Source organism: Jatropha curcas, chromosome 4 (genome assembly GCF_041381405.1).
Source record: "Jatropha curcas cultivar XTBG-Jc1 chromosome 4, XTBG_Jcur_1.0, whole genome shotgun sequence".
In the NCBI taxonomy this organism is placed as follows: Eukaryota; Viridiplantae; Streptophyta; class Magnoliopsida; order Malpighiales; family Euphorbiaceae; genus Jatropha; species Jatropha curcas.
In genome coordinates, this window is record NC_143154.1 from 588,676 (window position 1) to 651,818 (window position 63,143).

Consider the following 63,143-nt stretch of genomic DNA (forward strand, 5'->3'; position numbering starts at 1 on the left):
AAACATTGCTTTGGAAATTTAGCTACATTCAATGCATTTTCTATACTTTAGATCTGTTCGGTAAAATTAGGTAGCTATTAATTATTTTAGTAGCGTTTAGCTGTTAGCTGTTTGAGAAGTTTTTTATGACATGTAAAAAACTAAACGTTACATGAGTTAACTTTTCATATAACGACTACCATAATCTCTGAAAGCTAGTACAAACGCTATGTTCACATAACGCTACCATAACCTATAAAAACTAATTCAAACGCTATATTACCGAACAACTTTTTAAATAGCGTTTAGGATTTTGGCTCATCAAAATGCTAAAAACTACTTAAAAAGTTGTTGCCGAAGATAGCTCTTGGACTCAATATTTTCAAATTAATGTAATAAAGAAAGCTATATAAAGGACAATATAGACTATATTTTGGTTTTTACCAAATTTAGTAAGTTTATCTAAATAAACGGAATAGTCTAATTATAAATTTTGTCCAAATAAATCAAGAGGAATAATAACTAAAAATTGAAAATATTGCCAAATACCAATACTAGTTAGTTAGTATTCAAGATCAGGAAAATAATACATGCATATCAATATCATGCAAGGGCAAGACGAGGCACCATGAAAATTAGTCAACAAGCAAAAAGCAAATAAATTTAGGAGATCCACATCCATTGGCTATTGGGCTAACACTGTAATGGCTGGTTAAGAAGCACACGGTTCCGTTGACTGTTGGAATAGAATATGCAATGGTTAGGTTAAGCACACGGCTCTGTTCTAAAAGCAAATTGAGGAGATCCACATCCATTGGCTATTGGGCTAACACTGTAATGGCTGGTTAAGAAGGACACGGTTCAGTTGACTGTTGGAATAGAATATGCAATGGTTAGGTTAAGCACACGGCTCTGTTCTCTTCCGTTATTGACTGAACATGTCATATTGTCGTTGCAAATGCAAATAGCGGCAGCTGCCAGCGAGTGAATAAAAAAAAGATAGAATTTGCCCTTTAGCCTATATAAATCAGTTAGGAAAAAACAAAGAGACGACAAAATTTGTGAATTTCAATATTAACTAGGAGAAAAAGGTTAGAGCTTTCTTCCTTTCACCTTCCCCTCAAATAAGAAAAGAACAAAGTTCATTTTACATATGTGTTTATATATAATATATCATAAACATAATCATAACCCAAAAGCAACAAACCCCACTTTTTCCACTTCTTTATCTTGGCTGGCTCCTCCTCGGTGTTTGCTTCAAAAGGGATTGAACGCCCTCTTTATGTATACTTCTGTTATGAACTTGTTTTCTTGATCTTAGTAGCATATTTAGTAATAGTGGTAGCATCTAAGAGGAGACTCTTGAAAGTCAACATGGGCAATTGTTTTGGATCTTCTTCTCATGATGCTAATCCTAGCTCCATCATCACCAGCACTACTAATCCTCCTACACCAGGTATGTTTTTTTCCTCTTCCTGCTTTTTTTTTTTTCACTTGCTTTTTTCTTTCTTGGGTTTGAAGCTGATCCATTGAATTTTGTTCTCTTGGTTTGAAAGGGTCATCAAACAATTACACAACCATGGAGTTCTCAGCCACAAGTAGCAGTGCAGGGAAAAGCCAATTCTCTGCTGCAGCAAGTGAAATGAATGAAGATGGAAACTCTAATGGTCAAATATTGGTGGCACCAAACTTGAAAGAGTTCACCTTTGCTGATTTGAAGGGTGCCACAAGAAATTTTAGATCAGATTCTGTTTTGGGTGAAGGTGGTTTTGGTAAAGTCTTCAGAGGGTGGATTGATGAAAAGACTTATGCACCTTCCAAAACAGGCACTGGGTTACCGGTTGCTATCAAGAAATTAAACTCAGAAAGTATGCAAGGTTTTCAAGAGTGGCAGGTATTTGATTCTAATTTTTCAATTCTAGTATATTCCTTCCAAATATGAATTATTTTCCATTTATTGATTGTTCTGTTTTTCCAAATTCTTGTTTCTGATGAGTCTTGACTCTTGACCATTAATTAAAAGAAGAAGAGAGGGAATAAAGGTGGGGGAAGCAAAGTGTTTTATGCATTGTGTTTATGGTTGGCTTCAATCATTTTTCCATAATGGGTCCCACCTGCAGCTTCATTTTGTTTTCAATTTACTGCAATTTCATTAATTGTGGTAATGTCTGCAAGTTGCCTTGCTCATAAGGTCATCCTCACTTTCATTGCCTAACATACCATAATAATGGAGTGACAATTGAAGGAATGTGCAATTTAAGGTCGTATTTGAAAGAACTCTTTTAAGGAAAAACGCTGGAAACTGTAATGCTTTTGATTGATTCACAATTGATCAAAGTTATGATATAGCATAAATTGCTCTAGCTTGAGGTTTTTTTTTTTTTTTTTTTTTTCATCTTTATTATTATTATAATTATTGTTGTTATTATTATTTTGACGGGATAGGGAAGGAGAATTGAGGATTTGATACAAAACCTTTTAGTTTCTGCTTCGTGGGGCAGGTGTTCTTGATGTTTGGAGAATTTAAATCCATGCAATATAGCCCTTCTTATTGATGCTAACAATCTGCATTTTTTTGAACTCTTTTGGATAATGCAGTCGGAGGTGAACTTTCTAGGAAGATTATCACATCCTAACCTGGTTAAATTGTTAGGATATTGTTGGGAGGATAAAGAGCTACTCCTTGTGTATGAATTCATGCAGAAGGGAAGCTTAGAGAATCATCTTTTCAGAAGTAAGAATTGATAAAAAGGAGTGATTGAGGGGAAATTTTTGAAGAAAGAAAGACTAGAATTTGCTAAATTTTAGATAATTTCCGTTGATCATTGGATTGTTTGTTTTTGCAGGGAATCCTAACATTGAACCCTTGTCATGGGACTTACGGCTCAAGATAGCCATTGGAGCAGCTCGAGGTCTTGCTTTTCTTCATACCTCAGAAAAGCAAGTCATTTACAGAGATTTCAAGGCCTCAAATATTCTGCTTGATGGGGTTAGTTTATATACGATTATATCTTTTTGCTTCTTTTTTAATCTGAGGCCTAATTTATAAATTTCTCTTTCTGTTTCTTGAAAGAATAGAAATCGATTGATGTGATTCTAAATTTCCTTTCATAACTTGTTAATGCTACCAAATGGTCGGTCTCAATGCGATACTTCAATACTGATTTTTACACTTCTGATTGTATCGACATTATGATGATAGCACTACAAATTTAGTAAACTTCCAAAAAGCAAGTGCTGTCTTCTTTTTATGTGCTTCAAATTCTAAACAAGAGAAAGGGACAGAGAGTTTGAAAGCTTCCATTTTAGGTGAAAGCATTCAAATGTTTTACTGACATTGTTGTTTCTTCTTCTTTTGTTGTCTTTTCAAAGAATTACAATGCAAAAATATCAGATTTTGGCTTGGCAAAATTGGGGCCTTCAGGTGGAGACTCACATGTGACAACCAGGATTATGGGTACTTATGGTTATGCAGCTCCTGAATACATTGCAACAGGTAATAACATAAAAGTGCGAAATTGTGTTTCCCTACACACGCGCACACACACACACACTCACACACATATATATAATTGTTAAAATCAAGAATTGAGTATATTTTTGATTATGGAGTTCGACGAACAAGACAGAAAAAATTAAGTATTTGGAGTTCTGTTCTAATAGGTTGTTATAGTTTAATTAGCTGAAATACTTTGTTTGCAATAATAATCAGGCCATTTATATGTTAAGAGTGACGTGTATGGCTTCGGAGTGGTGCTGCTTGAGTTGCTGACAGGCTCAAGGGCACTTGATACGAGGCGTCCAAATGGGCAGCAAAATTTGGTTGAATGGTTGAAGCCAATTCTCCCATATAAGAAAAAGTTAAAAGCCAAGATGGATGTAAGAATAGAAGGCCAATACTCCTCCAAGGCAATGTTACAAGCAGCACAACTTACCTTAAATTGCCTCGAACCAGATCCTAAAAGCCGACCCTCAATGAGAGAAGTTGTGGATGCATTAGAACAAATAGATGCAATCAAGGAAAAACCAAAGGGGACTAAAAATACTTCTGGTTCATCACGTTCTTCCACTTCTCACCGCATTCAAAAATCACCCCGTAATCGTTCTCCACTTCATTTGAGGCGATGAGGCCCTTAAACAGATGCAGGATGCTAATCCAGTCGACAAAAAACAAGGTAAAAGATATGTTTGATCAAACAAGTTAAATGTTTAGATGAAAACATTTATGCAGTTCATTTTTGGTTTCTGTAAACCTTTGATCAAGTAATCATCATTTTTTTAGTGATCTCTTTTAGTTCATAGCAAATTTTGTTGTAGCTGCCAATTGTTTTAATGTAGCTGTTGATAGAGTGAGGAAATGTTTTATAGTGATTTTCTTTGTTCTGGTTGATTTGAATATAATCTGTTATCTTTCTAAAGCATATTTGAAGCTTTCTAATTCTGGGTATGCAGCCTCTGAAGACATGGCCTGAGGTGTTCTTGAGGGGCAAAAAATGCCAAACCAAAGGCCATCTCTTTTGCAGCAAAGACACATAATTCAGAAAAAGGGTAAAATATAACTGGGTTCCTATATTATATTCAAATTAACATTTAAATCTTTCTACATTTGAGAAATAGTTACGACATACTTAATTTATACTCTATCTCTTTTATCGAGTCTTTTCGTCCAAAAAGTGACATTTTTCCATCTAAAAAATGAGCATATTCTATCCAAAAAGTGTCTAATTAATGGTAAAAAGCTCACTTATTAGACGGAATGATCTAATAGTGAGATTAAAATATAAGTTAGAAACATCATAATTATTTTTTAGATACAGATGGATTTAAAGATAATCAGAGATTCAGTTATATTTTATTTTTCAGAAAATTGTCTATTAGCTCACTGAGAAAAGTCTATTAATAGTTATTTATTTTGACATATAGCATCAATTTGACATTTGTGTTCTTCTGAACATATAAAAATACAATAAATATGGAAATGTCATCTTTTCGGAAGCATGTAAAAAGCTTTCACACATCATTGTCATTGTAATATGAATGTGAATGCCAAAATTCAAAAGTCTATGCTTGACTATGGAATAATATTATGATGACTTGAAAATGAAAAGAGTTTCCAAAGTCCAAACTATTTTCATGTGTCCAATCTTCCAACTGTGTTACAGCTAATGTCTTGATTTGCTATTGGTCAAACTTCCCTCCTTCCTGCCTTCTTTGACACTCCCTATTTATTTATCAATTTATCATCACAATGACATTTTTTTTCAAATATTTGTTAACACATAAGTTAGATTTGGTGAGTTGTAATGAAGTATTAGTCAACAAATATCATTACATAATTTTTGTCATAGTTTGTCTTCCATATGAATTAAGAAAATTTAGTTAATATGATTAAATTATAATTTTTCTTATTTTTTTCTAATATATCCTTGTGTTAGTATCCATGAATTTATATTAAATTGTTTCCAAAATTAATCAAATATTTGATTAAATAGAATTTTATTGTAAGATTAAAAGTTGATATATTAATTTTGTTTATATCAAGATTTAATTAATGAAAGTATAGTAATTTACCACTTGTCAAAGTAACTTTGGCGCATTGTCAAAAGAAATTAAATCCAATTTACCCAAAAAAAAAAAAAAAATGAAATCCAAGATAATTGGGAAACTATTCAGGTTCCTCTAGAATACACCAATTTGAAGAAAATAATTCATTATTTTATAAATAGAAATATAATTCATTTATGAATGAACTTCATAAAATTATGAAATTTTATAAAATTCGTTTATACTAGACCAAAAAAGAAAGAGGAACACTTTGATTTACATTCCACTTGACCAAGAATTTCTCAAGAACAAACAATTTGGTTCAAAGTTCAAGCATTTACATTTCGATACACCACTCAAGCAGTATAAAACAATAAGTATTAAGACACTACATACAATTATTTAACATAATCAGCAAAATCACATTTGAGCTTTTAGAAGCAAGTAAGATGATACCAACATTTCTCATCCAAGAGCCAAGATGATTTGCAACCAATGACACCAGATAATCCAAACAGAGATCTTTTTGAACATTAAACACCAGTAACAAGAAGTTAAAAGACTACATTTTCAGCTTCAGATTCAACAATCTAACAAGAAGCCTTATTGTAACTGAAACTGCAAAACATACTAGTCATATTAAAAATCCAAGCAAAAAGTCCTGAATAGCAAAAACTGACTAATACCGACCTACCAACATGAAGTCGTCGTCCTCGAGAACCTGGACATCTTGTTCTCCTACAAAATTCTCACGCCCAATTGCCTTGACCAAATTCACAAATTCTACCCTCTTTGGCAGAGGAAGAGGTACATATGGCAGCCTGAAAACTGGTCTCACGACTCCAAGTTGTGCCAGAGCTGTGTTCAAACCAATAGGGTTTGGCTCTTGGAAAAGCCATCGTATGAGAGGCAAAAGTTTTGAATTTAGTGCAGGGTCCTTCCCCTCGATCATGAGCTTGCGCATTAAGCCTGGGACTAAGTTGCTAGCAACAGAAATCACTCCGGTAGCCCCATGGCTCCATCTAGCATCATGGCATTCATCATCATTCCCACTCCATACCACAATTCCTTTCTCTGTGTACTGTTCCACCCGATCATTACCCATGCATTCTTTAACACCTGCCAAATTTGGACTTTGTGCTACACTGTGTATCACACCTGGGGGAATATCTTGGCCAGTTCGTGAGGGCACATTGTAAATAATTGTAGGGCCCATAGGTAGCACACTATCAAAGTGGGAAACCAAGCCCTCCACAGAGGTTTTTCCATAGTAAGGGTTGATGTGAAGAGCAGCACGCATTCCAACTGCAAAGCCTTGCACTGTAGCATGAATTGCTTCCCTTGTAGAGTTGCTGCCGGTATTTCCAATCACTTTGATTGAACTACCAAAACAGTTAACAGTGTGACCAATAAGCATTATGTGTTCATCCCAGCTCATCAACTGACCTTCACCAGTTGTGCCACCAACAATCACGCCTTCAGCACCATCAACAATTTGCATATTCACCAAAGCATCATATGCTTCAAGGTCAAATCTACCATCAGGTAAATATGGGGTTTTGATGGCTGTTATCAATCTAAGGGACTTTATTTCCTCTGATGATGTCCTGCAAGCATTGAAAGAGCATATAATTTTGTGGCATCAATTCTTCAACCAAGCATGCATGTTGTTGGCGAGATAGTTCTCAAAACTCAGTTCAACAAACAAAAATGCAATGAAAACCAGACAAACAGCCACATCTGCCGTAAACAAGCATGATGTGATATAAAAGCCAATGCAAAGGATGCAAAATTAACATGTTTTGCACTTGACTAGAACGGTACCACCCATCCTTATCCGTTCAACATTTGGTACAGAATCTTCCTGTAGATCATTCACTTTATCAGCTCCAGAAATAAGTGCATTCATTCATAATGTTTTCAATTCAGGCCATGGCTCCTCCTGCAAACCGTGGTTTATATACTACTGAGGTGACTATCAGTCAAACCACATTTAAAAATAGAGAGATTTTAATTAGCCTATACCTAGCACCAAAATCTAAGCATTTGATCATCTGTAATCTCACTTGGCCATTCAGAACGCTATAAATGCCACATTCTAATTCCTCTATGAAAATATATTCAAGTTATAATTTCAACAACCATAAGAAATCTCCAGGAAAATAAACTCCGGGAATTGATTTGCTCCAATGACAGTTCCATTTTTTGTCTGATTACCACTGTTTTTACCATATTAAATATGTCTGGTTTTATTGGTCCATATGAAATAAACTTTCCCAGTTTTTCCCAAGTTTTTTGCGTCTTCATCTAGAAATGAAGCAAACTCTTTGCTAAGAACCCAGAAAAAAAATCAGATGAACTATCACTAACAAATATTAAACAATGTCCTGCATAGATATCAGGCCAAACACAAACAGAAAGTATTTTTTTTAGCCTTAAAAAATGGAATCCAAGAATCCTATCTCTAACACTGAACCAAAAGAAAATCTTTTTCTCCAAACGAGAGTGCACCATTGATAGCTTACCTATTTTTAACTTCAAAACTACGCATTGGAAGATGGAAATTGGGAATTATAGCAGCTTGAGGGGGACTCCATTTCGCATTCCTCCTATTAAAGAGAAAAAAGAAAACAAAGCAACCACCATCAGCTAAGAACAGGAAATAAAAGTTACTAGCAAAAAGCTTATCACCTAAAACCCAAAATAAACATACATAAGCCACAACAAAAATATATAATATTATCAGATTTGACCTCTTGTAGTAATTGGTGGAAACAGAACGCGGTAGCTGGAGAGCAGACTCTTTCAAGAACACACCATAGCCACTCAAAGCAGCCATCTTTTCCTTTTTTTCTCTTCTACCCGAATGCCAGAAAACGAGTAAGAAAATTTTCAAGAGATAAGAATCGACTAGAATAAAGATTGTGACTTTTTAGTGAACAGTGGTAATTGTGATAATGGTGGAAATAGTAGGAATAATCGCGGTAGTGATAGTTTGCTGGAAGAAGTGGAAGAGGATGGCGGAGCTACGGCTGTTATTACTAGAGGACATGACATCAGTTTCCGACCAATTGGAGGAGGCGGCGGCGGCAGCGGCAGCGCCGACGAATAGTAATTGTATTTATGCGTCAGAGTTAGAGATAGAGAGGAAAGGCTCTGTTTCTTCTTTTATAAAACTGAAATGGAGGCTGTTTATTGTCTGCAATTTTAGGGTTGCATTTTCGTGACAACAGGTGGGCCTGATCCACTTGACTAGTTGGTTTAGCATTCCAAAGCGTTTTGAAAAACAAAATACTACTGTTATGAACTTGTTTTCTTGATCTTAGTAGCATATTTGGTAATAGTGGTAGCATCTAAGAGGAGAGAATCTTGAAAGTCAACATGGGCAATTGTTTTGGATCTTCTTCTCATGATGTTAATCCTAGCTCCATCATCACCAGCACTACTAATCCTCCTACACCTGGTATGTTTTTTACCTCTTCCTGCTCTTTTTTTTTTTTTTTTTTTTTTTTTTTGCACTTGCTTTTTTATTTCTTGGGTTTGAAGCTGATCCATTGAATTTTGTTCTCTTGGTTTGAAAGGGTCATCAAACAATAACACAACCATGGAGTTCTCAGCCACAAGTAGCAGTGCAGGGAAAAGCCAATTCTCTGCTGCAGTAAGTGAAGTGAATGAAGATGGAAACTCTAATGGTCAAATATTGGAGGCACCAAACTTGAAAGAGTTCACCTTTGCTGATTTGAGGGGTGCCACAAGAAATTTTAGATCAGATTCTGTTTTGGGTGAAGGTGGTTTTGGTAAAGTCTTCAAAGGGTGGATTGATGAAAAGACTTATGCACCTTCCAAAACAGGCACTGGGTTAACGGTTGCTATCAAGGTTTTCACGAGTGGCAGGTATTTGATTCTAATTTTTCAATTCTAGTATATTCCTTCCAAATATGAATTATTTTCCATTTATTGATTGTTCTGTTTTTCCAAATTCTTGTTTCTGATGAGTCTTGACTCTTGACCATTAATTAAAAGAAGAAGAGAGGGAATAAAGGTGGGGGAAGCAAAGTGTTTTATGTATTGTGTTTATGGTTGGCTTCAATCATTTTTCCATAATGGGTCCCACCTGCAGCTTCATTTTGTTTTCAATTTACTGCAATTTCATTAATTGTGGTAATGTCTGCAAGTTGCCTTGCTCATAAGGTCATCCTCACCTTCATTGCCTAACATACCGTAATAATGGAGTGACAATTGAAGGAATGTGCAATTTTTATAAGGTCATATTTGAAAGAACTCTTTTAAGGAAAAACGCTGGAAACTGTAATGCTTTTGGTTGATTCACAATTGATCAAAGTTATGATATAGCATAAATTGCTCTAGCTTGAGGTTTTTTTTTTTTTTTTTTTTTTTTTTTTTTTTTTTTTCCTTTTTCGTCTTTATTATTAGTATTATTATTATTATTGTTATTATTATTTTGACGGGATAGGGAAGGAGAATTGAGGATTTGATACAAAGCCTTTTAGCTTCTGCTTCGTGGGGCAGCTGTTCTTGATGTTTGGAGAATTTAAATCCATGCAATATAGCCCTTCTTATTAATGCTAACAATCTGCATTTTTTTGAACTCTTTTGGATAATGCAGTCGGAGGTGAACTTTCTAGGAAGATTATCACATCCTAACCTGGTTAAATTGTTAGGATATTGTTGGGAGGATAAAGAGCTACTCCTTGTGTATGAATTCATGCAGAAGGGAAGCTTGGAGAATCATCTTTTCAGAAGTAAGAATTGATAAAAATGAGTGATTGAGGGGAAATTTTTGAAGAAAGAAAGACTAGAATTTGCTAAATTTTAGATAATTTCCGTTGATTATTGGATTGTTTGTTTTTGCAGGGAATCCTAACATTGAACCCTTGTCATGGGACTTACGGCTCAAGATAGCCATTGGAACAGCTCGAGGTCTTGCTTTTCTTCATACCTCAGAAAAGCCAGTCATTTACAGAGATTTCAAGGCCTCAAATATTCTGCTTGATGGGGTTAGTTTATATACGATTATATGTTTTTGCTTCTTTTTTAATCTGAGGCCTAATTTATAAATTTCTCTTTCTGTTTCTTGAAAGAATAGAAACCGATTGATGTGATTCTAAATTTCCTTTCATAACTTGTTAATGCTACCAAATGGTCGGTCTCAATGCGATACTTCAATACTGATTTTTACACTTTTGATTGTATCGACATTATGATGATAGCACTAAAAATTTAGTAAACTTCCAAAAAGCAAGTGCTGTCTTCTTTTTATGTGCTTCAAATTCTAAACAAGAGAAAGGGACAGGGAGTTTGAAAGCTTCCATTTTAGGTGTAAGCATTCAAATGTTTTACTGACATTGTTGTTTCTTCTTCTTTTGTTGTCTTTTCAAAGAATTACAATGCAAAAATATCAGATTTTGGCTTGGCAAAATTGGGGCCTTCAGGTGGAGACTCACATGTGACAACCAGGGTTATGGGTTCTTATGGTTATGCAGCTCCTGAATACATTGCAACAGGTAATAAAATAAAAGTGCGAAATTGTGTTTCCCTACACAGACACACACACATACACTCACACATATATATGTATAATTGGTAAAATCAAGAATTGAGTATATGCTTGATTATGGAGTTTGACGGACAAGACAGAAAAAATTAAGCATTTGGAGTTCTGTTCTAATAGGTTGTTATAGTTTAATTATCTGACATACTTTTTTTGCAATAATAATCAGGCCATTTATATGTTAAGAGTGACGTGTATGGCTTCGGAGTGGTGCTGCTTGAGTTGCTGACAGGCTTAAGGGCACTCGATAGGAGGCGTCCAAATGGGCAGCAAAATTTGGTTGATTGGTTGAAGCCAATTCTCCCATATAAGAAAAAGTTAAAAGCCACGATGGATGTAAGAATAGAAGGCCAATACTCCTCCAAGGCAATGTTACAAGCAGCACAACTTACCTTACAATGCCTCGAACCAGATCCTCAAAGCCGACCCTCAATGAGAGAAGTTGTGGACGCATTAGAACAAATAGATGCAATCAAGGAAAAACCAAAGGGGACTAAAAATACTTCTGGTTCATCAAGTTCTTCCACTTCTCACCGCATTCAAAAATCACCCCGTAATCGTTCTCCACTTCATTCGAGGCGATGAGGCCCTTAAACACAAGCAGGATGCTAATCCAGTGGACAAAAAACAAGGTAAAAGATATGTTTGATCCAACAAGTTAAATGTTTAGATGAAAACATTTATGCAGTTCATTTTTGGTTTCTGTAAACCTTTGATCAAGTAATCATCATTTTTTTAGTGATCTCTTTTAGTTCATAGCAAATTTTGTTGTAGCTGCCAATTGTTCTAATGTAACTGTAGATAGAGTGAGGAAATGTTTTATAGTGATTTTCTTTGTTCTGGTTGATTTGAATATAATCTGTTGTCTTTCTAAAGCATATTTGAAGCTTTCTAATTCTGGGTATGCCGCTTCTGAAGACATGGCTTGAGGTGTTCTTGAGGGGCAAAAAATGCCAAACCAAAGGCCATCTCTTTTGCAGCAAAGACACATAATTCAGAAAAAGGGTAAAATATAACTGGGTTCCTATATTATATTCAAATTAACATTTAAATCTTTCTACATTTGAGAAATAGTTACGATATCCTTAACTTATGCTCTATCTCTTTATCGAGTCTTTTCATCCAAAAAGTGACCTTTTTCCATCTAAAAAATGAGCATATTCCATCCAAAAAGTGTGTCTAATTAATGGTAAAAAGCTCACTTATTAGACAGAATGATCTAATAGTGAGATTAAAATATAAGTTAAGAACTTTTTAAGATATAGAGGGACTTAAGGTTAATCAGGAATTCAGTTATATTTTATCTTTCAGAAAATTATTTATTAGCTCACTGAGAAGAGTAAGTTATTATTTATTTTGACTTATAGCATCAATTTGACACTTGTGTTCTTCTGAACATATAAGAATACAATAAATATGGAAATGTCACCTTTTCGTAAGCATGTAAAAAGCTTTCACACATCATTGTCATTGTAATATGACTGTGAATGCCAAAATTCAAAAGTCTATGCTTGACTATGGAATATTATTATGATGACTTGAAAATGAAAAGAAAGTCCAAACTATTTTCATGTGGAGTAATTTAAGATATAGCCAATCTTCCAACTGTGTTACCGCTAATGTCTTGATTTGCTTCATTTTTTTCTAATATATCCTTGTGTTAGTATCCATGAATTTATATTAAATTGTTTCTAAAATTAATCAAATATTTGATTAAATAGAATTTTATTGTAAGATTAAAAGCTGATATATTAATTTTGTTTATATCAAGATTTAATTAATGAAAGTATAGTAATTTACCACTTGTCAAAGTAACTTTGGCGCATTGTCAAAAGAAATTAAATCCAATTTACCAAAAAAAAACAAAAAAAAAAGAAATCCAAGATGATTGGGAAACTATTCAGGTTCCTCTTGAATACACCAATTTGAAGAAAATAATTCATTATTTTATAAATAGAAATATAATTCATTTATGAATGAACTTCATAAAATTATGAAATTTTATAAAATTCATTTATACTAGACCAGAAAAGAAAGAGGAACACTTTGATTTACATTCCACTTGACCAAGAATTTCTCAAGAACAAACAATTTGGTTCAAAGTTCAAGCATTTACATTTCAATACACCACTCAAGCAGTATAAAACAGTAAGTATTAAGACACTACATACAATTATTTAACATAATCAGCAAAATCACATTTGAGCTTTTAGAAGCAAGTAAGATGATACCAACATTTCTCATCCAAGAGCCAAGATGATTTGCAACCAATGACACCAGATAATCCAAACAGAGATCTTTTTGAACATTAAACACCAGTAACAAGAAGTTAAAAGACTATATTTTCAGCTTCAGATTCAACAATGTAACAAGAAGCATTATTGTAACTGAAACTGCAAAACTTACTAGTCATATTAAAAATCCAAGCAAAAAGTCCTGAATAGCAAAAACTGACTAATACCGACCTACCAACATGAAGTCGTCGTCCTCGAGAACCTGGACATCTTGTTCTCCTACAAAATTCTCACGCCCAATTGCCTTGACCAAATTCACAAATTCTATCCTCTTTGGCAGAGGAAGAGGTACATATGGCAGCCTGAAAACTGGTCTCACGACTCCAAGTTGTGCCAGAGCTGTGTTCAAACCAATAGGGTTTGGCTCTTGGAAAAGCCATCGTATGAGAGGCAAAAGTTTTGAATTTAGTGCAGGGTCCTTCCCCTCGATCATGAGCTTGCGCATTAAGCCTGGGACTAAGTTGCTAGCAACAGAAATCACTCCGGTAGCCCCATGGCTCCATCTAGCATCATGGCATTCATCATCATTCCCACTCCATACCACAATTCCTTTCTCTGTGTACTGTTCCACCCGATCATTACCCATGCATTCTTTAACACCTGCCAAGTTTGGACTTTGTGCTGCACTGTGTATCACACCTGGAGGAATATCTTGGCCAGTTCGTGATGGCACATTGTAAATAATTGTAGGGCCCATAGGTAGCACACTATCAAAGTGGGAAACCAAGCCCTCCACAGAGGTTTTTCCATAGTAAGGGTTGATGTGAAGAGCAGCATGCATTCCAACTGCAAACCCTTGCTCTGTAGCATGAATTGCTTCCCTTGTAGAGTTGCTTCCAGTATTTCCAATCACCTTGATTGAACTACCAAAACAGTTAACTGTGTGACCAATAAGCATTATGTGTTCATCCCAGCTCATCAACTGACCTTCACCAGTTGTGCCACCAACAATCACGCCTTCAGCACCGTCAACAATTTGCATATTCACCAAAGCGTCATATGCTTCAAGGTCAAATCTACCATCAGGTAAATATGGGGTTTTGATGGCTGTTATCAATCTAAGGGACTTTATTTCCTCTGATGATGTCCTGCAAGCATTGAAAGAGCATATAATTTTGTGGCATCAATTCTTCAACCAAGCATGCATGTTGTTGGCAAGTAGTTCTCAAAACTCAGTTCAACAAACAAAAATGCAATGAAAACCGGTCAAACAGCCACATCTGCGGTACACAAGCATGATGTGATATAAAAGCCAATGCAAAGGATGCAAAATTAACGGGTTTTGCACTTGACTAGAACAGCACCACCAATCCTCATGAGTTCAACATTTGTTATAGAATCTTCCTGTAGATCATTCACTTTATCAGCTCCAGAAATAAGTGCATTCATAATGTTTTCAATTCAGGCCATGGCTCCTCCTGCAAACCATGGTTTATATACTACTGAGGTGACTATCAATCAAACCACATTTAAAAATAGAGAGATTTTAATTAGCCTATACCTAGCACCAAAATCTAAGCATTTGATCATCTGTAATCTCACTTGGCCATTCAGAACGCTATAAATGCCACATTCTAATTCCTCTATGAAAATATATTCAAGTTCTAATTTCAACAACCATAAGAAATCTCCGGGAAAATAAACTCCGGGAATTGATTTGCTCCAATGACAGTTCCATTTTTTGTCTGATTACCACTGTTTTTACCATATTAAATATGTCTGGTTTTATTGGTCCATATCAAATAAACTTTCCCAGTTTTTCCCAAGTTTTTTGCTTCTTCATCTAGAAATGAAGCAAACTCTTTGCTAAGAACCCAGAAAAAAATCAGATGAACTATCACTAACAAATATTAAACAATATCCTACATAGATATCAGGCCAAACACAAACAGAAAGTATTTTTTTTAGCCTTAAAAAATGGAATCCAAGAATCCGATCTCTAACACTGAACCAAAAGAAAATCTTTTTCTCCAAACGAGAGTGCACCATTGATAGCTTACCTATTTTTAACTTCAAAACTACGCATTGGAAGATGGAAATTGGGAATTATAGCAGCTTGAGGGCGACTCCATTTCGCATTCCTCCTATTAAAGAGAAAAAAGAAAACAAAGCAAGCACCATCAGCTAAGAACAGGAAATAAAAGTTACTAGCAAAAAGCTTATCACCTAAAACCCAAAATAAACATACATAAGCCACAACAAAAATATATAATATTATCAGATTTGACCTCTTGTAGTAATTGGTGGAAACTGAACGCGGCAGCTGGAGAGCAGACTCTTTCAAGCACACACCATAGCCACTCAAAGCAGCCATCTTTTTCTTTTTTCTCTTCTACCCGAATGCCAGAAAACGAGTAAGAAAACTTTCAATAGATAAGAATCGACTAGAATAAAGATTGTGACTTTTTAGTGAACAGTCGTAATTGTGATAATGGTGGAAATAGTAGGAATAATCGCGGTAGTGATAGTTTGCTGGAAGAAGTGGAAGAGGATGGCGGAGCTACGGCCGTTATTACTAGAGGACATGACGTCAGTTTCCGACCAATTGGAGGAGGCGGCGGCGGCGGCAGCGCCGACGAATAGTAATTGTATTTATGCGTCAGAGTTAGAGATAGAGAGGAAAGGCTCTGTTTCTTGTTTTATAAAACTGAAATGGAGGCTGTTTATTGTCTGTAATTTTAGGGTTGCATTTTCGTGACAACAGGTGGGCCTGATCCACTTGACTAGTTGGTTTAGCATTCCAAAGCGTTTTGAAAAACAAAATAAAAGAACTTTAAAAAAAAAAAAAATAAACAATTAATTTTTTTTTAACAATGAATTTTGGACCATCAAAAAATTTCAATTATAAAAAAGATGACCAAAAAGCTGTTGAATGGATTGCATTTCAAGCAAATTTTATTTGTAAAACTGGCAATATAAGATTAAAAAGTAATATATATATTATCGATAGATTTTTGAATGAAATTTTTATACTTTGTCGGTCCCCAAAAAAATAATTTATTTTTATTTTATAGTTTATTCTTCTTTTTTTCATTACGGTAATCATTAAATTAATTGTCTATTATACTATTAAAAAAATTTTAAAAAATATGTATATTTTTTCACCAGTATAAATCACAACGATTTACCGTAAATTAATCCATCAAAATCTATTAAAAAATATAGCTGAAACTTATTTTTTTTTTTATTATAAAAGAAAGTCAAGTTTGGAGCATATCTCAGTCAATATGAAAATAAAATACATTCTTATGAAATTCCATAGTCCATATATATATATATATATATATACACTAGTACGTTGGAAGAAAGTAGAAACGACAAACACTTATTGTCACTTGCACAAAAAACCTTGTCGTATATTTTGCGTCTAGTCTAGGATAGGGTGGCCAAATTCCAGTTTTTGAAACCGGAATGGGAACCGGCCAGAATCGGAACCACTGAAAAGTTGCAGTTCAATTTCGATTTTAAGTTTTTTAGAACCGTGAATCAGCGGTTTTGAGAATCGATCGGAACTGAAGGTTTTGACAACTAATTAGAATCGGCGGTGCCAACCGATTATTTTATTTTTTCAAAAAATTTTTCATTAAAATCTCCAAATTTGGCCTCCTAACAACTATAAATGGCTCTATGACTATATAATGCCTAGTTATATTAAAGGTATTTGTGTAAATTAGATTTTTTGATTTTAAAATTATACTAACCGCTCTAAAATTGGTTAGAGAATCGTCCATAATCGTTAATTTTGAAACCGTTAAGAAACCAAAATCAGAACCTTAACCAGTCAGTTTCAAACTGAAATCGAAACTGTCAATTTTCAGTTCAGTTTCAATTTTAAATTATTTAGAACCGGCAGTTTCAGAACATGGCCACTCTAGTATAGGATATCATAATTCCATGGGGTATGTTGATGTCAAGTATGGGTTCCATTTGCAAAAACCAACAACAAGCCATCACATACAAATAAGTGTGTTATGCCTTCTTTTATTTTAAAGAAAAAGACAAAACAACTCGCTAATTAAATTATAGCCAAATTAACACGTTATTCCTTCTATATATAAAATCTAATACACGCTCCTTCCGTCCAAAATCAGTCTTATTGCTGTTAATTGGCTAATAAAATGACGTAAAAGCAGAGATAGATTATTTAAAAGACAATGCATACCCTTTAGGTATAAGATGGCAAAGGAAGCTGTCACATTCGCATTTTCTAAACATGTCATTAACATGCATTAAATCATTTTTAAATTTAATTTTACATTAGTATGATTCTAGATGATTTATTATAATTTTCGTGAGTTACAGTGTTATATGTACATTTTGATAATTTTCTATATATAGAGACTATGTTTTAGTAACACAGTGCAATTTAAGCGAGACAGTTAGAAAATATATCATGCATGTGTATAGTGTCAAATTCTACCTATTGGAATAAAAAAAAAAAAAGGACCAAATTAAATCTACATCATTATATAATAAAGATAAAGATCGGTGTCTGCACCTATGTATTATTTATCCAATTGTGCAAGAGCAAGGATTTATGCTTTGACTGCATGCAAAAATCAAAAAATTTTATTTTAAAAAGATTATTTATCCAATAGTTAAAACACCAATTCCTATGATTAATAATTTTATATACACCTATTATCTTAGGGTTTTAAACTAATGCACTCTACTAGCAAAAAGACAAAACAAAGTCACTCTCTTTTCATGCACACACCCAAAACCAACGCACACTCTTTCTTCTCTTCCCATTTCTCTCTTTTATTTCTTTTTCTTCTTTCTTTCTCCTTTTTTTCTCTCCATTAACCAAACCACCTTCAATTCTCTCCTCTCAAAACTTATTTTTCTTCACCAAAATAAAATATTATAGAGGACTGAAACCCTATACCACCGTTCTAAAGTTTAATTTGCAAGATTAAACTTTTAAAAGTAAGATTTTCCCTCTTTTATGCTACGACCTCTTTTTCTGTTCTATAAATCTTAAAGATTTTTCAAAATCATAGCAAGAAATGCATTGTTCATGTCTCATACATCTTATTTATTTACTATCTTTTCATTTTCATGGGATTTAGTGTGATTTTGGAAAAATCACATTTTTGTCGAGAAAAATCCAAAATCTACGGCCAAGGAAGTTATCCAAGCTTGATGTTATGGATTTTAAGACTTTGTTTGAGAGGTTTGTGCTCATTTCCTATTTTTAGATATTTTAGGCGATTTTTACTTGCTTTTTCATTATTATGCTTCAAACTTTGATAATTTCTTGCTTTAAATATTATGTTTTATGATCAAGTTGCTTCTTTTATAATTGAAATGATTTTTTTTTGTAAATTTTTGTGCAAGAATAACCCCATTTCTTGATATTTTTACTTCATCTTGTGGTTTTGATGTTATATTCTTTTAAGTTATGAGTATTAAGGATGCTATCCATGTATGTTATGCAACTGAAAATGTGGCATCAAAGTTATGAAGACAACCATATTTCGAGGTGTCAATCTCTCATCAACTTCAACAATCTAATCAAGAACCATTGTGAAATAATTATGCAGCAACAAGGGATCTGAACCGGTCACAAAATAAATAGTTTGAATAAATTAAGTAGGTTTACAATTGTATGAATCTAATTAAAACCTATAATACAAAAAGAAGTGCACAATCATTTTGCCAAACCTCAGATTGTTGATCCTTCCCCGTCACCATCATTTTGCTCCCTCCAAAAGCCAAGTTGGTAGCCCATCTTTGGTTTTCTTGGAAGAATGCATGGCAACCTCATAGCAAAGCTCCAAATCCCCTCCTTTAATATAAAATAATCGATTCTATGAGCCTCAATTTTAGTCTAAACACCTTCTTTCTTGACATTCATCACTTTCCTGTTATCTCCCAAGCAAACCCAAAGATTATTGTTTCCACTACCTAACTTCCTCAACTCTGTGTAAAAGAACCCAAGGCGACGGCCCGATTCTTGAAACGTCGAACTCGATAGGTGGTGTTTTCTCAACACAGACTGTCCCTAACACAAATCTTTTCAAGATCGAGAATTTGCATACCCGAGAAATCGGTGGCTCCCGCAGCAGCTAGATTTCGGGGAATCGCTAAGAGAGAATCGATCACTGTGAACCAAGTCAGAATTAAAAGCTTTAGTTTGAAGGAAGATTCCTAGTTCTTATCAAAGAAGTATAGCGAGCAAAGAGAGAAGCTTTAGTTTCTTCATTACATTTTAAAGAGGGTCATTTTGGTTATTTCGTTAGCTAACTGGTGAAAATAAGAGATTTCTTTAAAAATATTTTATAAATAACTTATTTTTCGATATATAATTGCTATATTGAAAATTAGTTAAATGAATATTAAAATCTTTAACATATATGACTATAAAAATATTAATAATAATAAAAATTTTGTATTCTAAAAATTTTATTATTAAAATATGAGAAGAGCTAATATTAATAATAATAAAAATTAATGACTATCAATAATTAATAAATTAAAAATACGCAATTATAAAATTATATAAGTTTGTTAATATCCGAAATGTTATGCTCTCTTATAGATGAGAATTCATTCTTTTCATTTTGATAAGAAAAATATTTTTTATTAATTTATTTTTTTAATAGTCCAAATAACGAAAAAGTAATCAAAAATATTTTACTACAGATTATTTTACGGAAATCCCTGATCCAACAAAAACACGACGTCGTTTGGTAGAAGACGGAACTGAAGTCTACCTTACGCTAGTTTGTGGGCTTCGATTGGGCTTTGCCATAGTTCACTTTAATTTTGAGGTGAAAGTCAAGTCCTTTCCTTTTACCGATACTGTTTTCCTCTTACTGGTACTGCTATGGCGTCCGTCAGGAAGATATTATATCTGCCACTGGAAATTTCCCGCCCCAGCCGCCACTAGAAAACATACCCAGATATGACAAATTGGACTCTTTTAAAAGTAATTTCTTTTGAGCCTCAAATTCAATAATTTTGAATCGTTTAAAGTTTCTTTTGTTGTCATTACTACCAAACATGTGTCTTTTCTTGATTCCATCTCGAGGTTATATTATTCTATTCCCTTTGTTTATTCTCTTATGTTAAGCTATCTAAAGTTATTTTATTGTTTGTCATTAACCAAAACTAATGTGTGTTGAGTGTTTGATGAAATTGACAGATTTCAAATCCAGTTGGGTAGAGATTTGTGATTTCTTTTTCACTTGCTGGGTTCATCTGAGGAGATCAAAGGTAACCCATGTGCACTCTCTATTTACTTGATTCTTTGTCTTAGTTTTTTATTTTATTTTATTGTCATTTAGTATTAGCAATGTTTAAGATTTTGTTGTTCCAATTTTGCATGTCTGTGGAAGAAAGTTAGTTGTGGTTACTGTTAATTTATTCTGGTTTTATTCGACAGTGCTTTTGAAGGTAAAGCTAATTTCAGATTTTCTATTGTTTTCTATATGTATAGTAACTGCATAGAGATTTGACCCATGAGGTGGCCTTTTTTTTCTGGGTGAATTCAACAATTTTGTTTTGAGTTGTAGCTTGTTTGCATTATTGACCACCTTCAATAGTTCACCATTGCAATATGTTGGTGAAAGGTTTTTTTTTGTTCAGCTAATGTAGCTTTGGGCGAAGCTTGAGGATTGAGTTACTTGGGTCACCATCATTGAGTGGTGTCTGTTACATTGCTGCAGTTAGTTATTTGGGTTGAGATTTCCTAATTGATCTGTCCACAATCTATTGTATGCTATTGCATACACTAGCGGATATTGTTTTTGCTTGGGTCTGATTTCTCTGAATTATATGGAAACCTGTAATTTTGTATGACCCAAGGGGGTAGGGTAGAAATTCATCTTGTTAGATTGTAGAGAACAAGTGAACAACACATGTATTCTAAAAGCTTAATCTTGCCATTCAGAAGTAGTTAACACTTCCACACTTTCATATGAGCGCTTCTACATTGTGCAATTTCATCTGACTAATACATAATTACTTGTGATTACTTCCACATTTTTATATGAACTACATGTATGGTACTTTTTCTCAATTGTTAACTGAATCTAGAGGAACTGACTCTTCCAGTATTAACTGTTTTCCATTTTTTTCCCCCTTCGCTTAAACAGGTTAGTTTTGCACCTGCAATATGGGTTTCAATGAAATGACAAAACACAGTAGTAGAGTGAGTGAGCTATTTGGAAATTTAGGCGGTCTTTTAAGAATATGCTTATTTCGCATTCTATCCATGGGACCCATCCCCAGCCATTTTGCCTTTATAATGGATGGAAATCGGAGGTATGCTAAGAAGGGGAACTTGAAACTAGGTGCTGGTCATCGGGCTGGATTTGAGTCTCTTATATCCATACTTAAGTACTGCTATGAATTGGGAGTAAAGTATGTAACTATTTATGCCTTTAGCATTGATAATTTTAAGAGGCGGCCAGATGAGGTTAAGGATCTGATGGATCTGATGCTAGAAAAGATTGACGAGTTGCTTAAGGAAGAAAGCATGGCGAAGCAATATGGAATCAGAGTATATTTTATAGGTAATTTGAAACTTTTGAGTGAAAATGTCCGGATTGCTGCCGAAAAGGTTATGAGGGCTACTGCTAATAACACCAAGTGTACCCTTTTAATCTGTTTAGCTTATACCTCACGTGATGAGATTTTACATGCTGTTCAAGATTCTTGTAAAAATAAATGGGAGGAAATTCAACCATTGAGCTTTTGGAAGGCTACTAATGGTGGCATTCAAGAAATAGATGATTGTAAGAAGATGAATGGTGTCACCCCACATGGTTTTCAAGAATTCCAGAAAGATGAAGTTGATGAATCTCAAGCAACAGCGGCAAGTGCAAACTGCAGTGGTTTGATTAGAGAAGTTGGAGGAGTTGACACTGAAAATAGCATGGTCATGCATGCAGTGCACACATCCTATGAAGATCAGGCAGTGATGGCAAATAGAACTGGCCATGGGGTGGCTCCAATTGAAGAGAGTGAGAAGATGCAAGGAGAGTGTTCTATGATAAAACTGGTAGACATTGAGAAGTACATGTACATGGCAGTAGCTCCTGAGCCTGACATTCTTGTTCGAAGTTCTGGAGAGACCCGTCTTAGCAACTTCTTACTTTGGCAGTCTAGTAACTGCCTGTTGTATTCTCCTGATGCATTATGGCCAGAAATTGGTTTATGGCACTTGGTTTGGGCAATATTGGACTTCCAACGCAACCACTCTTATTTGGAGAAGAAAAAGAAGCAGCTGTAACAAATTTAATGTTCAAGAACAGTATCTTATCTCATATTGAATTCAATAGTTGTGCATTTGCCACTAAATTCCTCTGGAAGTCAGGAAGCTTTAGAAGCCTTAGATTTTCAAGAAAGGGGCATTTTTTTCAGTTGCAGCGATGCCATGGCATAATGTAAGCATAAGCCAGTGAAGTAATGAAACCATAAAAATGCTTGCTTCAATGAAATTTATTCCCATCTTCATATTATTGTGAAAATTCTTGAATTTGTACTCATATTATAAATTATGGGGGGGGGGGAATCTACGAATAAAAGGACTTTAGTGTAAACCTACCGCCCTCCATTAAATTTGAGCTCTCAAATATCATTTTTTTTGTTGAGTTTTGTGGTTTGTGACATGATTGTACATCCTGAGGTTGTATATGAGCATTTGTATTCTTTTGACAACATAGTTTTTTTTTAAGGCATCTTAAAGGATTGGATCTTCTTCGTGTCATTTCTATTTAGTAATTGCCGTGGAACATGCTTCAATATGCTTCTCCAGAGTACAATTGATATTTCTTTTGGTCTCTCTGGCAATATTGTCATTTCCGTGTTGAACATTTTCAATTCCTTTTTAAGTATTCCGTTTGTTAGATTATTGCAGCTTGAAACCCATTGTTCCCTACTTAGTATTTCTTCTGTTTGTTTTGTTGTGACTGTTAAATGAAGGTCAAGAATATATGTTAATTGTCATATTAGTTTAATGAAGGTTACCTGTATAAATAGGTAACCACTTGCCATTAAATTTTCTCATCACAGTAGCTAACGATTCTGCAGTTACTGATTGCTCAAGTTTGTGAAGTCTCTGCAGAGCCATTTCCAAATTGCTTTTAGGTCAATTTTCAACTCCACGGAGATTATTCAGAAGTTAATTGATCAGGAAGTAGCTTTAATTGTGCAGACTCCATGGACTCACCAATCAGGTTAAAAGAAATATGTATAAACAATAGAAGCAGGTAAAAGTTTGCTTTAGACCGCATTCTGATTTTCTGCATATTTTTCAACTCATTACAGTTCTATAGATATAACAACTTACCCATGGCGGATACCATAGATATAACAACGTGCTCATGTCGGATACCGACACCTCTCGGATATCCTTGAACACGAGTCAGACACTTATAAACATTGTTTTATTAATTTTGAACACTTTAAGAATACCTCTGAAGACATTTCAAGGACATTTGTAAAGATATTTTAGAAACACATTTGAAAATTGAAATGTAAAATATCATCAGGGAATTAATTTAATTTCTTTTAAAAATGTTGAAATTCTTTAAATTGTCAATTTATCTCTGAATAAGCTAGAAATGTTACGATTTTTAATGATACTAATTTTAAGAATTTAACTAATTATCTTGAAATAAGAAATTAAGCATTTTTATTTTATATTTATTATTTATTATAAATAATTGTTTATTTATATGTATTATTAATAAATCATAGTTTTTTAGTATTACATGTCTTAAACGTATCGGTTTACTTCTTTTAAAAAATTAATATATTCAGCGTCCGAGTCGTATGTGTGTGCAACCTATTATAGCACTCTTGAGGTTGAAAATGAAGTCTCACCTATTTGTTTCTTTTCACACTTCACCATTTCATTCGCATTAAGGTCTTCTTTTTTAGTCCATAGATTGGTAGATGAAGCTTCTATATAGACATTTTTAACGGTTGATGTTTTCTTGACTGGTTCAGCTTCTCTGTTGAGACAGTAATTTCCAGTCTTTATTTAATGGTCAATCACGTCTCTGCACCAAAATCCTATAAATGAACCTCTTCTTTTATGCATTGGTTAAGACAAAGCAATGGCTCAATCTCTGCATCTCTTTGCTCTTTCTGTGTTGCTTTTTTCAGCTCATTCACTTACGGCTACCTCCACATCCCACAACCATGGACTCAAGTCCCTCCATTTTTCGCTCTATCAACATGAAACCATCAATAAGACTGGATATATCGTAGTGAATGGTGTTGCAGGAGCAAATCTCAGTCAAATTGCGTTGCCTTTCGGTACTATATTCGTTTTTGAGGACCCTATGACAATCACACCTAACCGAACTTCCAAACTCGTTGGAATTGCGGAAGGAACTTCTGTAACATCTAGTCTTGACGGGCTTACCAGCATCTCTGTTGCTAAGATCACACTCAGATTGAAGCATCACAAAGGGTCAATCTCCATTGTCGGAGGAACGCACAATGTCAAGCCTGCTAATCATCCTGTTGTGGGAGGCACCGGCGACTTTTTGTTCGTACAGGGGTACGTAACGTCTTCTCCAGTGGATCTCAGTGGACTTACTGTTGTCTATAAGATTGAATTTCACCTTTTCTGGCCACCATATGCAGACAAGTACATCTAGTTTAAAGAGCATGCTCAATAATCCAAACATTGATATTCTGCTGTTATTTTCACCATTATTTGTTTCTCTGTTTTCTTTGAGCTGCTGGGTTTCTCTCTTTTCTGCATCTTTTTTTTTATTCGCACTTCTTGTAATTTTAGTTATTTTCTGGTCTAAGAGCTTATCCAAAATAACAATTTTCACAATACAATACAATCAGAGAGAGAACACAGCAATCCAATAGCCTCAAATCCAATATAAAAGTAGCAAGAGCTGAAAATTTTCAATTGCTTAAAGATAAAAATGACGTTAAGTGTTATAGAGAATTACAATTACTACATCAACTTTGGCCATGGCAGGTAAGTGAAAAATTGTGTTTAAACAATTCTTGTAACTACCACCTAAACATTTCGACCTTGAACAAGGAAAAAAGAAACACCTATGATACATGAAAGAGAGGGGGAAAAAAAAAAGGAAAAAGAAGAAATTGGCATCAGGCCAACTGCTCAAATGGGAATCATGGAACAACCTGATACAATTGATCAAGTATCAAAGCTACGTGGGCTAAAAAAATTATGAAAGAATGAAAATAAGCACCAAGCTAAGAATCTCACAGGGGATATTTTCCAGGTGTTCTTAAACAATAATCAATGCCGAGGCTTATGCAGACGAGGCCGATTGCAGAAAACTCGTCCATGTGCCTTAACAAATGCTGCAATACCGGCAGTAAAGCTTGCCCACATCATTGAGAAGAAAAAGTACCGAAAACCATATGGAACTGCACAGAAGATGGAAAAAAGAGCCAACATTAGAAAATATATTGTACCATTATATTGTTGGGAAATGAGTCCCAAATTATATTAATAAACTAAAGTACTTATAAGTAGTTGGTGTTAGACATAACTCAAGCCAAGTAGTTTTGCTCAAGATGAGTTTAATACTCACTCATTTATAAGCTCAAGTATTGTAGACTCAAGCATTTTAATATACAGTCATTGGTTGAAGTGAAATTTAATGTGCATGATATGGAAGAACATAGATAAAAATCCACCAGTTATAATTCTTATAACTCACACTTACATGAATTCTATTTCTGTCTCACAAACTTAAGATTATTTAGGACACTAATCTACCTCATAATAATGGCAACAAAAATGACAAGTGGGAGAAATTCTTTGATTATTTCTTATTTTTATGATGAAAAGGAAAGAGGATTAAACTAATCCAAAATCAGAGCCTACTAAAGATACACTAGATTAGGAGTGTAAATGAGCAGAGCGCACTGCGAGCTGTTCGGGCTCAAGCAAAAAGAGCCAAGCTCGAGCCTAATAATATTCAGCTCAAAAGCTTATTGCGCCTTATCAGCATCGAGTCTTATCAATCTTTATTGGCTCAAATTAAACAGGTTAGAATTGAACCGAACTTGAGTCTTGAGCTTAGAATTTCCAAGCTCATCGAGCCTTGAGCCAAGCAAAAGCTATCAAACCATGCTTTGAGCCTGGCAAGCTCAAGCTCGATTCTGCTCAGCTCATTTAACCCTACACTAGATTGTCTCCCTTCCCCCCTTCTCCCCAAAAAAACCAAAAATCTCTATACATAGGTTCACATGCCATCTGTGCACATACATACAAGTAAATCTTTGATTGTTTTTTTCTTTCCTTTTTTTGATCATTCAATCCATATTCTTCATGTCCTTGTGCACAGTTATAATAACACTAACTTTATAAAAGACAAGAAAGCAAGACTAAAAGAAAGACAACATTTACAAATGTTAATCCCATGCGTAGGTGCATCCAGACAATTCACAATAACAGGTGAATATCATTGGTAGAAACCTTTCCCAGCCATAAGGAAAAATGTCAAACTGTTTCATCCAAGAAAGTTACCATAAAGTTTCTTAAAGCTGCAAGAATAGACTTCCAACATACATATCGTTTAGCAAAGTTGCATTTTGAATTACCCTTCCATACTAAGTTCTCAACATTGCTACGAATGCTTTTCCGTGAATTATAACACAATTTTTTTTTTTCTTTTTAAAAGGACAAACTAGTGGACATTTTGTTATATATTAAACAAGCGTAGGAAACTCACCTTGCCGAAGTGACATCAGGGCAAAGAATGATCCGATCAAGATCAACGAAAAAGCCAGCGGAAAAGACTGAAAAGACAATTTAAGATTATAGTCTGAGGTTGGTAATCTAGGCAAGGAAATGCACATTAAACAAAATTAGAAACGTAAGAATCATGAGCTCATTCACAATCAATTTCATGGGCTACAAAAGTTAAGGGTTAAAACTGTAAAGACAACTCTGAGAAACAGCAATTAGTCCATATCCATCATCATCGACCATGGTGAATCCAACTCCCTTATCAGACAGAGGGCTGGACGGCTAGTTTAGAGTTGCTAATGCCAAAAGCAGATTTTGGATCAAAGGTTAGGAAGCATTTTCATGGGCCAATGAATAATAGATTCTTACAATATGCTTAACAGTGAAATGATAGCAGTCAGATGTTCTGTTGTAAATTGTAAGATTTATTAACAATGACACTGAAAGTCTAGAGATGTATAAAACACGTTTTCAAAAATAAATTCTTATTTGACTTGCACTAACCGCAATACTCTCAACGCCTCCTGCTTGAGATGGAGGGGTCATATCCCGGCTAACAGAAACGATGTAATGCCCATGTACAAGATCAATTGCGTCCTTCACAGGTATGCCAAAAATGAAAATTTGCAGTAAGTAAATTATTGAAAATGTTATAGAAGAGATGGCCCTCTTCACAAATAACAGTAAATCTAAACCTTACTTCAAGATAGCTTTTATTCAAAGAAAAAGTAATTTGAAAAAACAAATCAGGCACTTGTAAGAAATCTAAGATTGTGGAAGTTACTTCATTTATAGATATGCAAGAAAATCAAGTTGAAGGAACACATTTTAGTAGTAACATAAACTCATGGAAGTTGCAATCTGAGCATATTCCCAACACAAGAGCAGAAAAGCTTAATTCTTATTATAATAAATACCCATTATTTCTGAAATTGTGAATATCTAATTTGGATAGTGCGAAGGATGTACACCTGTCTTGTACCATCAGAGAAATTATTAAAGTAATAGCGAGCAAGGGCATTCCAGCCATCTTTAGCGATTCCTTGGGCTGTCCGCTGGCCACATCTGCAATTCAACAGGAGCGAAAGTTTGCGGTGAGCAACACATAAGAATATCAACAAAATAAAACATGGCCATCATAACCACAGCAGAGGCTTAAGCATGTGATGAATCTTTTTAAGTAAAAGCATCAAAACTAGGAATTGCAATGAACAAAAAGAAAATATGCAGGGTGTCAGTATGCCACAGTAAAATTCAGTGTTACACCTCATATTTCTCAAGATCCATGATCGTAAATGATAACAGTTGATGTCGATGTTAGCAGGTTTTGTTCGTTCTTCAATGGCTTCAAAGCACTAATAGCAAGAAAATAGTGCATATACGCATACTTGTGTGAAAGAGAGAGAATGCAATGGCATAATTTATATGACAAAATAAAAGGCCATAAACAGTCAACTGTAAGAGCAACTCAAAAAAAAGAGCACAATTCATCATATTGCATTAAAAGATAATGATAAAAAGCAAAGCAACGTGTAGTTCAATAACACTTCATCACTTAAGGAACAAGTAGAACCACCAATTCTTCCTTTTTCTCATTCTAATCAACCCTAATACAACCTCCTACTTCTAATTCGCCAATAAATCTGAACCCCAACTCTCATCCATCAGTAGAAATTTGACTACCATAGAAAAGGCAGATTTTTCAACCTGTCCTACATCATTCAATGAGGTAGTATGTAGTAGAGGAAGGTCAAGCTAATGAGTACTATCAAGATTTCAGAAGCGCAAACAGTTTGGTCCACCTCTGGCTTTAAATTTTGGCATTATGTTTACTAATATCTCTCCAATTATATGGAATAACATATCCATGACAGACATGAAAAAGAAAAAATTACTTCAAAAATATCGAAATGATTATTTCTATCAGGCAGCTGCATAAGCCTGACCAACTGGCATATTATATAACTCACACCAATATAAAGGTAGATGAGGTCGGCATGCATCTACAAATGGCATTTCAGGAAATAGTCATAAAGCTTTGTGCCATTGTTCTTCAATAAATGTGGGTGTAAGAATGCATACACCTTAGTTTTCAGTTAAAAAAGTTTTGAATAAATGCACAGAAAGATACCTTACAAAATCTCCCTTTAGAGCAGGAGTTCCAGAGTATTGAATGCTTATATCATCCCCATGATTGGCCCACACTGAAGAAAGACAAACAATAGAAACCTAAATGTTATGGAACCATGTTAACAGTAGTAGACAATAATTTTGACTGTTGAGCTACATAAACATTCTCAAAAAGCAGGCAGAAACTAGAAGTGCACTTACTTATTTTAAAACAATCATCAAAATTCGGATGTGAACTAATAGCTTCCTCTGCACCAAAAACACCAATTCTTCTAAGTTGGATTTCTAACATCCTTCGACCAATCATGCTCTGCAATCAAAAATTAATATGTTTATAAGAAGCACATAATCCAACAAATGGGGAAAAATGGGAGATGACATAAAATGCAAATCAACTGATGAAATGCACGCAAATAGCAGTTAAAAGGAAAATACAAATTAAAAGAAAATTTAATTTTGTTTTGATAGGTTAACAAATTTGGTGGTTTTTTTCTTAGCAAAAGATTGTCAATTGCAAGGTACTGGTTCGACAGTATTGTATGCATTTCCTGCAAAATTCTCTTATCTTTGTTGGGAGACCAATTGAATATGTATGCACAAATACATGGCAGAGATATCATCATAAAATCAGTAGATGCACACAAATGCATATTTGTGGCAAGAGACAGAAGTATGCACTTCCTGACGAATTCTTATATCTCCTGTACAAGCAACAAATGAGTGGATATGTTCATATCATACATTCACAGTTATCATAAATAATAACATGGAAACATTGCATCTCGACATTCTGGACACCCAAGAGGATCCAACTTCTAATTTGCAAAATATATTCTACTTATTTGTTTTGATTACGAATGAATCCAGAAGGAACAGTATCTATGTCATTGAAATTAACCTACCTGTGTGACATTTGTACGGTCTAAGCAATCAATACAGTTGGTCCTTACAACCCCAGATTGCTCCTTGGTTTTCTCACCCTTCTCATTTAACAAAAGGTACCTATCAATAATAAAAAAAGCCAGAAAATATTAAAACAACAAAGCAAAACTAACCTCGTTGAGCCAATACTGAGAAAACCTCCTTGTGTCTCTCATAGCGAGCAAATACATGTATTTTATTACCAAATCAATTATAGCATTTTCATACCGCTAACAAAACCATACCCGCTTTTCTCAAGGAAATCCACAATTTGCTCGTAAAGGATAGAAAGACGCTCAAAGTGAATATGCCCGCAGATATGGTGGAAATCAAAGTGCAGATATCTACATCATTCAGTAGTTCTTTAACATTAATTACATGAGACAAAAATTTGAAAAAAAAAATTTGAGAAATTGTTATATGGAAGGAATTTCTACCTTACATCATCACTAGCAATTTGTTGCATTGTACTGGAAAATTTTTCACTTAAGCGTCCCTCACCTCCATGCTGATAAGAGTGAAAGTGGGTCAACAACAAATGGCACAAAATAGCAGTGCAAATGCATATACATGCTCTCACGAGCTAACGCATGTACATGCCAAATGTATATTTTGTGCTAAACTCACAAGTATAAACATGGCCTGTTAACCCTCTTTAATGATATACAAGGAATGAAATTGACTAAACCATTGTCACAAAAAATTATTGGGTAAAATCTCAGAATTCTCATTGTACGAGGAGATAATATAACATGCACCTTATTGACAAGATCAATAGCCAATGCTCTTCCATACTTTTTTCTCAAGTCCAGAAAGTGCCGCTCTGCCACTCGAGCCTGGATAAGTAAAAATTTCCAGCAGTCAATTAAGTGGAACAAAAGTCTGAAAATTGCATGGTCAAACAATATAATGGAGTAAGCTACACTCACAGCTTCCTCAGGTCTGACAATCTCAAACTTAGGCTTATATGTCAAATCAACAATCTGCTCCCACAGAAATGGCATTGATCCCCGAATCTGATAAATCAATGAAAAAGGGGAAAGGAAGTGAGTTGTGAGGTGGATCCATGAGTTGCAACAATGCAACTTAAGCTTCAAAAATACATCCCTGGTGCCATATTAAAGCTATCGCAGTAAGTGTAAAAAATCTACCATGAATTCCGAGCACCGGAAACTCAGGATACACCCCTAATCAATATATTGAGGCTAGTTCAGAATATTTAAGCCACATTGTTCATTCCTTTAGCATTCAGGACCCTTTCTTATAAATTGGAAGCTTAAAATAATAAAGCAACTCTGTTGAAGAAGTTTAATCACGTATCAGAATATATACAAAAGAATACCTGAACAAATGATGCTGTAAATCCATTCATCTGCAGAATTTGCTCGCTTTCCACAAAATTAGCAACATAACCATCAGAATCAGCTCCTCTTCTCCACATGCGAGTGCCTTCAATGAGAGAAAAATTCTCATGAAATCAGATACAGGAAAAATTAGTAGACTTATTTTTATTTTGTTTAGGTGCATATGACTAGATGCTCCCAAAATATTTGAAGCATGAAAAGAGCTTCAATTTCTTATCATGCTTCCTTCAGCATTTATCAGGAACCCAGAAAATTAACAATATTTTGAAAAGAATGAAGGTAAAAATTCTATATTTCATGTCAAATCCAATCAATCAATGAGAATTTTGAATCTCTGGTCAATCTCACCATGGCTCCAATAATAACACTATAAAATGCATTTTAAAAGTACCTAAACCTAGCTATTGTAACTGATTCCTCCTTCAGCATATTTGTTGCTCAAAACAAGTATATCAGAAAAATGATAAAAGAAATGGGAAGTCAATAGGTCAAGATTCAGGCCAGAACAAAGAATTTGAGGAAGATCAAACAAATGTGATTTAAATACCATTTCTCCTGGTGCATCTCCTAGCGATGAGAGTAACTTCAACTATTTCTTTCCCTATGGCAGTTTGAAAGTTCTGAAAGCCTGATCATCAGTCAAGGATCAATCGAATAGAAAGACACTTACATAGTGGTAATGTAATAGGCAAAATAAGCTAGTTTTCATGTTGGACAGAAAAATTTTGACAAGGATACTTCCTTGGACAACAGGTAGCAGGTATGGATCAAGCTGCAGAAAAAAGACCTAATGTCAGACCTTGTTAGTGATAAACTCCCAACAACATAAAAAAATATGACTAATAGAACTAAGGGAATAATTCAAACCTTGTTATCTATGAGCACTTCCAGCATATAATTGTTCCAAAGAAACCTGGGTTCTGCCTGTGACAAACATTTGATGGCATAAGCAATACTTTTTAAATTTTAGTTCATTTGAAATTTGATCACAAGGTACATCAATTTAGATTTGAAAATCATGGGGAGAAAAAAATATTAGCTTTAACCATGCCAAGAAGCAAAACAATTATTTAACTAGCGGCAAAGAGGAAGAAGAAGAAGGAGAAGAAGAAGAAGAAGGGGAGGAGGGAAGGAGGTATCCACATTCTCGAACCAGCGCTCATTCATGGTAAAAATGGATAAAGCATAAAAAACTAAATAAAAAATAAAAAGGAGAAGAAGAAGAAGAAGAAGAAAGGTAATGACTTCAAATGTCAAATGTTACCTGTCTCCAAAGAGGGAGTAGCTTAGATTCATCACCCAAATCATGCAAACGCTGTGCACTGTAACAAAAAGGATAACACCTCAAAAAACGTTGATAAAAAACAAGATACTTCAACTTAATGACTTGAATATTATCTGTCCGCACAAAAGTGGTGCTTTTCCCTGAGATTGGGTAGGAGCAAAAATAGCAGCTGGATTTAGATAACTGTACACAGAGTTGAATCATCAACAGATAGGTTTACCCTTCATTTACCTCTCTTTATCAATTAATAAACCAGCCCAACTAGCATTAGCTTTCTGACAATCAAGATTCTTTCTGATATTTCAACCAGCAAACTAACATTTATTTTTTGTCCTGAAGAATAATTAAGAAATTAAATTATACTTTTATTAACTTCGTATAGAAAGCCCAAATTCAATATTCCAAGCTTACACACCCAATTTGCCTTGCAACATCTTTTTACTTTTATTAACTACGTATAGAAAGCCCAATTCAATATTCCAAGCTTACACAACCAATTTGCCTTGCAACATCTGTTTTCTTTCTTATATTTTATTTATTCATTGTTTATTTTTTCACTTTTTTTATAAGTAACACATAAGCTACTTATTCATGATCTGAAGTAGATGAACAAAAGGATGATTTAGAAACTTTAAGCTATTGCCTAAGACTTTCACAACAAACTAAAAACAAAACAAATAAGACTAATGTAAATTAGTTCTTCACCTCAGAGTTAAATTGGTGTCATAAGAGAAATACAGGCCATGAGTCCGTTCTACAACATTAAGGAGTGCAGAGAATTCAGTCTCCACCTTTTTCTGCCAAAGTTGGTGGAAAAATTACACACATCAAATAAATGAATTTCATTCACATAAACAGACAAAACAGAGCATCAGTAGCAAAGCAACAGCAGACTTACCTGTTCAGCAGAGGAATTCTTCACAGAATGATCACAAGGCAAAATCTTCAAAGAAGTAACTTTGAAGATAGGATGTCCCAAGTACGATCCAACACATTCGCGTTCCGATATAACAATTAAGTATGACCCTAAAGTACAGCAGAAATCACAATAATTCTGAAGCTAAAATGTTTTTAGCTTGAGGAAACTAAATCTTGATCGAACAAAAAAATGTTGTACCTGCCACAAGCTTAAGCATCCCAACCACACCAAAAATAGTCTTAATCTTAGGAACACGAAGAGAGCTGCACTCAGGAACTCCATCTAATATCCAAAAAAAAAAAAAAAGAAATCAAATTAAAAAAAAAAAAAAAAAAAAAAAAGGAAACCCAATTAACAAAATACAAGGAAAAAATTTGAAGAAATGGAAACAAACCAATGAGCTTCATGGAGCCATCAGCTCGAGTAACAGCCAAAGGAGAACCAGAAGATCCATCAGTAGGTTCAATAACATACTGATCAGGAAATTCCCATAGACGCATTCGTGTATATAGCTTCTGCCCCGACTCTGCCCTCTCCATCATTATTATTCTATCGAAATTCCAATTCCCGAAATCAACATTCAAACAAGAAGACAAAATCAATTAGAAACGAACCATAAAATCAAGTTCAAAAGAAAAAGAAGGAGGGATCAGCAAGTTTGAGGTTTTTACAGAGATCAAACAATGTCAATGCTACGTGGAATGGATGAGATCCAATCAGAGTACAGGAAAGCTAAGAGCTTTTCGGAATTTTCTGAGAATTGAAGTGAAAAGAATTGAGATTTTTCTTTTTTTTAAAAAAATTTTGGTGGGTTTGTTTGATTGTAAAGTTGCGAAGTTTCAACGGATTTGGGCTTTAAGAAAGGCGAGGGAATGTGCCTGCTTTTCGGACTCTCTCAAGTTCTGGTTTTTGTGCTCCACACCATTTCTATTTTTGACATGGTCAAAAACCAACTATTTTGGTGCTCCATTTCAACCGTTTGATCTTATTACTTTGATTTAACTGAGCATTTATGGACGGCTTTTGTTTTTTTTCCCTTTTTTTTTTCTCTAAAAGTTTTCTTCTATCTGAGATTCAGTGCCTACTGCCCTCTTTTCTTTTTTTTTTATTTTTTATTTTTTCATCCAATTGATGGTGTTGTAGTCCTTTAAATCAAAATTAAAATATTGTACTGCAAAATAAAAAATAATAAAAAATATTTCCTTAGAGCTTTGCTCTCACTTGGAAAAAAAAAAATATATATATATATATATATTTCCCCATCACATCTCAAATGCAACTTTGTAAAATTCTTTTTTTTTTTCATTTAATTCGTTATTTTAAAAAAATTAAGAAACAATCAATTATTTCTTTTATTTTTACAGTTATTCCCATGAAATATTTACCAAGAGTCCATTTACATGCCTTTGAAAATTTTAACTTAATTTATTTACTATTGTTTGATTATAATATTAAAAATTATTTAAAATATTAAGATCTTATGATTTATAAGACTTAAAATGTTTAGAATTATAAAAATTTAAATTTTAAAATTTATTATTAAATATAAAACGTTACATTAACAAATACTAACCAATCCCATTGTGAAAAATGATGGATCAATTGAAATCACAACTCTCCTTTTCTTATATCTTCTATGAGGCAAAGTTTTGTGCGAATTGACTATCTAAGCAAGCGTCTATTATGCTATTGGGTGTTCACATCTTTGATTCACCCCGATCTCTCTCTCGGCTCGACCACGACATTATTGGTGTAGCGCGTTTGCAAGCTGCTGTTGAGTAGTTCTTAATTCTTCTACTTGTATCAAATATATATATATATATATATATATATATATATATATATATATATATTAACCAGTATTGGTGAGCAGTCTAGTGATGATTAGCGGTGATTGATAGTATTTGCTAATGATGATCATTGGATTAATATACTGTATGTTTATAAGATTATAATAAATTTATTAATATCAAAAAATATTTTTGTCTTTTAGAGGATAAGCTACTTTTTTTAAAATTTAATTTTTCTTTGATCGTTAAAATATTTTTAGTAATTAATTTTTTTAGGTACACGGATGTCAAAAAAAATCTAAAAAATATTGTCCAAACAAGTTATATTTCAAGAAGAAACTAAGCCTAAGCAAGCATTAATTATTTAGAAAATTGGTAATAATTACAAAAATATTTTTAGAAGCAAGGTTGTTTAATGCTTCCTATAATTTTTACATAATCACTTCAAACTAAGAGTGGTGGGTAAACGCTTGGTTCGGTTCAAGACAAATCGAATCATGTTGGAAAATGTCAAAATCGAAATTTTCAACAATGAAAATGAACAGAATCATGTTTGGCATTTGAAACAAATCAATTAAATCAATCGAGTTTAATCAATTTTTACTATATTGGTTCGGTTTTAAGCTCAATCGATTAATTCATATAAAATTAAACCGAATCAAATAGTAATTTCAACTCAAACTAACTAAATTCATCAAATGAACTCTCAATTTAATGGCTGATTCGATCGGTTGATCTATATACCTCTATTTTAAATGACACTCGAACTAGGATAAAAATAGTAGATAGATTGCATAATGGATCCTATTTTATTCCTTACATTAGTTTTAAGGTTTAATACATAAATTGGACCATGAACTTTTATCGATCCTCCTAATTGCTCCCTAAATTTTGTGAGGGTTTTATCATGAGCCTAGATTTTCAAATCTTTAAACAAATATGCCCCTCGCCCCTTCTGCTTTCTTTCACAATCTGGTCTGCAATTCCAACTCTGACATATTTACTTGTGTAGCCAAAGCAATGATTCTACCCTTGAGCTTTTCAATCTCAATATCTGAAGAGTGTTGAGACATTTCTCTTGATCAAGGTCATTCTTGATGGGTGTTCCCCTCTAGGGTTGAACAGAACGAGATTATTACAGCTCCAGTTTCTCCATAAGCTCTCATTAGCAAGAAACAACCTCACTGGTAACGTTAACCTCAATCTCAGTGACTTTAAAAACCTTGAAATCATTATTTTCAGGAATGATTACAGGTTCTTTAAGCTCATGCATCATTCTTGCACATATTAATTTTAGTTCAAATCAATTCTCAGGTTCTTTACCATCTGGGATTTGGGATTTGGAAGATAAAAAAACCACATATAGATTTTTGTCAACCATTTTGATACTTGTAGATTTATAAGATAACAAGAAAGGAAAGTTAGGATTGACAGAGGACAGGAGATTGATATGGTTTCTCAAAATGATTTTGGAGAGAGAAATTGACAAAGAACAAAAAACGTTGTTGGACACTCAAATGAGAGAGAAAACCGGTCCGGTCCTCGCTCTGTTACACGCAATTGATTGCATGCTCTTCTCATTCTATGTGGCGGGGACATACTTATTGAAAGATTTAAAAGTTCAGGACCATAATAAAATCCCTGCAAAGTTCAGGAAACCATTAAGAAAATCAAGAAAATCAAACTATATATCTATATATATATATATAAAGAGAGGAATGAAACTTCAAACTTGCATGGTTGTTATATTCTTACATTGGTGGCAATAAGAGTGATGACCCACTCACAGCACACAACCAAACTATGGATTGGAATTTGTTCATATTCTTTCCAACTGTCTGCCATTTATTTACTATTTTTTTTCCCCATAGCATCTCCTTCTTCTCCAATTATACGTTCATGAGGCATATTCATAATTCATGTGAAATAAAAGAATTATTTTTGTTTTATATTCCCTCTGGATTTACCTTTTTTTCCCCCAAATTATATATAGTTCTGTTTCAATAAATATATTCATATTACTATCACTTAATCTTAAACTAGACAATAAATTAAATTATGAATGATTTAGGGAAAAATATAAAGATATATTAGAAAAGAACTACCTAAAAATTACGGTTTCTCGTATTAACTATTTTTTTAATTCACATGAAAGACAAACTAATTGTTTTTTTTTTTTGGGACACAGAGTATATAAAAAAATTCTTTAAAAGGAAAAGTTATGGACCTTTGAATTATATGTTATTTTGAAATAAGGGAACTCACATTTGAGATTTCTCAATTCTATCAAAAATATATTGGCCGCTAAATTACATTTAAATTAACACACGAGGACCTATATTTTTAAAAATTAACTATAAAATTCTTAAATTACTATTATATGAACACTTTAGTCCTCCATAAAAAATAGAGAGAACAAAAGTCCTAACACAATTCATAAGTTAAAAACCTCATAGTTAATTTAACTTGCGATTTAAACCAATTTTTCAGTTAATTGATAGTCAAAGGAACCTACCTTAAACAAAATGACCAAAGTTGGTAATGAAATCATAATTTAAATACATCAGTCAATTTTGAAAACATAGGTTCCTTAGCCACTTTTAATACTTAATTTTATTGCAAAAACACTCTTCAAATCCATGAATTTTGTGCTTCTAATAAAATATGTAATTTCATAAATTTTATAATCATGGAATTTAAATTCCATAAATTTCACATCCCATCCATCCATCCGAATAACCATCCAATAATATATCACGTGAAACTTATTACCATCACATAGATCCACATACAGCACATTATAATTAGAACATCTTTATTACAAAGACTCTTTTCAGTATGTGTCACAAAACTGCATTGTTTTTTTCTTAATCACATATCATATATAAGGTACAATAAGAATTTGATGGAATCACTATTTTAAGTATATGAGACATTGCTTCTGCTCAGCACCAGAAACAGAAACATCATCACATGGTTGGCCTCATGTTGAGGTGAGAGGCAATTTTCTGACCCAAAGATTTGTCAGCCTGAAACCATACAATAAAACATGCTTCAATAACCATTAACCATTGGTTTATATCATCTCAACCCTTTCATCCAGCATAAATTAAAAACATAATGTTCAGCTAATATGGCGGCTCATTCTCTTGCTCAAGTTGCTATTTCTCACGCTTGTCCTACTGTTTAGAGGGGTGTTTACTTAGTTTCTTTTATCTATATATTTTGAATTCTGATGTTTCTTTTCCATATTTTTTTACTTAACATTGAGATCCTATGCTCTGGGTGTATGAAGTAGACCTATTGGTCTAGGTTAGTTTGGATCTTTTTGTTCCAGAGAAAAAAAAATAGCTTAATGGTCAAGTCTTACTTCGTAGAGCAAGATGTTCAAACTAAAAGCAAACCATAACCCATCCCAGCATAAGATTAACCAAATAAATATGCATGTGTGCATATTTATAAGTCAGAAGGTGAATATATTTTACCTGAGACCAGTATGAGATCCAAATGCTGCGAATTTCATAGGTGACTCTTGGGTCAGACAAGGCCTCAACCCAACGTCGTATAAACCGGTCTTTCCTGAAAGAGAATATACCAAATAACAAGAAAATGTAACGGCAAAGATGCATTAGAATATCATATCCAAGTCTAAAACTGCAAAAAGAATAATTAATGTCATGGAAAAACATGACAATTGAGCATACCTGTCAGGTGTAAAGGAGCGGTATCTTTCTCCAGGTTGTTTGAAGTTGTTCTCCTTTGGAATTACAGTCTATGACAAAAATGCCAATTCAAGATTATACTCTATCTGACTAAACTAAGAGAGCCAGTCCCATTTCTATAGATTAATTAAGTATCAAAAAAAAAAAAAAAAAAAAAAAAAAAGTGCATTTGACACTATATGAACAGATTGGTCTAAAATCATAGGTCATATTGTATTATCCCCTATTAGCAATATAAAACTGAGATGCACTCAATTAATTGTTCTTTTAAACAATACAAGAAATGGTACAAAAACGAACCTTTTCACGCCTTCCAGTTAAAACAGGAGGAGGGATAGGATACTTCTCAGCATGACGAACAGGATCATACCTCGAAGGGAAGTAATTGACCTGAAATTGAGCATAAGAAACAATGATAAGACGACACAACTAGTCTAAGCTCGGAATGCAAGATCAAATAAAAGGGAGGAAAAATCACACACAGACACACAATTAACATAATTTCAAGCAATCTCAATCTTAATTAAAAGTGAAGTCACAAAATATTGAAGGGTAAAGAATTAAAATGCAAGCTAAGCCTTCTATTTTGAGGTGTGCGTGTGTACAAATATTTGAATACACACATATAGAGAGAGAAAAAGTTATAGTACCTCCTCATCCCTATGCATAAAGTTCATGAAACCTTCATGGTGATTGTTGTGATGAGCACATTTGGGTGCATTTGGTGGAAGTTGCAAATAATTTGGTCCAAGACGGTGCCTTTGGGTATCAGAATAAGAGAAAATTCTAGTCTGCAACAACTTATCATCTGAATAATAGACACCAGGCACAATAATAGCAGGACAAAATGCAAGTTGTTCATTCTCAGCAAAGAAGTTATCAATATTCCTATTCAAAACCATCCGACCAACAGGCTGCAATGGCAAGATATCTTCAGGCCAAGTCTTAGTCACATCAAGTGGATCAAAGTCAAACTTATCTTCATCAAGAGGATCAATTATCTGAATAAAGAGCTTCCATTCAGGGTAGTTTCCAGCAGCAATTGAGTCATAGAGATCCTGAGTGGCGTGACTGTGGTTTGCGCCACCAACTCTTATGGCATCATCTTCCAACAAACTCTTAACCCCACAAGTTGGTTTCCAATGGAATTTGACATAATGTGCTTTTCCAGCCTTGTTGATTAAAGTGTACGTGTTAACACCAGAACCATCCATGTGCCTGTAATCCTGAGGAATACCAATATCATCAAGGAGAAAGGTGAACATGTTCAAACTTTCGGGGTGGTGTGAGAAGAAGTCAAGTATCCTCCAGCTTTCTTGAATGTGTGACTTGGGGTTTGGTTTCAAAGCATGAACCATATCAGGAAACTTCATTCCATCACGAATGAAAAAGACTGGGAAATTGTTGCCCACGAGATCAAAATTACCCTGATAAAAAAAGGAAAGCACAATTAGTAACTTAGATGAGTCTATTTAAGTATAAGGTTGCAATATTGATGAGAATTGAAGCATTGCAGCTGAATTATAGGATAATAACGTTGAAAACTTTTCCTTAGTACTAAGTACTAACAGTAGAAGGGAAGAGATTTCCCTGTCGTTTGTGTCAAAAAGCAACGGCAGAAAAGGTTTGAGAAAAGACAAATTAATGTCTTTGAGAGAAACTCAACAGTAAAAGGCACCCCATCAAACAAAAGTTTCAAAGTAGAAAAATTTAATAGAAGTAAAAAAATAAATAAATAAAATAATTTCTTTAAATTTGTTTTATGTTTTTCTTGAATGAATTGAAAATTTAATAAATTTAACAGCAACTTTCCAATTTTTTTATAAATAATCCAAAAGGAAAAGCTTCTCATTAATATTATTTTTAATTGCTTTCTGCTCTTCTCATATAAACTGAATTTCATGCATTCAAAAAAATATGCTTTCTTATTATTAATTTCACTTTTGAAAATGAAAAATTCATCAGAAAGGAGGAAACTACTCTTCAAGAAAGAAAAAGGTTTAGCTAAACACAAAAAACAAAAAATGAAAATTACTTCCTAAATTGAAAATCCAAGTCGATTACCTCTCTAGTGTAAAACTTGACAGCAAAACCACGAGGGTCTCTAAGAGTTTCAGGACTGCCACGCTCATGAATAACAGTAGAAAACCTGACAATAACAGGAGTCTGAACACCAGGTGCTCGAAGAAAATCCGCACAAGTGAGATGAGAGATGTCATGAGTAACTTCAAAGAACCCTTTAGCACTGGCTCCTCTAGCATGAACTACACGCTCTGGAATTCGCTCTCTGTCAAAATTTGCTAGCTTTTCCACCAAATGATAGTCCTCAAGCAGAATTGGACCTGTCAAAATTGAAAATTGAAGAGCTAAATTTACAAGGCTATGCTTTGTATAACTTCTAGAACATGCATATTGTATAATTATTTTTTAAAAATATTAAAATTGACCCGCAAAAATTTGAAAATTTTCTTGCAGCCTTTAAATTTTTTGAAGTTTTTCATTTTTACCTTCACTTTAAACCTCTTGCAATCTGAAAATTTTCTCTTAATAAAAAATTTATGTTCTTCCATTGTTATCTTAAGTAGTCACAGCTTATCAAGATAAAAATGTTAGTTTAACCTATAAATTACAAGTTTTCATAGTGCTAATATTATCCAACATTAAATGAGTGTATAGAAAACTTTGAAATGCTCAAAATAGGAAAATTTATTACCTCTGGATCCAACAGTGAGGGAATTGTTGTTGTTCCATACAGGAGCACCAGAGTTTGTGGTGAAGAAAGGAGAATTGTTAGCACTTGATGGACGAAACTGCACCAAAATAAATAGAAAAAAAGGTGAAAAGTTGCTTAATTTTGAATATAAGGTTAAGAATATATACATAAATTTATGAGTTTGGTACCTTGTAAGGATCCATGATGTGGTTAGCGAGGAGAAGAGAGAAGAGAAAGGAGAGCAAGAAAGAGGAAGAAGAAGAAGAAGCAGCAGCGGAAAGGCTGAATGAATATGCAAAGGTGGGTGTTAGTTTAATGTTTTATATTTATCTCTTGATAATCACTTAACAAGCTACGTGGCAAAAGCAAAATCTCTACAGTGAAATTGAAAACCGCCTTATGCTATTTTATATTTTTTCAAAAAAATAAGAATTATTTTTATAATATTATCTGGAAATTAAATATATGTTTTTTCTATTTATTTTTTTAAGCAGAATTAGACTTTAAATATTGCAAAAGTTGAAAACAGAAATTAAAAAAAAATTGAAAATAGAATTTGAAGCCAATATTCATGTTTTCAAAATAATAAATAAAATATTTTATGAGAGGCAATTGGTTTTTGAAAATTTGGACCATGTCTCCTAAACTAGGCATAACCATGACTCGAGTCCGAACCGGAATTGAATCGATCAAAATTGAAATTAAATTAATGATAATAGGTTTAGATTCTTAATCATGCATAATCAAAACCATGTATTAGTCTTGATAATACTTTTTTTTTTATTTTTTTAATATTAGGAGAAGTGGTGATTTAAACTTGAATCTATTGTCGGATTGTATACGCATTTACTATTAGATTATACTTCCGTATGCAAATACCTACTGTCATCATTTATTCCTACTACAAATTAAAAAAAGTTCGATAGTTGTCTATTATAATTTAAATTCGAATCAAATGAAAACCAACGATTTTAGAATTTGTTAATTTTATTTATTTTTAAAATCAGAACCAATAACTCTGAACCTAAAACCTTTAGTTTGATCCATGGAAAATGATATTTAATAAGGGAATAAGTTTTTATATACATTGAAATTTTTAAGAAATTTAATTAAATAATTAAATAATAAATAAATGAAAATATAAAAAGAGTGTGGTGAAATAGAAGGGCAGGATAAGAAAGATTCATTGGGAAACTCAAAAAAAAGAAGATAGAAGGAATTATGAGAACGTCATGCGTCCACTTCTCCTTATCTGAGAGTTTTGTGGTTTTGCGTAACAGAGTTATGGCAGAGGATTATTATGGAAATAACTTCAAAACAAATATACAGACAGAAGAAGATTATTTTACGTGTTTATGGAAAAGAGAAAATGCTGCCAAATTTTCAAATGGGGCCATCTTCTATTATTAGCCACAATCCCACTTGTGGTACAGAATACAGTTACCTCTTCTTCTTCTGTTTGTGGCCTGCGAAACAAGCCGTAATCAAATCATAACCTTACCAAGTATTTCACATTGTGCTCGATGAACACATTTTTTTAGAATTTCAAAAAATATTACAATTTTTTTTTTCATAAAAAAAATCAAATGAGTTAAATAACATTAGATCAAAATATATTTGGATTTTTCACGAGTATATATGAATTCTTAACCTTGTAAATATCACGTATTACGCCAATTTTTATGAATAATTAATTGAATCATATATATATAATATTAAGATTTCATTAAAAAAAATTTAAATCAACCTACGGGTTGTGGCTCAGTTGGCAATGTAGGCTGAGCATGTGGAAAAAACTCTCGGATTCGAACCCACTAAACGCATTTGCAATGAGGGGGAAGGAGCCTTAACTGTAACTAAACCCTTAGCCAGATTATACGGTCCCTCATAATGATGTCTGGATATTAGGTAAAAATAGTTATTTAATTAGCTAATTAACTTAAAATGACAAAAAAAAGGTATTATTTGTCTAATTAGCTAATAGAGATAGAGCGTTGACTTATTAAAACGCTCAACTAGTTCAAAAGCAATTATCAAATAGGGGCAAAGAAGTTGAAACATTAAATTTAATGGGAGAATAGGCCTCGCCATCAGATTCTACAGCACAAAAATCTTCACCTATTGTTCTCTATAAATTAGACACTGTCCAAATAAAACAAAATAAATACCGAAAATGAAACAAATACTTCATATAAAACGGAGAGATTCCACAGAAGACGGAGATAAATAAATAAAATAAAATAAAAAGAAGATAGATCTATTCCAAACATATACAGATCTATAATTTATTTAACAAAAAAAAGTATAAAAAGTTGCAAAAAAAAAAAAAAAAGAGAAATACGAGAGAGGGGCTGTCAAGAGACAAGAATCAACCCTGTGTATTACATGCTTGATTTTTATGTTTTGAGAGAGAGAGAGAGAAAGAAAATCGAATCCCATTCTTCAATGTGTTACACGGTTGTTTTCATGTATAGGGTATTTGGATGTCTCTTCAAGATGTTCAAGCGCTTCCTTCTTTCATATGGATTTGAGAGAGTGTCTTATCTCTTACTACTGTTAGTGTTGCATGTTGTAAATTAATGATATATTTTATTTGCTACTTCTTTGTGGTGGGTGGAAGATGAGGAATGATCTGAGTTTTTAATGACAACTCTAACTTATTTCTTTCAGGAACATTGTTGGTTCAGAGAGTGAGAGAATATGATCAAGCTTGGATTAACAACTCTTATATATAAATTTGCTTATCTTCGCACCCACTTGATTTTAATATCAAGTCTAGAATCTAAAATGTTTTTACAATCCAAAACAATCGAATCAAACTCAAAATTATCTAGAGTTTGGAGAATAGAGAGTGTTGATAAGATTTTGAAATTCCGAAAAAACAATACCATTTAGAGGTAAATAATCTCGTACGTAGAAAAGACACGTTCGAAGTGCAATTTGTTTCCACAACTCCTGGATCCCCATTGCCTTCCTGAAAGCTCGATACAGCCCACTGAAAATTTCCTTCACTGTCCTCAATCACGAATCCATAGCCTATAAGATCAAGAGCAGCAAATAACTCCCCATCAACAAAGAGAAGCCGGTCCATGTTTGATGGTAAAATGCATGGGCTTGTTCCATGGTATTGGTCAAGAAATCCCATGCAAAATTATGAGATCCAAAAGATTCTTACAGGAGTTATCAAGCCTGAAGGAGTGGCTAAACTGAATGCACTAGATATGGCGAGTGATGAAAGGAAACTGGAGAATAAGAAAATTGCTGAAAGGTCTGCAAGGAAAAGATTGATTGAAAGAAAAGAAGAAGATGAGAAAGGAACAACAAAGAAGTTCAAGTGTGGAAACAAATTCAAACAATCCTCTTAAGGTATAATTAAATAAAATATATAGGATTTTCTAAATTCACGTAGGGTTATTATGGTTTTTACTAACCAGTTCTTTTTTCAATTAACAAGCAAAAACAATCCTTTGTGTAAGTTCAAATTCTTTCTAGAGTAGTATCCCTGAGAATCAAGAAAGTGATTAGCTCTGTATAAGTGAAAATCAAACAGGTTTCGTCAGTGGCGGACAGATTTTGGCGGACAAATGTAATTATTTATGATTCAAAGAGAAGAGAAGACAGGCTAAATGAATTCTGTTCAAAGTCTGACTTCGCTGCGGGCAGAGCCGAGCTTGAACATTGGAGGTCCGTTGTTTAAAGAGCTTTTTTAACTCAGCTTGTTTTGAACTTAGCCGGGCGGAGCGGGGCTGCTGCTCGTTTTGACAGTGCTCATAAAAATGATGGTCGAAGGTAGATTGACATTTGATTAATAAAATTCAAACAAATTTCTTATTGTTGAAAATTACAAAATTGAGCAAATTTTCACCTTTAATGCTTACAAAATATTAAAAATGGAAAAGGTGAGTAGAAATTAATGTTATTTTGGTATGCATCTATTTTCAATTTGAAGGAAATTAATTTAACGCACTTGTAATATTAATTTTCTAACTATTATTAAATTTAATATTTAGTGTATATCAATACTAATTATATTAATTATTTTGACAACTTTTTCTCATTTTTTAATTATCATTTTTTTACTACATAAAAATTATAAAATTATATCTAAAAATTACAAAGTTTACTAAAGCAAAATTCTTATAGCGTATTGATGCCAAGACATTTGCTTATTCATATCTACTGTTCTCCTATGTTTTAAAAATCACATGATACAAACTTAAATAAAATAATTTAAAAAAGATATTGGTAGTTTGTTAATTAAAAGGATAACTGAATTTTTTTTTTTTTTTTTATGTGGAACATGAAGCATTCTAATTTTAAAAAAAAAATTCCATATAAATAAACAAAAAGAAACTAAAATCACAGTCGAAAAAATACTTAGAACCAGAACAAAGAGCTTCAACAACAAGGAAAAACAAATTACAACGACGTAACATATTAAAGTCTCTCATCTTTTATCATTATTAATCAATGCCAGTGTCAATAAGGTTCAGCCTCTCTGTGCTACTCCTTATGATTATCATTTTCATCTCCATTTTCTGGCGGAGGAGGCAGATTCAAATCAAAACTGCACCGCCTGTTGCCACCTTGTGGAGGAGGAGGAGGAGGAGCAGAAGGCCCTGCAGCGTCTTGTGGTTCTCTGTTCAAATCAATGTCATGTCTCATTTTGGCTAATGTCTGATGGGCCAAGTTCAATAAAGTTGGAGCCAACAAGTGCCCCTGGAAAACTTGTTGACCAGCGTTGCCAATTCTTATGGGTGACCAACTGGCCTCTGCTCGTTTTGGTGGTGGAAATGCACCACGCCAATCTCGTTCTGGATGGGCACGTAAGTGCCCAAAAACTCCTTTCCACGAACCAAATCTTTTATCACATAAAGAACAAATGGGATCGGATTTTGGAGGATCTATTAGTTCACCTTTCTTTCTCTTTACTTGCCCTTCTCCGCCACTGATACTGGAGGATACACTAACGCCATAGCTTCTCTTCCTTGAAGAACCCTCTCCAGAGGCTCCATTCCCTCCACCACGAGAAGTACTCCCTCCATGGCCAACTGTAAGTATAGAAGGAGGAGGAGGAGGAGGGGGAGGAGGGGTAGAAGAAGAAGAAGAAGACGAAGAAGAAGAAGAAGGAACAGCAGGGTTTTTCTGTGGAAAATTGGCCATGGCGGGAAAGTAGAAAGGAGAGAAATATAGAGAAATCGATATCAAATGGTAGAGACACAGTTGCTTGCAGTTATATATGATGGTTCTTTTTGAATGACAGTTACTTTTAGTAGCCGGTTGGCTCAATTCACACCGTTTTGAAGAGGCGGGAATTTAACTGACTCTTTTGTTAAATCACCTCTAATGTTTTCGTGTCAAAACCGTAGGCTATTTGTCATTTACATTTGGGTTTTAAACGATATGTCGTTTGGTGGCAGCAAAGAAACTTCTCTTCATGAAGGCCTTTGAAATTATTATTCAATTTTTTTATTTGTCAGACTGTTATTCAATCTTTGCCACTGGAAGAAATGGTTGGGAACTACTCAAAAAAAGTAGAGAGATTGTTTTCGCTTGTAATTGAAAACAGAGTACTGATAAAAAGAATTGATGAATAAAAACCGTAATCCAAAAGGAACTTAATCCCCTTTTTACAATATATTTTCTTTAACATCTTCAATCTTGTATTGCATTAATCATTGGATTTTTTTTTTTTGGTCTATATTATTATTTTTATTATAAATAGATAAATTAAACTTATTTATAATACTAATACAACTTTTCAAGCCTATATTTTCTTAAAAAATTTTCAAGCCTATATTTATTTCTAAATATTCATTAATATTATAATATTAATACTAATTCTTAAATAAACCGTATTGATTAAATTAATTAATTAAAGTGAATAATTATATTAATTTGATTATTTTACACACAAAAAAACAAAATAATAAACTAGTTTCATAATTACACAAAAAAAATATTTTAAGATCTGATATTATTTTATAATAGTTATCAACCTTTTCAAATTTCTCAATTCATTCATTTTCACCCGATCAGAAATAATAGAGAATCCATAAATTACAAATAAGAAATAATGATAAGCGTGGAAATACCGATGAAAAAAGGAAAAAAAAAAAAAAAGACAAAGTAAGCTTCAACTTAATTTAAATATGATATAATGCAGTAATTTTTCTTTTTTTTTTTTTTATCTAGTCAAAGGAAGCTAACCTTGTTTGCATTCTAGAAACGGTAGCTTTCGCGCCCTTCCTGCCTGCTGAAATTGATTGAATGATCGTGATGTGACAGCCCACGAGTGTCGCCCACGGCAAAAGGGGCATGATGACTTGACGTCCAGCTCGGGAAATGATGTTTGATAAGATGGATCTGTTTAAACATAAATATGCTTTTTGAAGGAAGTGCGGCCAATTAGCCCTTGTTTCCGCAGGGCGAAGCTCAGGTGGTGATTGATTCAAGTACGCGGTGAGCGTAGTAGCCCCCTCGGGCATGCTCCTTGTACAACCAAGCGAAAAGCTAAGCCGGATAGGCTTTTTTATGTCGAAAGCCCGACGAAGGCCTATGATATAGTAAGAAAGAAAGTACGTTAAGGTTAAGAAGTCACGTTGATGATCAGTTCCATGACGTGACACGCTATCGACACCATTAGACGATCTATTTATGGGAAGATAGAAACTTCCATAACTTGAACTGCTCAAGTCTGATCCTCCTCTATTCATAGAGGAGATTTTTTCTTTCTAGTAGAGCTCATCACGACTAGGCTTTTTTCACATCTGAGATTCTCATTCCCACTAGGGTAGGTTTCCACAAAGCGGTATCAGGAGAACGCCTTTCTCGAAAGTCTTTGGTTTAGGGCATCCATTACAGTCTTTCGTTTGTCACCCTGGGTTCTACTATAACTAGTTATTTCGGTTTTCTACTAGCGGGTTTTATAACCTTTAGAGTTCCATCAACCGCTTAGTTTCCCGTAACGTTGTATCTCTCGAAAAAGATCAATAAATTAAAAAAAATAAGTAAAGGATTGAACCCACTTAAAATCTTTACTAAATTATGACCGGCCATCATATTAGCAAATAAACGTATTCCTAAGCTTAATGCAGGAATCGCTTTTGCTTTCTTCTCCTCTGGTAGTCAAATTTTTCCATCGAAGATATTATTTAGATCAAGTTAATATGTCACTTGCTATATCACTGAGCCATGAATTTAGAGTATCTCTATTAAATCTTTTACCATCTATGCAATCCAGCAAAAATTTATTAATTTGAATTATTTTGGTAACATTAAATAATAATCATCTGTCCATATAACTATACATTACATTAATATTGCATATAGACACAACAAGATCATCATATATTAGGATAAAAATTCTCCAAGAAATAAATAATTAAAAGTAATACATCAAATGTAAGAAATAAGAAAATGTTTTTTCTTCTAAAGAAAAAGAAAAGGAATCAATACAAAAATATTTTAATTTTTTATTTGCTAAGAAAATAATACAAGGCGAACCCATGACTCCCACCTCAAAGGGAAAACACCCTCCAGTCTCTACAATAATGCTAGATATGCAAAAGGATAGAACAACAAATCCATATGACTATAACAAACTGGAATTAATGGATTTTCAATTGTAAGTTCATAAAGATAAATATAAAAGTCTTGTTTCTTTTAAGAAAAAGAAGGTGCATCTTCATCTTCTTCTTCTTTTGGTGGGAGATTAAGATCGAGTCCGGTAGTATTAATTTCAGTATTTTCTTGATCTTCTTGTGGTTGAACATTGAGATCAAGTTCTGATTCCCTGCTTGAACCAACATTTAACTCTGCAATTCGTTCTTCTTCTTGTTGTTTCATTTTTGCTAGGGTTTCTTTAGCAACATCAAGAAGCGCTGGTATTACTTCATGTTCCATAACTTTCTGTGTTTCTGCAATTGATTGTTGCTCCGGCTTATCATTGTCGTCCTCACCATCGCCTTTACTGCCCCAGTCCGGATTATACACCGGTGGAGGAAATGCGCCACCCCAGTCTCTCTTAGTATGTGACCGCAAGTGCCCAAACAAGGAGTAAAAAGATGGGAACCTCCTACTACAAACTGCACAAACCGCTGGTACTCCGGCGTTAACTGTCTTTCTCCTTCTCCGGTTATCACCACGCTCCTCGTTATCGCCATCCATGCTTAATGATGCACCCGGATCGTTGTTTCTTCCTCTTCTCTTCCTTGAACCATGGGTAGAAGACGCTCCAGTTTCAAGAACAGGCCTTGGTGGTGATATTGCATTAGTCTCGATAGGAGTAACGTTATCATCTTCTTCTCTAGCATTTTCTGGGCTGTTATTATGGCTTTGTATTTGTTGCTCTTCTGATGGTTTTTCAGGCTCCAAGTCATTTGCATTATTATCCATATTGCAAAATAAGAAATGAAAGAACAAATGAAGCAATATTAGGGTTTTTTTTTTTATACGTTTGAAAACTCTTGCGATGGAAAAGGCTAAAACTCGATAGCTTACGCTCCACACACTACTGAGAAGACTAATACACATATATTATATATATTTTTGAAATTAAAAATTTTTACTACATATATGTTGATTTTATTTTAAAATAAATTTTAAAAAATAAAAATTTAAAAATTTTGAAATGCTTAATTATCTATGTATTTATTTAAAAATAACTTTAATAAATTATATCCAATAAATTAATATAATGTGATTTTAATTAGACATAATTAGGATTATTCTAAAATATTTTAAATTTAATTAAGGGTATAATCGAAAATCCACTTATTTTCCACGGTTATATATAGTATATATTATATATAGAAATATATTTGGGATTTAGCTGTCATTTTGGCAGCTTGTTAATATCTTACAAGAAACAAATCAACTTTCGGTTTACAGTATGCATTTGTGGTGTCGTTTCGTGCTTGTTTATTGTGTGTACGTAGACCCAGTGAAATATTACTATATGGAACGTACACGTGGATTGATTATCAATTTGATGGAGGAGATAAGTTGGTGATTTTTCAAAAATGGCAGGAAAAGATTATCTATTGAAAAATTAATTGCTGATTATGCTTTTATGGAAAAGAAAATTATATATGTATATATAGATATTGTCAGAGTCAGACTTCCATATGGAAAATTAGGTATTTCATAACAGCTCTAAGTTAGAATCATAAATTTCACTGGTAATACTTAGACCTGCAAATTTTAAAATTAAGTAGAGTATAATCAAATTCAATAATAAATTTAACTTATAGTTATAAATAAATTGACTATTTTACGAAAGTCACCGTTATACCGTTAAACCGTTAGCTTCTCACATTAAAACGAAAACAATCGTTAGACTGTTAACTTATCGTATTAGAAAGTGACGGTTAGTCTCTCACATTAATTAACACGTTGAATATTAGAAGATTATTTTTTTTTATTTGGACTCTATTTATTTCTGTAGATTAACTTATTTTTAAAAGTTATTTTTCAAAATTCAACAATTCATTTTATGCTGTTTAGTTACAATAATAAAATTTTTAATTCATGGGATTATAAAAATATTTAGAATTATTTCCTCAAGGAATTATATATAAAATTATAAAAGTTACATAATTAGAAATATTTTTTAATTTAAATTTAAAATGCACTCCTTTACTTATTTAAAAAAAAATCCCAAAATTAACTTAAAAGTGAAGAACTCATATTTTGAGATAGAAAGAATCAATCTATTTATCTATTTTAATTTAGTAATAATTTATTTTATTATACATAATCTGTAGCAAATGAAATTTTGTTGCATTTAAATTAAATGATTCGACATGTATAGTTGAAATGTATATTGAATTTACATATTTTTGAAATATAATCCCTAAGAAATAATTTCTATTATCATGAATAATAATATAAAAATAACAATCAACTGAACTATTATTTTTAAAAAAATGAAAATAAAAAATTAATTAAACCTAGAGAGTAGGTAGTAGGTCAAGGTTGAGATGGAAGTAAATGAGTTTTCTATTTTATGGACTTGCCATGTTATTTTAATTATTTTACATATTTTATTGGACTTTCTATATTTTGTCGACTGACCATGTGCACTTGCTATTAAATTATATATATATATATGTTTTTTTTTTTAAACTTATAGTTAATATGATGATTGTATTACCGTTTTTGATAACTTGTGGCTGATAGCTAATTAATTTTTTCATCTTTTAATAAAATTTCGGTTATAATTATAAATCAACACCTCCTAATTAATTCGATTTTTTTAAAAATAATGTTCATTTTGCCCCTAATCTTCAGGGGAATATATAATCATGTTTATTAATTTTTTTATATAATCTACCTTCCGAATTTACACTAAATGATTAAAATACGCAACTTTTACAAAAAATAAAATAAAGTAATAATTTTTAATATTTTTAACTAATTTTTGTTAGTTAAAAAAATATTTTGTTCTCATAATAATTAAAGCGTTTTGATCATTTCATGCAAGTTCAAATTGATTTTAGGATAAATACTTTCTCTATCAACATGTATAAATCATTTTAAAAAAGCTTTTTTGTCTGTAAATATAAATTATTTTGAAAGTATTAAAAAATAATTAATGATATTTTTTTCAATTCCACACTTATTTATATTAAATGCAATAATTATTTCTATAATTTTTCTAAATTAATTTAGTCTAATTAATGAATACTTTGTTATAATTTAATAGAATTGATTGATTCTTAAATCACCGTACAACTTTAAACGTCTCATAAAAAGTAACAGTTTTTCAAGCTCGGAAAATAAAATGAGCATTGTTCCTTTTTCCTATAAAAAAAAAAACTGATACAACCTAATTATATTATAAGAGTATTTATCTCATTTTTCAAATTCTGTCAAAAGAAATCTCAAACGCCTTCAGTTTTAATTTCAAGAAAGACAAACATTTATCCTCACTGTTTTGTTTTGGGTTTGGAGTATGGAAATGGAAGGAAGCTGCATCTTTCTTTAGATTTTATTCAGTTTTTTAATCAAACGACTTGTCTCTTGAATAATCAGGAGCTTAGAAATAAGACAAGCTACCAACTAAATTTAATTTTTCACACTTAAAAAATAATTTCTTTTATCATACGAAGCGATTCAAATAAGAAATTTCAATTTGTTTTTAAAAAATAATTTACCATTGAACTTTGTTTATTTGTAATATTAAAATTTTTAACTCAAAACCACAAAAATATTAATAATAATAAAACTGTCATATTTTAAAAATTTTTATTGTTAAAGATGAGAAAAATATGAAAAAAACAGTAACTAATGGTGAAATAGCTACTAATGATTAATAAATTAAAAATTATGTATTTATAAAATTATAATAAATTTATCAATTCCTCTTGAAAATGGAAAATCATTTTCCTAAAAAAACAAACTTAATTTTCCTTTGATAAAAACAAAAAACTTTTCATTGACTTATTTTCGTTATCTCCCCATTATCTCCCCAAACAACGGAAAATTGTGGAAAACATATTCCTGCATGTTATTTGACAGAAATAAACAAAACTTCAGACACATTTGAATTTAGCAGTCAATTTTTGCAAAATTAGAAAGGTGTGAGGATAGTCGTGGGCAAACCATAATAATAATAATAATCATTATTATGGGCAGCAGGGTCTCATGGAGCATTTTTCCATTCATAATCAAAACTCTTAAAAGAGAGAAACCTAAGCCTCCATTCCAATTAGAGAGGCTCTAGCAAAAACTAATTGTAAGGCGACATCCACAACCCGCAGCCCGCAATGCAATGTCATTGTCAGAAACAAGGCTTACTAACAGCCCCACATACCCAAAAAAAATCCAGTGTTACCAGTAAATTAAAAGGGAACATAATATATTGAGATGAATTAATTATTTTTAAGACATTCCCATTCAGTTTTTTCCATTTACCACAATCAAGAGATAAATAAATAACAGAAACAAAATAACTTAATATTGGCACAACCAAATATTTTCAACTGCAACTGCAAGTAGAGAGTAGAGACATTTGAAGGAGGTTAAGTTGAAGGTACTAAAAAAGAAAAACCGAGTGTTACAAATTTCAAAATGTTTCAATAAATTTTGCAGACAATTCATATAACAAATCTTAATATAAAGTATGTACAAGACACTTTGGCCCAACAAACCCTTGATAGAGAGAGAGGGGGGAGGGAGGAAGGGGGGAGGGAGGAGAGGAATAAGATCATCCAATGATCATAGACACACCGAGAATGTTCACAGCCCTAACTAGCATAATTGGACTTATTTATACCCAAAAAGAGGGCTTGAATACAACTCAGGTCTAAATGGACACTAACAAGATGAAATAGAATATATAAATAAATTACTGACCAGAATTCCCCAAAAGTCGTTCAACAGCAGCATGCACGTTCCCTGCCGTGGCAATTAGTGCCCGTATATTCTCTTGTGTGTCAAAGAAACCCATTTCTTGTAGCTGTGACAACTGTGTCGCATATAGTTCTTCTGGGGGCACTGAGAAAATGGCAAAGCTTAAATGCAAAACAGACAGAAAATATAAAAAGCAAGAAAAAGAAAAACCAGGGTAAGAATAGAACCATTGGATCTGTTCGGAACAGCAAGGCTACCAGCTCCAAGGCCGCCAAACATGTTCATCAACATCTCCAAACCCATAGTGTTAGGTGCGCCTGCAATTATAAGACCATAAAAATCCACCCACGAATAATCCTTCTTTTGTTTGTGTTTGAACATGTGAGCATAGAAATAAATAAAAAGAGAGGTGCTATGCCAATAAGAAATCTCTTCGGAATTGTAGTAGGGCAAAAATAAGGGAAAAGATCAGTAAAAAACTGTCGTGGTTATTGACACATGAGAAAAGGTAAAGGGTCAAATGCAGACCCTAAAAAACTATGCAGTGCCAATAGACTTGCAGATAGAATGTACACCTAGGACTTTCCTAGAGGAAAATAGATTTGAAACCAGATAAATTTACTATAAGAAATCTAATCTAACAGACTTCCAAAGCTTACTGAAAAGACACTAACTTCAATGCCAGAGACTTTTAAGTTTCATTGATTAATGGGTGCCCACCCTGCACATAGATTCCCACATTCTGCTTCTGGGAGTATTAGACATACACAGCCTTACTTGCATCGGAGGCCTTTTAGGGTTCAAATGTGTAACCTCCAGCGTTAATAGACAACCTTGGCATTGCACCAAGAATCTAATTTCTACTTACTAGGGTTTCATTGAGCATAAAACAATTTTCATGCTATTAATCTTACTATAGCAACAAGAACCAAAACTTAAATAATTGCTTTTAGAAACTACTACATTAGCTCTTATCAGATCTCTTCCTTCCAAACTGAAAATTGAAGAGTTGAAATAGAAGGCTTCAATCATTAACACACTGGGGACATAAACATTCAAATGAAGCACAGTAGAACCATATGAGGCCTAGCATTGGAACAAAGCAATCTCAACCCACTTTAGATGGTACAAATGATGAAACAGTGAAAATATCAAACAAAATAGTGCAACCACAATTTCAGCAGAAAAAAATTGAAGTTTTAGAGACTGTCTTTAATACCTGTTCCTGGACCCGTCTGACCTGGTTCCCTGCAAAAGGACACCAATTTAGTAAACTGAAAAACAAACTGAACAGCTAACCCACATAAGATGTCACATGTAGATGAGAGACCTAAGAAACAAAACAGGTGAAAACCATCCAATGCCTTGACCATTCCTACAAAAGGTCAATGGAAATTTCCAGGAAAAACTAAGAGAAAAAACTATGGAACAACTTACTGGCTTGACTGCTGCCGACCAAGCTGAGACAACAGAGCTTGCTGGAAGGTCAAAAGTTGCTGCATGAAAGAAACCATATGGCTTATATCTTCAATTTACTAAAAAAGAAAAACATTATAGCACCATTTGGGAGTTCTAATAACCTTGGTGACTGATTAAATAATGCAAACATCATGAATAGCTTAAACAAAAACAATTCAATATCTAATACCAACTTCACAGCCATCTTCACTTCACACATGTTGTGATCACTAGGGAGAGGTATGTGCATGCATGAATGAGTAGAGAGTCAAAGCCAAAAATCGACAGATGTACCTGCATTGTCTCAGGAGAAGTTAATTGACGAACAAATTCTGGGTTTTGCATTATCTCTCTTAATTGAGAATTGGAATCAAGCATGCTACGAACTTGAGGATTAGAACCAAGAACCTGAAATAAAATTGATGTTAGTTGGCAAGATGTTATATTTAGAAGAATTATACCAAGCAACATGGACATTTTGTTACCTGGTTCATGTACTGAGGATTGGAAAGGAGGCTTTGCATCATTTGTGAAACAGCTGGATTTTGCAATAACTGAGTCATTAGATTAGCGTCTGGCATAGCACCAAACATGTTGTCAAACTCTGGAAGACCAAGTCCACCTAACCCAGCAGGTGCCTGTGCCCTAGCATCCCCAGCAGTATTTGACCTTGTGGTGTTAGCCTGGGGGGCAGCACCAGCTATAAAAGTTGCATTTAATCAGAAGTTAGCAAAAGCAGTCGATAGATTATCTATTATTTTGCATTTTTAAGCACTGATAATCAGAGAGAGAGAGAGAGAGAGAGAGAGAGAGAGAGAAACATATAAAACACTAACTTAATCAAAGTTAAATGTCACATGCTTCATAAGACATTTTTAAGGTGCATAAAATAAAAGGCAAGTAAATAAATAAAACTGTATTAAATATCTAGGAACTCTGAGAAAAGGTTATAAACAGACCAGTGATGAAATACAAAATCACTAAAAAGCCAACCTAACTCAAGCACTACCATCACCCATTGACATACAATATTTTTGAAATCTAAATAACATATTTTTAACTTAACTCAGAATGTCATTGAAATGATTATAGAAAGTAGACTCATTGCAAACCTAACACCTTTCAGGAGTGGAAGGAGGAAGGAGGAGTTAGCAGAAAGATTAAGAACAAAGAACATAAGAAGATACACAGTAATTTACTTTTCAACTGCTTCAAAATGATTAATATGAAGGGTGAGAAAGAGAGAGCTTACACCCAGCAGAAGTCCATGGGTTGGGCAGCGGATTGGTATTTGGAGCTGGGGAACCTGTGGTGGACTCAGAGTTAGCACTTGATGGATTAGTTGACCCATCACTAGCTTGGTTCCCTGCCTGGTTCCCCAGAAGAGCTGCAAATGGATTTGCATTATCACCTCCAGTATTTCCAGCCATAGCTGTTGCATTCATAAATGGCTCCTGAACAGTTTCATACATGCGCCTAAGCATGTTGAATCCCTCAGGTGAAGATTCAATGTTGCTCATTGCTCTGTCAGTGTTGCGCATCATCTCACGCATGAGCTCAGGGTTTCTTGCTGCTTCAAGTGTTTGACGGAGAGTGCTAGGATCATTAAGTATATGAGCAAGCTCAGGATTTCGATCAATGATTTCACGCATTTGAGGATTGTTCATGATCAAGTTCCGCATGATCTCAGGGTTATTCATTAGATTTTGAACAACAGGCATATTCATTAATTCTCTCATAATGTTGGGATTCCGAGTCAATTGTTGCTGCACCTGTTCAAACTCTGGAAGTCCAGCTCCAAACAAACCACCAGGTCCACCACTGCCACCCAAGCCATTTAAACCAAGACCTGGAAATAGTGAAGCACCAAAACCAGACCCTCCAAGTGCTCCACCTTCATTAGAACCAACATGCCGTGTATTAGTTGAAGGAGCATTTGAACCTCCAGTATTGCTAGCAGGAGGTGTATTTGCTGCTGCTGCTGCAGCTGGTGCAAAACCACGAACCAAGTGGACGGTGTGATCTGCCTCCAAGCCTATCAATGATAATGGGAAAAAGTCACATCAAAATCATTCATGCATAGAAAACAGAGAAATCTGATTATTGCCCATGATGTCCTTCATTATAGAAGCTTTCGTACATAACAAATTAAAAGCTAATGTCATGAGAACATGAACAAAACTTTCCTGGGAAAATCATGAATTAGACTAGCACAATTGAATATCTGATTACAGAAAAGAAAACAATGAGATGAGCTCTAAAAGTCGCTGAACTTTGAAATAGACCACTGAAAACAAAACAAAAAAGCCACCCAAAGCTTCCATTTGTTGAGTACAGTGGAAGTGTTGAATAAGGGGTAACAGACAAAGTTAGAATCCTGTTTCATATCTAAATTTAGAAACGAAGGTTACCTATTTAATTATTCTGATCTACAACCCTGAAATTCAAAGCTCAACTAAGATAGAGGGCAGGAAATCAAAACATCCTTAGCCTTCCTTCTACATTCACTTGCCACAGAACACAATTCCCAAATTGCAACATAAATTCTATCCAACAGCATGGAGACACAGCCACTATACAAAAAGGCAAGGCAAGATCCTCAGCAAGAAATCTCCCACAACTATGATAGAATTATACAAAGGGAATTTACTGGGTTACATAACAAAACAAATACAACTGACAGCAGTACTAAATAAAAGCAGTACCAAATCCATTGATGGTTTGAATAATATCATTCGCACTAAATATATGTACCTCAATTAATTGTAAAGGAACTTGTCATCTAAAATTATTGCTACTCATTTATTGGTCACCATAGTTTGGAGTTGGGAGCGCATGCTAACACAAAAAATTTCAAATTTATGAACAGGTTTTAGCCTGAAAAGTTCATACTGATATATATATATGGAATGACTATAGGATTACAGGGATTCAAATATTTAGTATTTAACTCAGCAGTAACATGACTGAGATTTACTTTCCCTCCAATAAAAAGGGTCAGTATAATGAACTCCAACTGGCTTCAAGTTCGCATTAATCATATACTCCAAGTAGCAACAAATTAGAGTGGTAGCAGCAATGGAGTAAAAAAAACACCGCCAAAGTACTGGAGTGTAACATGGCAGTGGGGTAAGGTTGCTAGACGAGTGCACATCAGCATGAAGCAAGGTTGTATTGATGCGGTTTTATAAAACTATCAATGCAAATGTTTCTAATCAGCTGATATTTTATAACAATCCATTGCCTTAGCAAATTATTTAGTAATAATCAACATCTTTTTCCTTTTTATTCTATATGTTGTTTTACCACTATATTTATACATTGAGGAATCAAAGTTTGTCGACTTCAATGCTGCTCTCTTTGTTTCTACTAAAAAACCTCATGTTGGTTAAGGAGATTGAAGGAAGCAAATTTCCAATATTATAGGGCTCCTCCTTTGATGGGTATTTCATTTCTACACCCATACCATAGCTGTTTCATTTCTACACCTATACCACTATATTTATACATGAAGGAATCAAAGTTTGTCGACTTCAATGCTGCTCTCCTTGTTTCTAATAAATAACCTCATGTTGGTTAAGGCTGCTCTCCTTGTTTCTAATAAATAACCTCATGTTGGTTAAGGAGATTGAAGGAAGCAAATTTCCAGTATATCGGGCTCCTCCTTTAATGGGTATTTCATTTCTAACCCATACCATAGATGTTGTTTTAGTTTGACCACCCAGCAGATAAATTATGCACTTATTTCTCAAAATTATGATGACAAAATGAGAATATAATTAAGTACCCAGTAATAATTATAGCATATGATCACGTTGAAAGCATTAATGCTTTTCAATAACATCAAATATTGCAGATCACCAAAATTATTTAGACAAAAATATAATCATTTCATTCCAACAAATAATACTCAATAAATGAAATACCAAAATTGCGAAAAAAAAAATATACAGATTTCGATATACCGTAGCTTTGTAGGGTTTGATCGTCCTTTAAGATCCGGCCCTTGTAAATCAGTCGTTGTTGATCGGCCGGCACATCGCACTTCTCCGAAAGTGCTGCCTTAAACGCCTCAACCGTCGAGGATAAGCTTATCCCTACCGAAAACTTCGATCCATTAGAGCATCGTATATTGACGGTGACTTCCTCAGCGCCGCTGCCGGTCGAATCGCTGCTGACCTCATCAGTAGCTCCATTGCCTCCTCCCATCTAATCTTCAACAGACTCTTTAGTTAATCGTAAAAAAAAAAAAAAAAAAAAAACCACAGCGAAACCCTAACCCTAGATTGAGGCAACAGCTGAGAAGAAATCCAATACGGAGAGAAAACAAACAACAACGGGAGAAGAGAGAGATCGTTAGTCGCGGAGGTGAAAAAAATAAAAGAGAAAATAAATAAAAAGATGTTAAAATTAAAATAAAATAAAAATTAAATAATATATAGAGATTTATATATAAGGGCGAGAATCGAAGGTGACTTGTCTTAGATAGGCCAGTAAGGTATAAGTTGTGTGTGTGAGGGTACTTTGGGAACTTGGGGAATTTCACGCGCTGTGGAGGTGAGTTATTTCACTCGCTCCTAATACGGCGTTGTGTTGTCGGGGAAACGACACGAGTCTTGTATTGAGAAAGATGCTTAGAAGGGGATCGTAAGTTTCGATTCCTAGGAGATTTGGAGGTACTTCCCCGCTCATTGGTTACGCGTTTCTTGGACTTTATTTCATTGGGATTTTCGCCCATTGTTTAATAAAATAATTTAATAAGTGTCAAAAATTAAATTTTAATATTAATAAATAAATAAAATTTTAAAAATCAAAAAAATATAATTTTTTATTAAAATTAAAACAATAAATTAAAATAATTTTAATGAATCTACGTCACACTCAAATTCCCTAAAAATATATTCAAAAAACCAGACAATAAAACATAAAATGAAAACAAAAAATGACTATACAACGAAAAAAAAACAAACAAACGTAGGTTACAAAATGTCTAAATGGAAAAAATATATATATAGTAAAAAATTCATATAAATTAGATAATTATTAATAAAAGTAATATTAATTTAATATTTTGAGTTAAAATCACATTTTTAAATTAAAATTTAAAAATCTGACATATATTTTAATTTTCCTTGTTTTGATCGTCTCAGACCAATGGAGTGAAATCCGTGCCCAGAAATCGATTGTTGAATTAATTAATTCAATTTATTTATTTTTTAAATCCAATTTAATTTTGATTTTAGTGGGAAAAAACTAAAAAGTTGACTTCAATTCTATTTTCATTATATAGAGCACTAAAATCTTAAAATTCTAAAACTTAAATTTATTTAACTCATAAATTAAATCAAACTTGAAAAATAAACAAAAACAAACTTATTCTGTTCAGTAATTTTCTTGTATAAAAATTTAATTTATTCAATTTATATCAAAATAGAGAGACTAAAGTGTTAACGAAATCAGAAATAATGGTATTATAAAAAAAAATCATAAAATAGAAATTTCATAATTAATTTAACTATAATTTAGAAATCAATTCTTCAGTCAATTAATAACCAAAATATTAACGGAATAATAAATTTGTAATCTTATAATTAATTTTAAAAATTTAACTATAATTAGAGACCATTTTTAATTTTTTTCCCCTTATTCTAGAGGTCAAAAAGGCAAAGAACAAGTAGATTTTTATAGGTTGGATGAATGATTCCATGAATATTCTTCTTTCATGCAAAAGAGCAAAGGAGGAAACCAATATTATGGGCTTAAAGTTTAAACAAGCCCAGCCCAAACATAGAAGTTATTGTATTTTTGTTTTTTCACACATGCAATTAGCTCCTTCATCCTTGTACTCATAACTCTATTACATTGTGTGTAGTGGGTAATGTTTGAATGATTCAACCACTCCAGCAACTACTGATTTCCTTAGATTTGACTCCTAAAATATTTAAATTTGATTATGTTTCTAATTTGATTAAAATTTAAATTATTGAAATTTAAGAGTTAATAACAATATAATTGAATATTTTTTTTATTGAAGGAGGGGATATTAATCTAATTACCTGAATATATTGTCGTGTCAGGTAAATTAAAATATTATTTTTTTAATAACATTATTAATTATAAGATATATCTTCCCTAACTCAAAAGGATTTTTTTGAATGGAAAAAATAATTTTAACTATATTTTTTGGAAATTTATGACTTTCAATGAATAAGTTCAAAAATTTGCATTTAATTTAACTCTAAATTTTTTTTTTTTTAATTTCTGGGAACATATTATATAAAACGTCCTCATTCTAATAAAATGTAATATAATTAATAAAAAAATGTTTGAAACGACGTCCCAAAGATGCAAGAAATAAATTCTTCTTAAGGGCATTTTAGGGAGAAAATATTTAATAAATTAATTTTGTTAATCCAATAGTTTTTTTGTTTTCTCGAAATAAAGAAGACGAAGAGAGTATGTTTTTTCAAATCGGTGAATCTTTGTAATGACAAAAATGCCCTCTTTTTTATGTTACTCCTCCTTTTATCCTTTTTCTATATAAAATGTCATGTTCAGGTGGTTAAAAAACTTTTTTTGTGAAATTACCATGAGTGTGTGAATTACAGTTTGTACAATTAAGTGTCAATTTTGTGATACAAAAATTTACCCCATCACATTTATTTCTTTCTTCTCTTTGCATAGAACAAATCTCTAATCTTTATTCATTTTTTGAATTTCTTTCAATTAATTAGGCGTTTACCAAATTTAGGTAGATTTTGACATTTTTATCCTGTTTTCCAAATAAAAAATAAAAATAATGGACTAAAATTTTGAAATTTAATTGACATTTATTTAATATTGATAAAAAAAATGTGATAGGATGTATCTTTCTTGAGGTAAAAGTGTATTTATTGACAAATAAAAATTAAAAAAATTATTAAACTATGTTGATTAAAATTTCAATTCAATTAGAATAATTTAATTATGAAATAATTTCAACCTATTAACTTACTCAAGTGATAATAATATTAATTCTATCATATAAAGTTATAAACTTCAATTTTAAAATCTAAAAATAAACTCTTATTAAATAAATTAACAATTGATATTACCAATTAGAAAAAAGAAATGATACATAAAATGAATGAAGCTCATAATTATTATTATTATTATTATTATTTTTTTTTTTTTTTGCAAGAGGAATGGGGTGTGATTATAATAATTTTTCTTAAAAAAGGGTAAATTTGTCAAAAGTATTTGGCGTGTGTAGGCAACAGTGAAAGAAACTAATAAGAAAAGTTTTTAGGAAGGGGTGGCAAAACGGTAAATCAGTAAAAGTAAAGAGGCAAATCGGGAGCTTATAAAATACTGAAGGCATAGAGAGGGAGAAAAGGACGAAGTTTGC

General features: G+C 33.1%; 10 protein-coding genes across 13 annotated transcripts; 4 read left to right on the plus strand and 6 right to left on the minus strand.

Moving 5' to 3' along the window:
- The first annotated feature begins 1,016 nt into the window (after positions 1 to 1,016).
- Positions 1,017 to 4,400, plus strand: LOC119371391 (putative serine/threonine-protein kinase PIX13). Its single transcript, XM_089720400.1, has 6 exons — positions 1,017 to 1,435; positions 1,536 to 1,873; positions 2,578 to 2,713; positions 2,826 to 2,968; positions 3,352 to 3,475; positions 3,692 to 4,400. The coding sequence occupies exons 1-6, from the start codon at positions 1,354 to 1,356 to the stop codon at positions 4,105 to 4,107; spliced, it is 1,239 nt and encodes a 412-aa protein (XP_089576526.1). The 5' UTR covers positions 1,017 to 1,353; the 3' UTR covers positions 4,108 to 4,400.
- Positions 4,401 to 6,029: 1,629 nt separating this feature from the next.
- On the minus strand, positions 6,030 to 8,807 carry LOC105628560 (4-hydroxy-tetrahydrodipicolinate synthase 2, chloroplastic). The gene is made up of 3 exons (XM_012209995.4): positions 8,277 to 8,807; positions 8,049 to 8,132; positions 6,030 to 7,130 (listed from the first exon to the last, which is right to left on the minus strand). Exons 1-3 carry the CDS (start codon positions 8,360 to 8,362, stop codon positions 6,203 to 6,205), a joined length of 1,098 nt encoding a protein of 365 aa, XP_012065385.2. The 5' UTR covers positions 8,363 to 8,807; the 3' UTR covers positions 6,030 to 6,202.
- A 39-nt stretch (positions 8,808 to 8,846) lies between these two features.
- On the plus strand, positions 8,847 to 11,923 carry LOC105628562 (putative serine/threonine-protein kinase PIX13). The gene is given in 7 exon segments (XM_089720401.1): positions 8,847 to 8,986; positions 9,105 to 9,392; positions 9,395 to 9,417; positions 10,151 to 10,286; positions 10,399 to 10,541; positions 10,925 to 11,048; positions 11,265 to 11,923. Coding segments are annotated over 7 exon segments (1,212 nt in total). The 5' UTR covers positions 8,847 to 8,904; the 3' UTR covers positions 11,681 to 11,923.
- A 1,453-nt stretch (positions 11,924 to 13,376) lies between these two features.
- Positions 13,377 to 16,093, minus strand: LOC105628559 (4-hydroxy-tetrahydrodipicolinate synthase 2, chloroplastic). Its single transcript, XM_089720736.1, has 3 exons — positions 15,618 to 16,093; positions 15,390 to 15,473; positions 13,377 to 14,477 (listed from the first exon to the last, which is right to left on the minus strand). The coding sequence occupies exons 1-3, from the start codon at positions 15,701 to 15,703 to the stop codon at positions 13,550 to 13,552; spliced, it is 1,098 nt and encodes a 365-aa protein (XP_089576862.1). The 5' UTR covers positions 15,704 to 16,093; the 3' UTR covers positions 13,377 to 13,549.
- Positions 16,094 to 18,540: 2,447 nt separating this feature from the next.
- LOC105628558 (dehydrodolichyl diphosphate synthase CPT3) lies at positions 18,541 to 23,078 on the plus strand. 3 transcript variants are annotated; one of them, XM_089720136.1, is made up of 3 exons: positions 18,541 to 18,565; positions 20,540 to 20,610; positions 21,492 to 23,078. In XM_089720136.1, the coding sequence occupies exon 3, from the start codon at positions 21,512 to 21,514 to the stop codon at positions 22,628 to 22,630; it is 1,119 nt and encodes a 372-aa protein (XP_089576262.1). In that variant the 5' UTR covers positions 18,541 to 18,565; positions 20,540 to 20,610; positions 21,492 to 21,511; the 3' UTR covers positions 22,631 to 23,078. The 3 variants fall into 3 exon arrangements, with proteins under 3 accessions (XP_089576262.1, XP_089576261.1, XP_089576260.1); XM_089720135.1 differs by lacking the exon at positions 18,541 to 18,565 and adding an exon at positions 20,140 to 20,425; XM_089720134.1 differs by lacking the exon at positions 18,541 to 18,565 and adding an exon at positions 20,140 to 20,323.
- A 1,257-nt stretch (positions 23,079 to 24,335) lies between these two features.
- Positions 24,336 to 25,065, plus strand: LOC105628555 (dirigent protein 1). Its single transcript, XM_012209988.4, has one exon. It carries the CDS (start codon positions 24,462 to 24,464, stop codon positions 25,008 to 25,010), a length of 549 nt encoding a protein of 182 aa, XP_012065378.1. The 5' UTR covers positions 24,336 to 24,461; the 3' UTR covers positions 25,011 to 25,065.
- Positions 25,066 to 25,247: 182 nt separating this feature from the next.
- Positions 25,248 to 34,620, minus strand: LOC105628557 (phosphoinositide phosphatase SAC6). 2 transcript variants are annotated; one of them, XM_012209990.4, is made up of 22 exons: positions 34,388 to 34,620; positions 34,111 to 34,265; positions 33,915 to 33,998; positions 33,696 to 33,823; positions 33,503 to 33,594; positions 32,777 to 32,834; positions 32,380 to 32,436; positions 32,251 to 32,284; positions 32,060 to 32,140; positions 31,491 to 31,597; positions 31,078 to 31,164; positions 30,907 to 30,984; positions 30,586 to 30,656; positions 30,394 to 30,492; positions 30,130 to 30,229; positions 29,429 to 29,537; positions 29,229 to 29,301; positions 28,069 to 28,162; positions 27,602 to 27,694; positions 27,081 to 27,147; positions 25,604 to 25,767; positions 25,248 to 25,518 (listed from the first exon to the last, which is right to left on the minus strand). In XM_012209990.4, the coding sequence occupies exons 2-21, from the start codon at positions 34,256 to 34,258 to the stop codon at positions 25,637 to 25,639; spliced, it is 1,791 nt and encodes a 596-aa protein (XP_012065380.1). In that variant the 5' UTR covers positions 34,259 to 34,265; positions 34,388 to 34,620; the 3' UTR covers positions 25,248 to 25,518; positions 25,604 to 25,636. The 2 variants fall into 2 exon arrangements, with proteins under 2 accessions (XP_012065380.1, XP_012065379.1); XM_012209989.4 differs by having other exon boundaries at positions 25,248 to 25,767.
- A 3,684-nt stretch (positions 34,621 to 38,304) lies between these two features.
- Positions 38,305 to 42,273, minus strand: LOC105628554 (catalase-2). The gene is made up of 8 exons (XM_012209987.4): positions 42,130 to 42,273; positions 41,942 to 42,038; positions 41,293 to 41,570; positions 39,879 to 40,655; positions 39,529 to 39,618; positions 39,211 to 39,278; positions 38,992 to 39,085; positions 38,305 to 38,535 (listed from the first exon to the last, which is right to left on the minus strand). The coding sequence occupies exons 1-8, from the start codon at positions 42,142 to 42,144 to the stop codon at positions 38,476 to 38,478; spliced, it is 1,479 nt and encodes a 492-aa protein (XP_012065377.1). The 5' UTR covers positions 42,145 to 42,273; the 3' UTR covers positions 38,305 to 38,475.
- A 4,171-nt stretch (positions 42,274 to 46,444) lies between these two features.
- LOC119371395 (zinc finger (C2H2 type) family protein) lies at positions 46,445 to 50,363 on the minus strand. Its single transcript, XM_037641425.2, has 2 exons — positions 49,613 to 50,363; positions 46,445 to 47,086 (listed from the first exon to the last, which is right to left on the minus strand). Exons 1-2 carry the CDS (start codon positions 50,336 to 50,338, stop codon positions 46,445 to 46,447), a joined length of 1,368 nt encoding a protein of 455 aa, XP_037497353.2. The 5' UTR covers positions 50,339 to 50,363.
- Positions 50,364 to 54,000: 3,637 nt separating this feature from the next.
- Positions 54,001 to 60,144, minus strand: LOC105628615 (ubiquitin domain-containing protein DSK2b). Its single transcript, XM_037641389.2, has 9 exons — positions 60,037 to 60,144; positions 59,722 to 59,965; positions 57,009 to 57,791; positions 56,242 to 56,456; positions 56,051 to 56,164; positions 55,736 to 55,794; positions 55,518 to 55,546; positions 54,526 to 54,615; positions 54,001 to 54,442 (listed from the first exon to the last, which is right to left on the minus strand). The coding sequence occupies exons 2-9, from the start codon at positions 59,963 to 59,965 to the stop codon at positions 54,294 to 54,296; spliced, it is 1,683 nt and encodes a 560-aa protein (XP_037497317.1). The 5' UTR covers positions 60,037 to 60,144; the 3' UTR covers positions 54,001 to 54,293.
- Between the last annotated feature and the right edge of the window lie 2,999 nt (positions 60,145 to 63,143).

Bases quoted from the DNA above. Each gene is read 5' to 3' on its own strand.
- LOC105628615 (XM_037641389.2), bottom strand. From the start codon at position 59,965: ATGGGAGGAGGCAATGGAGCTACTGATGAGGTCAGCAGCGATTCGACC. The intron at 56,165-56,241 runs GTAACAAAATGT...ATTTTATTTCAG, and splicing joins ATCCTCAGTACATGAACCAG to GTTCTTGGTTCTAATCCTCA. The intron at 54,443-54,525 runs GTTCTATTCTTA...CCATTTTCTCAG, and splicing joins TGTTCCGAACAGATCCAATG to TGCCCCCAGAAGAACTATAT.
- LOC105628558 (XM_089720136.1), top strand. From the start codon at position 21,512: ATGGGTTTCAATGAAATGACAAAACACAGTAGTAGAGTGAGTGAGCTA.
- LOC119371391 (XM_089720400.1), top strand. From the start codon at position 1,354: ATGGGCAATTGTTTTGGATCTTCTTCTCATGATGCTAATCCTAGCTCC. The intron at 2,714-2,825 runs GTAAGAATTGAT...TTGTTTTTGCAG, and splicing joins AGAGAATCATCTTTTCAGAA to GGAATCCTAACATTGAACCC. The intron at 2,969-3,351 runs GTTAGTTTATAT...GTCTTTTCAAAG, and splicing joins CAAATATTCTGCTTGATGGG to AATTACAATGCAAAAATATC.
- LOC105628559 (XM_089720736.1), bottom strand. From the start codon at position 15,703: ATGGCTGCTTTGAGTGGCTATGGTGTGTGCTTGAAAGAGTCTGCTCTC. The intron at 15,474-15,617 runs GTCAAATCTGAT...TCTCTTTAATAG, and splicing joins TCCACCAATTACTACAAGAG to GAGGAATGCGAAATGGAGTC. The intron at 14,478-15,389 runs GTAAGCTATCAA...CAATGCTTGCAG, and splicing joins AGTTTTGAAGTTAAAAATAG to GACATCATCAGAGGAAATAA.
- LOC105628555 (XM_012209988.4), top strand. From the start codon at position 24,462: ATGGCTCAATCTCTGCATCTCTTTGCTCTTTCTGTGTTGCTTTTTTCA.
- LOC119371395 (XM_037641425.2), bottom strand. From the start codon at position 50,338: ATGGATAATAATGCAAATGACTTGGAGCCTGAAAAACCATCAGAAGAG. The intron at 47,087-49,612 runs TCTTAAAAGAAA...AATTTTCCACAG, and splicing joins ATGAAGATGCACCTTCTTTT to AAAAACCCTGCTGTTCCTTC.
- LOC105628557 (XM_012209990.4), bottom strand. From the start codon at position 34,258: ATGATGGAGAGGGCAGAGTCGGGGCAGAAGCTATATACACGAATGCGT. The intron at 33,999-34,110 runs GTTTGTTTCCAT...TTTGGATATTAG, and splicing joins TGGCTCCATGAAGCTCATTG to ATGGAGTTCCTGAGTGCAGC. The intron at 30,985-31,077 runs GTGAGTGTAGCT...TTACTTATCCAG, and splicing joins TTGTCAGACCTGAGGAAGCT to GCTCGAGTGGCAGAGCGGCA.
- LOC105628554 (XM_012209987.4), bottom strand. The intron at 39,619-39,878 runs GTACTATAACTT...GCTCAATTTCAG, and splicing joins TTATGCATAGGGATGAGGAG to GTCAATTACTTCCCTTCGAG. The intron at 38,536-38,991 runs GTAAAATATATT...GTATGGTTTCAG, and splicing joins GGATCTCATACTGGTCTCAG to GCTGACAAATCTTTGGGTCA.
- LOC105628560 (XM_012209995.4), bottom strand. From the start codon at position 8,362: ATGGCTGCTTTGAGTGGCTATGGTGTGTTCTTGAAAGAGTCTGCTCTC. The intron at 8,133-8,276 runs GTCAAATCTGAT...TCTCTTTAATAG, and splicing joins TCCACCAATTACTACAAGAG to GAGGAATGCGAAATGGAGTC. The intron at 7,131-8,048 runs GTAAGCTATCAA...CAATGCTTGCAG, and splicing joins AGTTTTGAAGTTAAAAATAG to GACATCATCAGAGGAAATAA.